Raw genomic sequence first — 63,379 nt, forward strand, 5'->3', positions numbered from 1 at the left:
TTCAGATGTATCTGGGGACAGCAGGTGACTCAACCCAAATTATTACTACTTGGCAAGGTCACCTTGGGGCTTTCCATTGTGTGCTGAGTATGGGTGGGCATGAACATGCAAATGATATGCAAATGACATGCGACCAACCCAGGATCTTCCGGTTGTCTCTGGTGCAGTGGAGGGAGGGTGCTGGAGGAGTCAGAAGCCTGCCAGCCCAGGTCCTTACCCCACACTGCAGATAGATCCAGCCCACCCAGAGGGGGTGAGGTTCAGGGGAGGGTTGGGGGTCCCTGAGCATCAGTCCTGGTTCTGCTGCTGGTTGAGGAAGAGCAGAAGCCTGGCCCCAAGACGGCAGGAAGAAAGCAGGGCGCCCACTAGGCAGCCAGACAGCCCGAGGCCCATCCAGAGGCGGAAGGGATCTGTCCCGGGTCGTAGAGCGAGGCAGGCAGAGGGGCCAAGAATCCAGGCCTCCTAGCCAGGCAGAAGCCAGAACGCATCAGAGACCAAAGCTACAAATAAAATACACTGATAAAGAAACAGAAAGCAGGCAGCCCAGTCCCTGATCCCTGGGCTGAGAGACTCTCCAACGGCTGGTCTGGGAGGCCTCTGAGAGCCAGGCCCAGGTCAGGAGCAGCAGTGTCCTTGGTCTTGGTGCCGAATCAACCGGTCCAGAAGCTCCTGAAGGATGCAGGCAGGGCCCCAAGGTCCTTACTAACGCAGGTCCTGGTCAGTTATTATTCATAATCCACCAGGAGGCTGGGGGTCAGAGGTTGGGGGTCAGAGGCCATCAGGGGCCCACTGACCCTCCTCAGATCCCAGGGATATGGAGAGGGCCGGGGCTTCAGCGCACCTGGGAAGAACACAGTGGTGAGGGTGTCCGGAGCCCGCAGATGGTCAATGAGGATTCGCTGGAAGGCCTTACTGCAGGCAGACTGCTGGTGCCTGCGGAGAGCCATGGAGTGGGTCTGGGCTGGTCCCCCCCGCAGATCAAGGCCTCCCCACTCCCTCCCCAGTCCTGCTGCCTGGATTCAGACCCTAGTTCTTCCTCACACTGTCTCCAAGCCTCAGTTTTCTGCTCTGTGAAATGGGACAACAGTATCTACTGGACTGGGAAATTGTGAGGGTTACGTGCAGTAACACGCAAGTACTTGGCATAGGATGTGATCCAATGGTGAGAATGTATATTCATTGAGCACCTACTGTGTACCCAGCTCTCTGTTCAGTTCTTTACACATCATCTCATTCAGTTCAAATGAGGATAGAACTGTTATTACTCCCATTTTGGAAAGGGGGCCACCAGGGCTCAGAGGGGTGAAGTAACTCCTGACGTCACAGGATAAGAGGAGAAGAATGAATAGAAGAGGATTTGAACCCAGGCCTGACTCACTCCAGGGCCCATACTCTATAAACATTAGCTGTTCAGCCACCATTCTTACCTTCTCCAGGAGGCCTCATCCTGCCAGAACTCGTACAGGGTGAAGGAGGCACTGTCAAGCATCTTCTGGGCAGAAACACTGTGGAGCCAAAGAGATGGCCGGGCTGGGTGAGGCCTGGGCTGCCACCACCGCTGCCCACCCAGACGGGGGTTTCCAATGGGAGCCCTGGCCCGAGACGTTCAGCCCCGATGCTCCTCCCTGCTCATCCCCCGACCTTGGCCGGACCACCAGATGACAACGGACTCACTGCAGGCAATGGCTCTGGGCCTCCGTGAAGTCCACATAGCAGCTCAGGGCATGGTGGAAGTCCTGCAGGGCTTCTTCCGCCACCTGCACCTGCCTCTGGGCCACGAGGATATGCTGGCAAGGGAGGCAGCCCAGTTACCTCGGTGGGGCAGCACACGAGTGAGGGGCTGGCTGCAGCTTCCAGGGGGACCCTGCCCAGATCACGGGGACCTGCCCGACCCTGGCCCCTGGAGACATTCCTGACTGCATCCCCCTCTCCCTATCCCCAAGGTCACTACCACCTTGATCCAGCCACTGTTCCCCTCTCCTGCAGTATGTTGCCACTTCTTACTGCTCCTCCAGCCTCCGCCCACACTGCCCAGACCCGGCTTTCAGACACGCAGCTAAGGGAAACTGATGCTCAGAGAGGGGCAGTAATTTCCGCAGGGTCACAGAGCAAGGACCACAAGCCAGCACCTGCCTGCCAGGCCTGGGGGAGAGCGCTGGGCCACGCTGGGAAAGGAGGCACGTGTGCCAGCAGAGGCCAGGTTGGTAGCTGGCCCCGTGAGCCCCCCCACTTCATGACAGCCAACCCCTGACACCCAGCTATCTATCCCATTCCCAGGCTCACCGAGTCAAGTCCCTTGGAAAGCTCCTCTTCACGTAGGGGTTCCAGCCTCGGCGACTGTGAGGGACAGAGAGTGTGGGCCAGGCTCCTGGCACGTGGCCATCTTGAACAGATTCCAGGAAGGTCCACCCCCACGGGCCATTCGGGTGCTCACCTTGCACTCGAGCTGGTCGATGAGCTCCTGGAGACGGTTGACCTGGAGCCGCCACTGCATCTCAGCCTCCGAACTCCGCCCTGCAGCAGGGCGGGGAGGGGGCCCATGGGGGCAGTTAGGCTGGGAGGTCTCTCAGGATGAACCAAAGGGCAGTGAAGGAGCAGGTATTGGGGGCACTGCTCCGGACCCTCCTCAGCCAGCCCTCCCAGCCCACCGCGGGCACACCTGTGTCAGAGGAGCCAGGAGACCATGTGGGTGACCGACCGATGCTCCGCAGGCCCCTGCGCCCTGCCCGCCGGCTGCCACGGGGCCTGCTCTGCACCTCCGCTCTCTCTCCATCTGACCTAAGGGGAGTGGAGGCTCAATCCACTGCTGGCAGGCAGGCCCTCAGGGACCTCAAAACAGGGCGAGGCCAGGGTGGAGTAAGACAAGCTCCAAGGGACATGCCAACCACCCTCTCACATTCTTGGCCTCCCTGCCCCAGAACAAGGGCTCCATGCCCTGACTGGTGCAGCTCAGTGGGTTGGTTGGGTGTCGTCCTGAAAACCAAAGGGTCGCCAGTTCGATTCCTAATCAGGGCACATGCCTGGGTTTCAGGCCAGGTCCCAGGTCGGGGAGTGCAAGAGGCAACTGATCAATGTTTCGCTTTCTCCCTCCCTTTCACTCTCTCTCGCTCTCTCAAAATAAGTAAAATCTTTAAAAAAAAGAACTTGGGCTCCAGGCTGCTGAAACGCCAGAATGAGATCAAAGCTAAGGGACTGGGAATGTGGAGATAATAGGTGTTCTCGAAGTGGCCTGCAGGTGGCAGGGCTCCTCACGTACCGTGGCCCCTGGGCCTGGGCCTGGGCCTGGGCCTCCAGGGTGTCTGACGCCCCCTCCAGAGAGCTCTGCAGGGCCTGCAGCTGGCTCACCGTCTCCCGCAGTAGGAAGCGGGTCACAAACTGGTCCACCTTGGAGGCCTGCTCGTACTCCTAGGGGCAGAGGGCACAGTCAGCACATCTAGGCCCTGAGCACATTTTTCTGAGTGGGGAGCCACTGTCCCGTTCCCCCACCCGCTCTGTCAGAGCGACAGTGGCCTGTGGACCAGGCATAAGCAGGAGGGCACAGGGACTGGGTGGGAGCAGGGCCTGGCCTCCCTCCCGGAAATATGAGGCCAACTTAGAGGGAGGCATCCATCTGTCATTCTCTGGCCCCAAGGCAACATCCATACTGGGGCCTCCACCTTCAGCTATTGAGGCTCCTGCACAGTTAGTTGGGGCGGGGGTTGGGGGGGGCAGGTCACAGGACAGCCCAAGACCTATTTCAATATATGAGGCAAAATGATGGTGTGGTGCGCCCCATATTCACCAGCTGACCACAAATATACCATCTGTGTGTGCCTGCATTCATTCATTCACTCATCAGTGCAACATTTACTGAGCACCTTTTACTGGGAGCTGCAAACAGAAGACAGCTAAGTTACGGTTATAACACACACATGCCAGCCTATGTAACCAGCCTCTCCTTTCCCCTCCCAAGGGCAGAAAGGGGGGGCGGGGCAGACCATGCACCAGGCCCTCAGGAGCTGTGGTCCAAGGACCTGCACTCGATATACAAGGGGCCCCAGAGACACCATCCATCAGGGGCTTGTCTCCTGCCCATGACCAGATGGACCCTGCTGGGCAGGCTGGTGAGAAGGTTTAAGCCAGGGAAGCAAGGACAGAGAGGAGGACAGGTCCTCTCGTTCTCAAACAGGCTAGTGGCTCCTGTCCTCTGTCCAGACTTTTGTCCTACCTGAGTCTTCTTAGCCACACTCAGAGCTCTCTAAAATCCTTCCAAAAAATTCCCTTTTGGGTACTTAAAATGCGTGGTCAGCCCTGGCAGTGTGCTGGTCAGTGGATTGAGCGCCGGCCTGTGAATCGTCACTGGATCGACTCCCAGTCAGGGCACATGCCTGGGTTGTGGGCCAGGCCCACAGCTTGGGTGTGTGAGAGACAACCAATCCATGTTTCTCTCCCTCTTTCTCCCTCCCTTTCCCTCTCTCTAAAAATAAATAAATAAGACCTTAAACAAAAGTGATTGGTCAGCTTCTGTCACTTATAACCAAAAAACCCTGCTGATATAAGCACCTACTCTATGCCAGGCCCTATTTCAAGCAGAATTTCATTAAATCCTTATAACAACAAATTGACCCCATTTTGCAGATGAGAAGACTGAGAAGCCCAGAGCAGTTGATTACCTTGGCCAAGGTCATGCAACTAGTTAGTGACAGAGCCAGCACTGAAACTCAGGCCACAGAAATACCTCTGCTCTCGTCACTATTGCACCCAGCCCAGTAATGAAACATCACCTCATATATGAGCACTAGGCCTTTTATAGCTGAGAAACCAAGGCCAGAAGTCACAGAGTGAATAGAGCCAAGAGTCCCCTGGGGAGGGAGAGGGGAGGGAATTTCAGGGGAAAAGGGGAAGAAGGATTTACAGGAACAAGTATAAAAGACACATGGAGCCCTGGCTGGTGTAGCTCAGCGGATTGAGCACGGGCCTGTGAAGCAGGGGGTCGCTGGTTCGATTCCCGGTCAGGCTGGCCTGGGGTGCGGGTCGGTTCCCAGCAGGGGGCACATGAGAGGCAACCATACATTGATGTTTCTCTCACACTCTTTCTCCTTCCTGTCCCCTCTCTAGAAATAAATAAAATATGAAAAAAAAGACACATGGACAAAAACTAAGGGGGGTGGAAATTTGAGGAAGGTGCTCAGAAGGTGGGGAGCACTGGGGGGGTGGGCTGGGATGGGAGTAAAAGATAGAAAATTTAAATTTAAAAATAAATAAAATAAAATAAAATAGAGTCCCCTGTGGGTTCCAGGAGAACCTCAGTGTCTGGAGCTGGTGAGGTCGACTGATGAGGTCACAATGTGGCCTCTCGGGGACACTGCTAGAACCAGGGACCTCCAGGCAGAGGGCAGGGCAGAGCAGCAGGGGCTGTGGCCCCCAGTGCTGAGCAGCCCTGCCATGGGAAACAGCGGTTTCCACAAGAGGACCAAAGCGCCCAAGCAGGTTGGCAAGGAGAGGCCACCTGATAGGAGCAAGGCCCATGGGAAACAGCGGTCCTTCAGCCACCTCCAGCAGAAGCCAGGCCTGAGTGCCAGGGGGTGAGGGAAGGTGGGGGTCAGGAGAACGCAGACTGGTGGGCAGAAGGGGATGTGGAGGGTCTAGGCCTTGTGGGCCTCAATCCTAGGGACGTGGACTATGGGGTTAGAGAATCCCTTCTGAGGATGAGGGTTCTGGAAACCCATGTGGGTGTGGATGGGATCCTAAAAGCCCAAAAGGAAGGTAGGGATTCCAGAAACCAGGAGGTGGATGAGACTTGGGAGTCAGAAGGGTGGGCAGAAGAGGGTTCTCACAACCTGGAGGAGTGGGTGGAGGTCCCAGCAGAGCTGATACCACTGGGCCATGAGCGCCAGGGGTTTCCTTACACCAGCCCCCTCTCCAGCCCCCATTCTCAAAACGTGCCATTTCCCCCCTCTTCAAGTGGGAAGACACTCTGGGTGAGGGTTCCAGCATCAAGGCTGGGAGGGCAGGCAGGGATCCCATAACCATGCACAGAGAGAGGTCTCGGGTCAGCCTGGACGGTGAGGGTTTCCAGGAGAGACAGGGGTCCCTGGCGATGAGGTAGGGTGGGGATCCCCCTACCAGGCATGTAAGGATGGCGGGAGTTACGGAAACGCAATGGGCAGAGTCTTCGGAGACAGGACCCCGAGAAGAGGGCAGGGCACGCTCTTTTCCCTCGCACCACTGCCCAACCCCACACCAAGATCATGTTGCTTACCGCCCCCAGCCCTTTCCCCCAAGCGGCAGCAGCTAGCAGAGGTGGCGTCGGGCCCAGACGCAGGGCCCAGGCAGCACAGCGAAGATGCAGTGGATGCCCAGGTGGGCTCCAGAGCGGCGCCACCCATAATGAGAGGAGCAGGCGACGGCGCAGAGCTGCCCGAGTGCACTCGCACCCCAGACAAAGATCCCGGTCCTGCTGCAGTTACTGCGCTTGGGGCTGCAGGAGGCGCGGCGCCGGGCAGCGGATGGGACCGGGGGCGGGGCCAGTGCAGGGAACACGACCAGGGCCACCCTGGGCTGGCAGCTCCGGGTGGCCAAGAAAGAGGCCGACTCTACCTAGGTGTGTACGCTCAAGTGGCACCGTTGCCCTTGCACTCAGCTCTGAGCGTCCAGCCTGGACGCCCATTCCCCCGACCCCCAACCCCCCCGCCCCAGCCCAATAAAGAGTACATAGCAACCGTGGCTCCTGTGAGCTTTGTCTGAGGTGTCTGGGTTCGAGGACAAGACAGGGATGGACAGGAGAATTGAGGACTGAGCAACGGCCATAGTCTGGAGCCAATCGATTTCTCTTTCCTTGTGACCCAGGGGTCAGAACCCTGCCCCTGGAAAGGAGGACACCCTACCACAGTACAGAAGGGAGGCTGTGCCCCCTTACCCCCACAACTCCAGGCCTAGGCCATACCTTGAGTCTGTAGGCCCAAGGTAGGTGAGCCCAGTCTTGGCCATAATGGGAGGAGAGGCCTGCTTCAGCAGATGCACAGCATCTCCAAGAGTCTCCAGCACTCACATATCCTCCTCCCAGGCAAACAGCCACCACCTTGGAGAAGAACTATGAGGGTCCTTACTGTCAGCAGGGGTGGGGCTTGAGACTCCTTCTGCTTGTGAAAACTTCCAAGAGGAACCGAGCCTCTTGACCTCTCACCGCTATCCCACTCTGCCTGAGAACCCACAGGGCAACTCGGACACTTGTCTCCCAGCCCAGCCTGCTTCACCGGCTTCTCCACATTGCAGCAAAAGCTTCTTCAAAACCACTTATCTATAGGACAGCTCACTCTGCCTATACTTTCGCACTGGTTCTCCACTGCGCCCGGGGAAACACCCAAACCTATTACTGAAATGCAGTCCCAGCCCCCAGTGTGTCTTCTCCGGGTCTTCTCAGTGACTTCTACCCTCACCCCTGCTCTGGCCACATTGCCACTTGTGGTCTCCAGTGTGAGGCTCCCCTCCCGAATTTGCCCGTGAGAGGCCCAGCACATTTTCTGTGTGAAGCTGCTGCTCTTCGCTGTCCTGGGTCCCAAACCCAGTTCCAGAACCTGGAGCCTCCGCAGCCCTTCCCAATCTGCAGCCTGCCTTCCACTGGCGACCAAGCTTAGAATGACCCTTTGGGGGCAGATGCAGCAGGTGGAGGTCCCAGCTCACTAAAGCCGCAGGTCGAACTTCTGCTAAAAATGCACTTTTGTCACCATCAACGTCCCCTCCACAGTGCCTACGTCATACTGGAGGTTGCACGACCCATAGCACCACTCCTGATGCTTGTAAGAACGGACGCTTCCCTATTATCCACATGATAAGTCAGGGTAACTGTGTTCTTCAGTGTGGCCACAAGGCACTGGCCCAAGCCAGTAGCAGCCCCTCCCCTGGGACGGTATAGATCAGGAGCTACATGAACGTGCACAGGCTGAAGCCAGTCTTCAGAATAAAAACAGTGCAGAGTCACTGCACATCCTAGATTCCCCACAGCCCTGCTCCCAGTCTGTTCCTGAAGCCTGATTTCACCCTTGCCTTTGGTATTCATGGTACATACAAGGTCCTTGTAATAAAATCCTTATTTTAACTCACACGCATGTGACTGGGTCTTCAACTTGCAACCAAATGGTTGCAAAAGACAATAATGAGACTCTGTAGAGACCAAAAGTGGCCTCTTTTCTCTGTGTGTGTGTGTGTGTGTGTATTACTATTTTGGGGGGGGGGGAGAAACTGAGCTCAGAGATTAGCACTTGCTTGCATACTGAGTCAGCTTCAGATCTGAGTCACAAAGTCAGGCCCACAGGCTGGTCCATAGGTGGAAGCTCCTGAAGTTAAGGGTATCTCTGTGGGTGGCCTGGGCCCCTCAGAGATTAGCACACGGGCCCACAGAGTGGCTGTAGATCTGTGATTGGGAGGTTTCTTTTCAGCACTGAGAGGGGAGGAGCCCCACATTTGGCCAGAGCACATCAGATAATCCTAAATGGTTTGGGGAAGGAATCAGATTGGTTGTGCTGGGAAGCTGCAACCAGACCCCTGTCCCAGGGGCGAGGATGGGTCCAGGGCGTTTTCATTGGAGGAGAGGGCTGCGGAAGCACAGCAGGTGCTGAGGACTGAGGTCACAATGAGATCCAAGTTCTTTTCCCTCTTTCTCTGACGACCCACTCTCATCTCCACAACCAGGAACTACTTCCGGCAAGCTTAGGTGAGAGGTCCAAGACACTGCCTGGGCTCAAGGACTAGCCTGGACTTCTGGGTTCCCGATGGGGCCATATATGTCCGGATGACATTGCCACAAGCCTCTTGATTCTCAAAAGCTGCTCCTGATGGCTTCTAAAAGGGTTTGGCCCGGCCCTGTCATCATCCACCTCTGCAAGGGCTGAGGGAGCGCAGCCGCAAAGGCCAGTCAGTCCTCAGAGGGTAGGGCCTAGTGCAAGGCTGAGCCTGAGGTGGACGGAGAGGGCAAGTAACTGTGGGAGCCCAGAGAGAGAGGAAACTCACTTGACCCAGAGGTGGGGCCGCAGGACCAAGGGCGGAGCCAAAGCCGAAGAGACGTCCACTCCCGCCAGAAAAAGCGAACCTCGGGACCAGAGGGCGGAGCCAAGAATCGAGAAAGTACGGATCTAGTCCCCAAGGTGGGGATTTAGGCCCAAGAGGCAGAGCCAAGAGCTTAAAGGCAGGCCTTCCTCTAGGCCTGCGGGGACAGAACCGAGCCTCTGGGGGCGGAACTGAGGCCTGAAGGTGGCGTCGGTATCTGCGCCCAGGAGCCGTCGGGCCCACCGGCCGCTCTCACAGGGCCACATCGCCGTGGTGGTGGACCAGGGTTCGGGCTTCACCAAGGCGGGCTTCGCGGGAGAGAGGCAGCCTCGTCTCGTACTGAAGAGCTCCAGCCTAGTGCCCAGCTGGGACCGGCCCGTGCTGCCCGGAGCGCCAGGCTGTGAGCTGGCGGGCGGCGTGGCTCGGGCGCACCCCATCAAGCATGGTGTGGTGGTGGACTGGGAGGCGCTGGAGGGGCTCTGGGAGCGCCTGCTGGTAGGCGGTTTGCGGGTGTGTCCAGAGCAGTGGCCCGTGCTGGTGAGTGATTCGCCGTCGGCGCCACCCTCAAATCGCGAGAGGGTAGCCGAGCTGCTGTTCGAGGCTCTGGCAGTACCTGCGTGCCACATGGCGAGCACTGGGTTGCTGGCTCTGTGCTCCACGGGGGCGTTCAGTGGGCTGGCTGTGGAGGCAGGCGCGGGTGTGTGCCATGCCACGCCCATCTATGCGGGCCACTCGTGGCACAAGGCCACCTTCCGGCTGGAGGTGGCGGGCACCACCCTGTCGCGCTACCTGCGGGATCTGCTGGTGGCAGCGTGTCCGGATCTACTGCTGCAGACTGTACCCCGAAAGACCATCACACAGCTCAAGAAGCGCTGCTGCTACGTGTCACTGGACTTTGAGGGCGACCTCCATAACCCTGCCCGCCACCATCCAACCAGCTTCTGCTTAGGCAACGGCTGCTCTGTCTGCCTCAGCAGCGAGCGCTTCCGCTGCCCTGAACCCATCTTTCAGCCTGGTCTGCTAGGCCACACTGAGCCAGGACTGCCCAAACTGGCCTTCTGGGCACTGCAGAGCGTGCCTGGAACACTGCGGAAGAGGCTGGCTGACACTGTGGTGCTGGCCGGTGGCTCCACACTTTTTCCTGGTTTCACGGAGCGCCTGGAAAGGGAGCTGGAAGCCCAGTGCCGGCAGAATGGCTGTGGGGCACTGCAGCCACACCTCATGGCCAAGCCTGGGCGCGGCACAGCAGTATGGACAGGTGGCTCCATGGTGGCCTCATTTCACAACTTCCAACGCCACTGGATGACCCGGGCCATGTACCAGGAGTGTGGCTCCAGGCTGGTGCATAAAGTCTTTGACTGAGTCATACTGGACAGGAAGAGCTGGTGCTACCAGGGGGCTGCAGAGGCTGAGGCTTAGTGGGCTGAGCTGAAGCTCTATCAGAGGCATAGAGTGCCAGATAAAATTCTCAGATGACTAGAGTTGGCAGTCATTGTGTGGTGATGGGTCACCCCCCATCCCTTTCTGGGCCAGAAGAAGGTGGTCTGGTTCCTCCTGTGACCTGCAGTTTGAATTCCCAATAACTAGTGCCAGCTCAGAGATGCCTCTTCAGCTGTGCATGCCCAGGGCCCTGTTTCCATGGCAATACGGAAGGTGATGATCGTACTTGTGTATAGGTCACAGATACAGGAGTTGCTGCAACATGCCAACCCCTCATACTGTGCCATTGGGATTCCCATCCCATGCCAGGGTCACATCCCAAGGAATGACTCTCTGAAAAGCTACTATATTCCACGTGAAAGCAACCAGAGGGGCAGCCCTGTTCTCAGCTGATCATGGACTGGCTGAGGGTGTCAGTGAAAAATCCAAGGCTTGCTCACTACTCCCTCTTTGCCCCTTTATTCAGAGCTGTGGGCCAAAGGGAAGTGGAGACACCTCTTAAAAGGAACACATAAAGGCAAGGGCAGCTTATGGGTTTTTTGAAGTCACCATACAAAGGTGTGAAGCAATGGCTGTTAGCACTGTTTATGCTTGTGCACACATGTCCCCATGTGCACAAATGTGGGTGCACATATGCCTGCCTACTCCCAAATGTCCTCCGGCCAGGTCCTGCCGCTGCTAGGCTCTGCACACCAGTGTGGGCCTGCGGACACAGGCACAGGCACACCACACCCCAGGCCATCCCTACTGGGTCCTAGGCTTGATATCCCATAATAGTTCTGGCCAATCTCAAAAAACAGTAGAAGCAGCATCTCCAGGTATTAAGCACCTACTGTGTGCTAGGCACAGTTCTGGGTGTTGAAGAGAGAACAAGACAAACAAAATCCCTGCCTTCATTCTCATTTAATTGTCACAGTGTGCGGAGGCAGACTCTATTCTTACCCCCAGCTTACAGATGAGGGAACTGAAGCCCAGAGAGGGAAAAGGTGCACAAGCAGAAAGTGGGAGAGCCAGGATTTGAACCCACCCCTTTAGGTCCATAGCCCTAAGACAGTGGAGGCTCGCACAGCACAGCAGACACCCCCGTGCTCATTTGGGGCCCTCTACCCATCCTATCAGTTCTTTAACTCACCAACTTGGTGGTGTCCATGGCGGTGAGCACCGCACGGTTCAGGGACTCCAGCGCAGCCAGCACAGGCCGGTAGACACCCAGGTGTTCTGAGAAGTAGTCTGTGGACAGAGGGGGTGCGCCAAGGTTCTGCCTCCTCCCCATCTACCCAACCCAGAACTCATCCGCAGCCAACCAGGCCTCATACTGTGACCCGAGCCTACCCTACTCAGTCAGGAGACAGGTGACCAACCCTCGCCACACCCACCTGCCCAGAAGTCTCAGGAAACGAGCTCCAGGGGGCCTACTCACCACACAGTTTCTCCGTTTCCAAATTGCTGCAGGGAAAAGAGAAGGTGCCCTTCAGCCTCTCACATTTGAGCCTGGTGAACTGGCACTTCAAAGTCAACATTCCTCTCCCCCCACCCCCAGCTCAGTCTGACAAGGTGGCAACTCCTGCCTCTCCTCCAGGTTAAGTTGCTCAGTGGGCAGACATTTTGGGGTGGGGGGAGGGGCAGGGAAAGGATACTACTGCCTCATTAAACACTCTCTGAGGGCAAAAACTCTTGGCCTCCAAGGAAATTTCAGGCCTGTGTTGTGGACACAGGCCAGAGACGAGTGGTCAGAGCTGGGAAGGGAAAGCCAGGGCTTGGAAAGTACAGTGAAGGCATGGGGTATTACTTGGTAGGTCAGGGAGGGCTTCCCGGAGGAGTAGCTGCCTATGCAAGGCCTTGAAGAACAAGGAATTTGACTGGACTATCTTGTCGGGCTGGGGCATTCAAAGGTCCAGCCCAAGCCTCAGGATGGGGGGATGGGGGCATGGGAGCCTTGAATGTTGACCCAGAGTCTCAAATTTATTCTAAGGAGGTGAGGGGGGAAGGTTAAGTGAGAGGGAGGGACAGCTGTGTACGTGCTGTACCCCTGTGAGGAGGCATGGGGAGGAAAGCATGCAAACCCATGCTAAGGCCTGTAGCTGTGGGAGCGCATGTGGGGAGGTGTGTGTGTTCATGCACCTGTATCCATGGGTGAAAGCAGGCAGGGCCCAGCTGTCCCCAGGCATCCTCTGATCCCTGCAGCAAGCGGGACTGGGGGGGGGGGGGGGCGTGTGGGCTGAACCATGGTGGTGACTCAGGCCTGGCTATTTTAGGGTCCCAGTTGGAAGCAGTGTGATGGACAAGGCTGGAGCCAGGGAGGTGGTGAGTGGGTGGGAAAAACTTGGCACTAGGCTCTGGCACCCCTCTCCCTACCTCCCCGCTCCTCCTGTCCTCCATAAGGGACCAAAGCAGCAGGGGACCCAGTGGGGTACAGACAACCAGGCCTTACATCTTTCCATGGCTCTTCCTTCTCCCTCTGGTACTCACTCGGTAGAATGCCCGTCAATGCCGCCAAACAGCTCTCGCAGCTCCTTAGGGCTGAGGACCCCATCGGCAAAGTAATTCTGGAATTCCTCAAATGAGAGCTTACCATCATCTGACAGGTGGGCAGGAAGCAGAGTCAATATCCTTGACCTCTGGCTGCATCCCGCCCACCAGGTCCAGGTCCCCCAAAGGCTTTATAGCATCCTTTCATACCCACCCAGCCAGGTAGAATGGGATTCTGAGCTTGGTGGGGGAGCTGGCTGTTGGGGACAAAAGGGCCAGAGCCTCCAGAGATGCCCACTTAAGGCAACAGGGACCACTTAGCCCACACCCAAGAGACAGGGCATTACACACATGGAATTGGGTAGAGACAAAATAAATATTTGCCATATGAGGAAACAAATGAACAACAGCCTGGGACACAGCCAGATCATGGCAAGGTCTAGACATCTCTCGGAGAACTTGGGGGCTGAGACTCTGCCCCACATGCTGGCCAGCCTGGCCCCAGGGTAAAGGGAACCTTTGTGCTGTGGACCCAGGCCCTTTCCTAAGAAGCCACAGGGAGGCTGATGAGACCTTCCCAAGGGTTGGGGCCTCTGTAAGAAGCAGCAGGCTGCTTTGAATGGTGTGGCTCAGTTGGTTGGGCATCATCCTGCAAAGCGAAAGGTCACCAGTTCGATTCCCAGCCAGGGCACATGGCTGGGTTGCAGGTTTGGTCCCCAGTTGGGGCCCGTGTGAGAGGCAGCAAATCGACGCTTCTCTCCCTCTCCTTCTCCCTCCCTTCTCCTCTCTAAAAAATAATGAAAAAAAGAAAGAGAAGCGGCAGCAGGCTGGCCCCAGAGGGAATGACCTCCCGGTCATGGGGCCTGTAGCAGAGGCTGAGAGCATGTCAGCACGGTGGCTAAGGACGTTGGGGGTCTGGCCTGTAAGGTCTCTAAGCAGGGGGATCAGACAGAAAGCTCTGATCCGAGTGAGACTCTGCATCTTGGTCAATGGGCTGGGACGGTGGTCTCCACCAACTTGAAGAGACCCAAGGGGAAGAACCAAAGGGTGGGGACGCAATCCAATCTCAAGGAGGCTGAAACACAAGAAGGTCTGAAGACCCCAGACAGAAGGCCTCAGCTCAGACCCTCACCTGGTCAGTCAGGGTACACTGGGCTGTCCCGGGTCATCTGTGGGCAGAACCTGCTTGCTTACAAGGTGTCCTGCTTTCAGTTTCCCCAGACCAGGGTCTGAGACTTCCCAGAACCCAGGGCAGACAGAGCTGACTCTCTGGAGCCAGCTTTCTCATGCCTAGGCCCTCCCTGGGTCCAGATGGCTGGTCGTATGGAGAGTTACTGAATCCTCTAAAAATGTAAAAGTAAAATCCCCCACAGGGCCTCATCTCTATTAGCCCACACTTCTCAGCCTCTCATACAGGAAGCCTGGGACCAAGAATCACGCAGACCTGGGTTCAAGGTCCACCACTTATAGGCTGTGTTACCTCAGGCAACCAGCTTCACCTCTCTTGGCCCCTACTCCTTCGTCTGTGAAATGGGGTGAAGAACACGAGGTCATATACAAGGAGGCATCCACCACTGTGCCAGGGCAGTACATGAAAAGCAAGCCTCTACTTTTAGCCTCTGGCTAAATCATATTCCCTCCACTCCATCCTGCCAAACCTGGCTCAAAGCAAAACTTCCTCTGGGAAGGATGCCTTGATTGATTCTCTTGATTTGAATCCCCCAAGATTTTTCTCCATTCTAGACTGTATCCCCAAACCCCCACCCAGCCTCTATGATGTCCCCAACTTCTCCCTCCCCCCACTGTGGGACTCAGGGGAAGCCACACTCACCATTCTTGTCTGCTCTTCGAAAAACCTAGAGGATGAAGGGGCATGGATGGGAGCTGAGTGGGGTCTGGGAGGTAAGAGGCCCCCCACCCAACTCAACAGGGTTCCAGCTGGCTAGCCTGCCCTGTGCCTAGCCTTTCCTCCTGCCCAGCTCAGCCCTGCAGGAGCTCTCCAATGAGGGGAGCCAAGGAAGAGCACACAGCAGGTCCAACTGCTTGCTCACTTCTCCTGCGGGGCCTGGACTCTGGGGGGTACTCTAGGCCAGCTCCCTGTACCCCCCATCTCCCACACTGAGTCTATCCTGATTTCTGTCTGATGCATCAGCCCTTGGCACAGTCCCAGCTTGAGGAAGGTCGGGAGTTGGGCCAAGATGTGGCCTAAGAATCCCGGGCAACTCTCCCAGACCTGAATCCTCAACTCTGCAGTGTGGCCACAGTCCATCCCAAACTCTGCCCATCCTTGTGAGCCCGTCCTTCCTTTATGGGTGCCTAGGTTCTTGGCCTAGGACATGGGAGAGCAGGCCGGAGTTAACCCTTCCAGGACTGGGGCTTGCCCTGAGGCTGACTCAGTGTGTGTGTACATTTGTGCATGCAGGGGGCAGTGAGGGTCATAGTAGGAAAGGGTGGATGAACTGTATTTAAGGAGGAGCAAAGGCAAAGAGCAACAGAGACAGGTAAACAGAGGAGCAAAATCAAGACATGGTCCTGCCTCTCCCAAAGTCACCCAAAGCCACCCAGTAAAGGAGACCAGCAGCCAGGCAAGGGTGGGCATGCCAAAGCCTGGACAGAGCCCCTCTCAGCTCCAGGTCCTAAATGCCACTCCCCTCTCGCTGTTTTCTCAGTGTAGGTGAGGCTCAGGGATGAAACTAACTACTAACCAGAAGCCTGACTCAGAGAAGTTCCGCCACTGGCTTGAGGTCAGACAGCAGCCTGGTGTGGCCTGGCTGGGGCAGATAGAGATACTGGGGGTGCTAATCTGGAAATGAGGACACCAGGGGCAGTTTTTCTATCTGGAAAGTGGGAGGACCAGGTCCCTTTCTAGCCAGGACTGTGGTCAAGGTGCTGAGTCACTGGGGGATAGTGGGGAGGGGACAGGGGTATGGCCTTTCCCACAGGCAGGAACCTCTAGGAGTGTGAGTGGACTAAGCACTGGGGTGAAAGGTGGGAAAGGGACTCAGGGCAGTGAGCCAGGCCAGGCTGCTCCACGCTGGTGCTCATGGAGGCTGCAGGCCACCAGCCACCACAAGAGTGTACAGACTACAGAGGATGACTGTGGGCAGCCTTGACCAACTGTGGGACCCCCACGGCCCCTGGGTCTAGTTTAAGGGACTCTACGGTCAGCATCGGGTCTTACTCTTCCAGGCCCCCCGGCTGGATCAGCCCAGCCAGGGATAGAGGAGTATTGCAACTGCTCCTGTGACCAAGTGCTGATAACCTCCACCCCGCCAGAAACACAGATGGGGTGGATTCGGGGGGCGGGGGGCACAGGGACAGTGACACTGTACCACAGACAAGGAGGTGAGAAAGAATGAGGGACAGACGAGACACAGAAGCAACGGGGTAAAGAAGGGAGAACAGACACAGCAGTCAGAGAAACATAGTGAGAGGCAGGGCCCCTAAGAGACCTGGAGGGAGTGACACTGACAGAGACAGGAAAACGGCAGCAAGAGACAGGCCAGGAGAGAAGATACGAGACAGAGAGCTCGGCGAGACAGGGAGAGGTAAGACCTGGAGAGAGCCTGCCAGACACCATGAACCCCGAGGGCCCGAGAGCCAACGCCCCCTGCCCGCTCCGCACTCACATCCTGGAACAGTGCGTGTCCCGCAGAACCAGCGGCTGGCGTGGGGAACCGTGGGGACTGAGGCGCGGGCTGCTGGATCAGGCACACGGTGAGCAGTCCCGCGCACGCCATGGCGCCACCACCGCTAGGGTCCAGCCGGGCTGAGGATCCCGGGATCTAGATACCACAGCCTTGCAGCAGCTGGGGACTGAGGAAATTGGGAGGCGCTCCCACCCATCGGCGCCGGCGCAGACCCCAAGGCCCCGCCCCCAGAGCTCTGCCCCCCTGCCAACGGCAGCCGAAACTCCTCCCCACTCGCCGGGAGGAGTTATCAGCCCCTGCTGGGCTCTTTCCCAGTCTGGCAAAGGCAAACAAACTGGTTAGGAGATGCAAAATGGAGACGCCTAACACTGTCCCCCCTTCAAGGTTGTCACCAGAGGCTTGGTCACTGCTAGGGAACCTTGCAAGGAATCTTTCCCGCCAGGGACTAGCCAAGAAAATGCCTCAGCCTGGGAGCACTACACAACCAGGAACAGGTGAGGGCTGCACAGGCCCACCAAGGCTAGGTCCCACATCATTGTACGCTCAGCAAACTGCAGAGCAATATCGTGACACCTGGTTTAAAGCGACCACCTCCAAGCATCCGTATCTTCTTTGTAAAATGGGGGAAGACTCAAAAACTAGGACTGGCTCAGAAGCCCACCTGAGGGTCTGTTAAACAGGTCTGTGTGAACAACCTCCCAGTCTACCCATCCTTCACACAGCAGCCAGTGGACGTTTCTAATACACAAAGGTAGACTTCCCAGGCTCATCCGTTGAGTCCTTGGCCACTAAATTGCCTGCCTGCCTGAACTTCTCTGGCCCGCACATCAGATTTTGTCTTGATCCCCCCCTGGCCCAGGGCCTTTGCCCACTCTGCCCTCCACTTTGTTTTGTTTTCACCCTCAGTTAACCATTTATAGCTCTCAGCTCATGCACTTTTCTTCAGGAAGCCCTAATTTTTAAAAAAGATTTTCTCTTTAGAGGGAAAGGAGAAAGTGGGAGAGAAACATCAATGTGGGGTTGCCTCTCATGTGTCCCCTACTGGGGACCTGGCCTGCAACCCAGGCTTGTGCCCTGACTGGGAATCAAACTGTGGTTTAGTTCGAAGGCCCATGCTCAATCCACAGAGCTACACCAGCCAGGGCCCCTCCCTGATTTTATTTGAGTCTCCTCCAGACCCTGAAAGCCCCATGATGGGAGGAATCTGAAAGACACTGACACAATTGGCCGGTGGTGATTATTTGTTGCGTGTTTACAAATGCCCAGAAACATTTAGAAGGAACATTGTGGAGTACCTGTTTGGGGCTGGGGAAAGGTGAGTTCCCATATTACTTTATTAGATCATTTTTAGATTAGGATAAAACTGGTGAAGCCTACCTTTTCTTCTGGCTGTGAAACTCAAAAGCTAGAAAACTAAGCAGACAGGGAGAAGGGGAGGAGAGACTGGCCATTTCCACCAGCAATCTTGACCCTTTTCACCCCTAGATTTGCTCCCAGTACAGTCCCAAAACCCAGACAAAACACCATCAAAACATTTATTAAAACCAAAGCAGGAGGGAACAGAACTGTTAGAAGGGCAAATCAAAGTGCAGATTGGAGGGTGGGGCAGAGCAAGAGGTGGAGTGGAAGGGGCACTTCCAATGCCACAGGAGGAGCCCCTGTGGGCTGGGCTTCGGGGGGGGGCATCTTTCACCCGCCCCTCCTGCCCACCCTGTCAGTGAAGGTCCCCCACTCACCTCTCCCATCTCACATCCATCCAGGTGGGCAGCCGGAGCCCTGCAGTGATCCCCAGGGGAGGGACCACCCCCTTGATCCACCCATGGCTGTCAGTCAGTCAGTCAGTCTGTCTCCCTCCCTCACTTTCCCAATAAATAAAACCGCTCAGGCCTCAGCTCCTTCAGAGTGGGACAAAGAACCATTCAGAGACCCCTGCTCACTCAGGGGTATAGGAAATTAGGACACCAGCCTCACATCCCTCCTACCCTTTGCTGGTGCCCCAAGCTTGCCAAAGAGGCCTTGATAAATAAATAACGCTCCATTAAAGCTTCGATCAGAAAATCCTTTAAGACAACAGAAGTGCTCTCACTGTCCTGCAAACAGCAAGCCAAGGCCTCACCACCTGGCCTGGTCAGCATGCAGGATTCTGGGGGCAGGTGGCCACCCTGGGCCTTCTGGGGCCCCTGGAGCAAGGAGACCAAAAGTGCAGTTAGAGCCCCCACCACACGCACACATGGACTCATGCACACACATGTGGACACACTGGGGCGTGTTTTCAGTGCACGCACAGATGTGTTCACCTTCATTCCCCGGTTCATGCACACACATGCTTACACACCACTCACCCTGTGTATACACATGTTGGGTGCTGGGTGCATGCACATACACACCACAAACAGAATCCTTCCCTTCCTGGCTTCCTCCGCCTCTTAGCAGTAGCCAGACCCCAGAGCTAGAAGCTTCTGGAGATAGGGGAAAAGGGTATAAGTTAAACATTTCCAATCAGGCTAGGAGGACAGCTAGGAGCAGGGGGCTCCAGGACTGCAGAAACAGGGTGGGCACCTCAGGAGGCCGCGGTCTCTGTAAGCCCCATCAGAAATCCAGGGGGGTGATGTCCCCAAAATCACAGTCAAAGAGGTCTTTGATGCCCTCGCCCTCCTCAAGGCCAAAGTGGTAGTCGAGAGCCCCATGGGGGGGAGACAGGCTGATGAACTCTTCAGGGAGGAAGCTGGAGAAGTCCTCCCGCACATGCTCCAGGAGTGAATCGGCCGCCACCAGTGGGGACAGGTGGTCTTCGTCCATGGGGGCCCGTAGGCCGCCCGTCCGGGAAAGCAGAGGTTCTGGGGAGATGGGGGAGCATCACAGGCCGGGGATGCCCCAGCAGGGAGGGCAGAGGGATTGTTAAGCCACCCACCCACCTTTCACCCACTCACCCCTCACCTACCTTGCTCCAGGCTGAGCAGGGACTGGCTGGGATCTGTGTCAGGGGTTGAGTGGGGGGATGACGATGGTGGCACTGTGGTGGCAGGATCAGCTGTTCTGTCCTCCTCCCCAGAGGCTGCTCCCTGGGACGATGTCTTCCCAGGACTGATCCCACCGGCACTTTCCTCAGGGCACAGGAAAACATCGATGGGGCCCTGTTTGCTCTTAAGGGAGATCTGAAAGGTCTGGGTGGAGGCAGCAGGCAGGGTAAACTGAGGCTCTGCTGACCACTACCTCCCTCTCCCTATCTTGGTTGGGCTGAAGGTCCAACGTCTCACCTCTGAGGAGTCCACGGCTTGAAGCTGGGTCTCGGGTGGGGCCTTGATTACCATGACCATCTGCTCTGCAGGGTCTGCAATGCTACGAAGGTCCTGGCAAGTCACATAGGCTAGGGTTGGTGGAGTCAAGAGTCATATAACCTTTGATCTCTAGGAAGCCACCCACTTAGCTAACGCAGAGCCCACACTTGCTTAGTTAATTCTGTCTTCTCTATCCTTTACCTAGCACACAGTGGGTGCTCACACCAATCTCATGCCCCCAAACCTCAATTTCCACATCTGTTCAATGAGTCTATTCTTTCCATCTAATCTCAAGGTAATGATGGCTGCCTGCAGTAAGACCTGGTGATGAGAATTTATTCTGACTTACGATCTTGGTATCAACTAGTGGTTGTCCAAAATTTATAAACAGTCCTGGCTGCTGTAACTCAGTGAATTGAGCATCGGCCTGTGAACCAGGTCCCTGGTTGGGGGCATGCGGGAAGCAACCAGGCAATGCCTCACGCATGGACATTGTTTCTCTTCCTCTCTCCCCTCTCTTTAGCAATTTTGGAATTGGTATTTTCCCCTCCGTCTACAGACAAAGCTGAGACTCAGAGAGGTTATGTAACTTGTTCAGTGTCAGCGAGTAAATGCTGAGCCAGGACTTGCACATAAAGCCAGAGCCCTCTCCTGAACCCAGGCCCAGGGCAGCGTCTCTGGTCTCACTTGGGTAGGGCCCAGCCAGCCAGGCCTGCCCTCCACATAAGCCAAGGATATCGCTGGCTGTCGGCATCCTCGGAGAGCAGCCGAAGTTGAGTGGTACAAACGTGGATCAGGTGGTCCAGCTGCCGCTCATTCTCCTGAAGTTGCTGGAGGTCCTGAGTCAGTCCTTCAAGCCGCCCACTGATCCCCACTGCTGTGTGGCTGCCTCTGTGGGGACACACAAGGAGGGTTAATGGCTCCTGGGCCCTCTGCCCAGCAGCTCTGACCCTCTGCACTGAGACTGACTGGCATGGGCTTAAAAATCAGACCTGAGTTTCTGTAAACACCCACCTGCCCCTTAGATGAAGCTGGGTAAGTAAGTGATGGCACGGACACGCCATGAAATACTACAGCTGTATTAAGGGATGACAATGCATTTGGCTGTACAGATACAAAAGTACTTCTAAGCTGCTGTCCAGTAAAAAGAAAAAAAAAGATGCACTATGGAATGATCTATCAAACGCTGAAAAGATATGTAACCCAATGATCCCACTTCTGTATATATATCCAAAAAAAATCCAAAAACACTAATTTGAAAGAATATACCCCTATGTTAACTGCAGCATTATTTACAATAGCCAATTATTTACATTATTTACAATTGGGATATAAGAGCAACCCAAGTGTCCAGCAATAAAGTGGATAAAAAAGCTGTGGTGCACGCATATGAAATGGAATAATTATTCAGCCACAAAAAAAGAATGAATTCTTACCATTTGCGACAGCATGGATGGACTTAGAGGATAGTATGCTAAGTGAAGCCAGTAAGAGAAAGACAAGTACCATAAGATTTCATGTATACTGTGTGGAATCTAAACAATATACACAGAACAGAAACAGACTGATGGCTGCCAGAGGGGAAGGGGGTTGGGGAACTTGGGGAAAAAGGCGAAGGAACTGAGAAGTACCAAACAGCAGTAACAAAATAGTAACGGGGATGTAAAGTTCAGTGTGAGGAATATAGTTAATGATATTATAATCACTGTGTATGGTGCCAGCTGGGTACTGGAAATATCAGGGGATCACTATAAAGTACGATTGTCTAATCACTATGCTGTATAACTGAAACTAATACAAAATAATTTAGGATGCAAACTATAACTGAAAAAGAAAAGGGTAGACATGTCAAGGAGAAGAATGTAGGAAGACCACGGAAAGAGGTAAGAAGGAAAAAATAAAACCAGAATTAACAAGAATAAAACATCTACAGAAGCCAGAACAGTGGCCACCTGTGGTATGATCAGTGGGCAACAACCAAGAAGGGCACAAGGAAACTTTCTGAGACGCTAAAGTCGCTCTTTGCCCTGATCTGGATGGTGGGTACCCAGACGAAGAAACATGCAAAGCTGCATTGAGCTGGATATACAAGATTTGTGTCCTTCCCTGCATCTGTCACCTCAAGAGAGACACTTCCCTCTCTAAGCCTTGGTTTCCCCACATGTAAGATGAGGGTCTTACTGTCAACTCCTCCGGGTTGACCGGGCCCAAGTCTCTGCCCGCCCTCCCGTTTGGCGGGTACCTACAGCCATTGGATATGGTTCTTAGACTTCTTGGTAATGAGGTGGATGCCCTCGAGGACATTGGTGATGTCATAGATGCGCCGTTTCTGCACCTTCAGCACCTCAGCTGCCCAGTTCAGGTCAACAACGCCATCAGCCGAGTGGCTCAGCAATTCCAGGAAGCGCTTGGTGGTCAGATTCAGAGATGTCTCATAGCGTGACTTCTCCCCTGGAGATTTCACACCTGGGGAGGGCACAGGTAGGGCAGGAGGATGGGGGTGGGGTGGGCAGATGGCTCCTTCCCTTGGTGAGGCCAAGCAGGGAGGCCCTGTGGCTGCTGCCTGCCAACCACAGCATTCCTCTTCCAGCCAGGGAACTCCTCACTCCAGGGCCTGGGGAAGCCATACCAGGCGGCCACTCCAGCTGCCCTTTGGGGCCCCCAGAAGCCTGGCCCAGGCCCAGGCCTGACAGACCAGAGCTTAGTTTGAAAGCACGTTTGTCTGTCCACACCCCCAACCTGGGCCCAATCAGGGGGCCTGCTCTAGTCTGAGCTACGTGGGTACCTTTTCCCGGATGGCGGCCTCTCCCCCGGGTTGGCCCGCTGTTCTCTGCCAGGTACTGATGGTCAGTTTCCAGGTCCAGCCTCCGCTTCACCTGTGGTAAAAACAATGGGAAGATACCCAGCAACTGAGAGTGTGAGGCCACAAGAGACCCAGCTGAGCCTCCTGGGCTACCCTGCCTCAGTTTCTCTACCAAGATGCCTATGTGTGTGAAGGGAGACCCTAGGAGACACAACCCTATCACACACAACGGACCACTCTGGAAGGCAGAAGACACATTTAAATCATCACTCTACTACCACCTACCCAGGGTCCTGTGGTGGTTTTAAAATATGTCTGTACATTTTCTGATACTTCTTTCAAGAGATGGAGCCTTCCCCTTAAGTAGGGGCCAGATCTGGTAACTTGCTTCTAACGAACGGAGCACGACAGAAGTGATACACAGTCTCTTCTCAGACTGGATCAGAGACCCACTGGAGCTTCCTCCTTGCTATTTTGGATCATTCACTCTGCAGGGAGCCAGCTGCCATTTCATGCAGGTCCTCAAGCAGCCCTAAGGGCAGGACCAAGGGACAAGGACCTGAGGCCTCTTCCCAAACAACAATATGGGTGAGCTTAGAAACCAAGCCTCCAACCCTAGTCCTGCCTTCTGACGACAGTAGCCAAGTCCAACACTTCAGCTGCTGCCTCAGGAGACACCCTGAGCAAGGAGCACCCAGCTAACTCTCCCCTGAATTCCTGACCCACGGGAATGAGGTGATGCTTAAGCCATTTGGATATAGGACCCCTGGGCAAGTCACCCGCTCTCTGGTTTCTGAGAACATGGCAGCAGCTCGTGCTCGCCACGTGCTTTACATGGAGTAGTTCGCTCCACCTAATAGCAGCACAATGGCCCGTTTTATGAACTGTAGAAATGATCCCTGAAAGTATAGTTTTTGGCATCATTTTACATTAGAAGCAACTGAGGCCCAAGGTCATACAGCCAGGAAGTGGCAGAGGCAGGTGTCCCTGATTTAGTCACACACGCAAGGATGGCGTTTCCCTGTAAGTCTCACAGGCGTCTCAAACACCTGATCAGGCGTCCAAGACCTGATGTACCTCCCCTCCCCCCTCCACAGGGTTTCCCAAGCTAGAGCCTCACGTAGCCCTGCTGCTGACCTCGTTACATCTACTTGCCAAGAAATCCCATCACCAGAGCCACTACTACCACCTCCCACGTGGACCCTTCAGGGGTCTTCCCACTGATCTCCCCACCTCCATCTGTCCCCCTCTACGGTAGTATCCTCGCCTGTCACCTGACATGATCCTCTGCTGAGACATGTTTCTTTACAAGCCTTCGCCCATGCTGGCTCCCTCCTGGATCACCTGACTCCCTCCTTCCTACCCTTCACACCTACTTCCTCAGCAGGCAGGCACCTCACTGAGTCTGTCTGACCCTGCAACAGAGACTGTGCCTCTGAACTACCTCAAATCCAACCTTTTCCCATATTGCCTCACTACAATTTCTGCAGGTATTGTCTCACCAAGAAGCCCCAGGGAGACCCTCAGAGGCAGGCACTGGGTCTAAATAATCTCTGTACACAGGGCCTGGGTATCAATAAATGTTTGCTAAATGAACCTCCCCACACGCTGACGGTCCCAGGGACTCCCTGTCACACACACATTCCTGGAGTCCCTCAGATGGCCTGGGGTGAAAGAGGTAAACACACGCTGGGCGCTTCCTGTGCACCGAACACCGCTAAGCACTGGGTTGTCAAAAAGTTCATTTGTTTTTTCCCGAACGATGGCTCTAGTAGCGCTTAGTTGTTTTCAACATCATGTGAAACAATTTTATCAAACTGTATTGTGACAGCTGTCATATCAGGGTGCATGAAAAAAACCTTATCAAAATCAGTGAATTTTTGTGTAGCCATTTTAATATTGAAGGTGGAAGAAGGTATGCAAATTAGCATATTATGCCTCTTTGTTTCAAGAAAGGTAAAAACACAACGGAAACGCAAAAGAAAAAAAATATGTGTGCAGTGCATGGAGAAGGTGCAGTGACTGATCGAATGTGTCAAAAGTGGTTTGCAAAGTTTCATGCTGGAGATTTCTCACTGGACGATGTTCCATGGTTAGGTAGACCAGTTGAAGGCGATGGCAATCAAACTGAGACTTTAATTAACAATCAACGTTATACTCAAAATATACAAATCAAGAAAGTTATTCGTGAAAATGGAAAATGTGTCTTATTTTACGAAAAAGACCGTAACTTTTTGGCCAACCCAGTAACTACTTCACCTGCACTCACTATCACACCCTCCCACCAGACTGCAGCAGCTGCTATCATGACCTGCACTTCACGAGGAGCCTGCACCTCAGAGAGACCACATAAGACAGTGTGAGGTAGAGGCAGAATTTGAACCTTAATGGGCTGGCACAGAGCCCACATTAATATCCACCACAGGCCCTGCCTCCCTAGAACCTAGTCCAGAAGCCAGGCCCTTAAATGCCAATCAGAATGTCCCCCCTCTCTAGCCTTTCCCCTACGGCCTGAACCCTAGCAAGCTCCTGCAAGTGCACCCCTTGCCTTCTCCATTCCCCAGGCCTTTGCCCACCCTGAAGGCAGGTCAATGCCATACCACATGGGTTCAAGCAGATGGATGCCCATTCCTGTCAACGCTCTCTAGGGACCCTGGCACAGGGGCCTGAAAGACACAGAACGCTGGCGAAAAAACCTAGACAGCTCAAGTACCCATCCCTGGGAGGCTACAGAAACCATGGTTCCCCGACCCTGGAATGCCACAACTGTGAATGACCGAGGCCGGTCAACACAGAATCCTCTCAGCCACTGACAAGAAAAACACTGCTTTAGGGCAATGCCTGTATATAATCCCTTTTTGGATTAAAAAACTCATGAAACCTTCTTTCTCTAGTTCAGTTTCTATTATCATAGAATGCATTTTAGGGGTAACTTATGTACGGAGGGAGGGTCATGGGGGATTGTTACCTTATCTGTAAAGTACGGATAGTGCACTGTTTGACCATGGAAATTAAGGAAAACTACAATTTTTAGGTTATAACCACTTAAAAATATAGGCTTAAGATAACAGAAGAAAAAAATGGATGGAGTCAGGATCCTGCCCCCTTCAACTATTTAGTCTCTAAAGTCTTTTTCTATGGTTAATGTGTATTATATTGAGTTAGTTTTTTTAAGGCCATGGCACCCACTTGAGATCGATAGGAAGGGCCAGGAGAAATGGCTGAATCGCAGAGTCTGTATGCAGGAGGTACCCAAGGAATGCTCACTGATGCAGAAGCTGAGCCTGTGCCTTGTTTCAAGAACTGCCCCCTCCCCCCCCAATACCAATGCCACAGGCCAGTGGCTACCTATACATGAGCTTCGGAGTGTTGGTGGGCAAAAACTAGGCCCACTGCCAGCCCCCACCCCCCACCAGAAAATGCCTACTGGCCCTACTGTGAGGGCCGAGGCCTCACTAACTCAACAACTAATGAATGAGTGGAATGCTCAGGCCCACTGAGGCTGCCTTGGGTGCCACTAGGAGTGCAGCAAAGGGCGTGTTTCATAGCCCTGAGCCTGCTGAATACTTGTCAAGTCAGCTACACAGGGAAGTTATTTTCTAGGCCCCAAGCTGGTACCAGCTGACACAGGCCACTGGGGTATATAGGAGACAAGGCAGGGGACCCACTCCTGATACACCTGCCCCCTGTCCTGTTCCTCAACCATCACTCATTAGGTGGAAGCGCCCCTGGGCTTCCTTTTATTTCTATTAGCATCTCCAGGAGGCAAGGTACCCAATGGCTGGCATAACCACTCAGGAGATTTGGACTGGTTCCACCACTCACTAACTGAATGACGAGGGAAGGTTCTAAAGTCTCTCAGCCTCAGCTTCCCCATCTGTGAAAGGGGAAAGTTGCTGAGAGGGTGAAACAAATTCATTGGGTAGAGAGCTTGGCACAGAGCCTGACAAACGATAAACATCTCAAAACAATCATGCTACTATTATTATTAGCACCTCAGTGATTCCAGAAAGGAAATCAGCACTGGGCACAGGGCCAAAGGGGTCAAGGGATGCCTCAGGGACCAGCTGCCACCTAGGCCTCCACCAGCAGTTGAGCAGCTTCCACCTCCCTGCCCTGGGCCCTGCCTCATCCCTCCACTTGCTCCAAGCCCCCTGCTGAGACCCTAGTCTGCTTGGCAAGTAGTCCCTGCCTGCCGGTCTGTGCCTCACCTTCACCCACAGGCTGTGCCAGTCAAACTGGTCTCCACACCCTGTCCTGCAGCCCACAGGTCCAAGCACCAGGCCTCCACTCCCTTCTTCCCATGTAATTCACCCATCTCTTCTTGGCCCCCCAATCTGAACTGATCTTGAGCTTTGTTGCTCAGGGAGCATTTTATCAAGACATCTCCTGGGGATGTTTACTCTCTCCTGACACTGAGAGCTTCCTTCCTCTCCAGCTCCCAGAGGCCCAGCCCACCCCGGACTTCCAAGGGGCCCAGGGGTCTGCTTGCCTGATTAATGAGGTTCCATGGCAACCAGAGCCTGGGAGGGTGGAGGATAGCAGATGGAGGGACGGGCAGAAGGAGGGGAATCAGCAGCTGGCCCAGCTACCCCGCCCTGCAAAGAAGGCCTCCCAGCCAGGCCTGTCCCCAGAGCTCCAGAGGCCCAGGCCTGCACCTGGCAGTCTAGCATCAAGGCAGGAAGGAGGACTTCCTCAACGGTTCTTCAACAGCCTGGCCCCAATATGCTCCCCTTCACCTCCTCAAGCAGCCATGCCCACTACCCACTCACAAGTTCTGGTCTAAGGCCAGCAGGCCTGTTCAAATCCCAGTCCCACCACTTACAGCCCTGTGACCCAGGGCAAGTCACTTCCCCTGCCTGGGCCTCAGTTTAGATGGGCACAGAGACAACAACGAGCTCACAGCCCTGGCTGAGTTTTAGCTGGCGTAAAGTGGGCCAGAGGCCTGGCAGGCAGGCAGCTCCAGTTGAATACACGTGGGCCATTATTACAACTGAGTCTGACCGGCTCCGGTGAGGAAGCTGAGACCCAGAGCACAGGGGAGCAAACAGGGACTGACCCGAGGTCACCCCAAGCCCCAGGGCGGGGCCCGGAGGCCCAACCCAGTCCCGGCGCCTCAGCCCACCCCTCCCCCCGCCGCCGCTGCCACCGGACTTGAAACCGCACCCCGCCAGGGTCTGGGCGGGGGGCCCAGGCAGCACACTCGGCCCAGTGTCCCTGGTGTTCGTACCGGCGGGCGACCGAGAGCGGGGCGCGGCGCGCTGGGTGTGGGCCGGGGTGCCTGCGGCGTGGCGAACAGCAGCAGGTCGGGGTCGCGGGGGCCCGCGGCAGGCACTGAGGGGCCGGCGGGAGCCGGCGGGGCGCTGGGCTCCTGCGCCGTGGAGATGATGACGATCTGCGAGGAGTCAAGCAGCCGCAACGCGCCGGCCCCGAGCAGGGCCTCCAGCGCCGGCGCGCATGGGCCGCCCGCGGGGGCCACGGCCATGGCGCTCACGGCCCGCGCGGCCCGGGTGGCAGGCGGCGGCGGCGGCGCGGGCCCATGGCGGCAGGCCGCGGCAAGGGCTCGATCCCACTCTGGATCCCGCTCCGCCCCCGGCCGCCGCTGCCTGCAAAGTCCCGGCCACTTTTGCGCGCCAAATCCTTTTTGCCGCGAAAGAGCCACGAGCCGCCGAAAGCTTCCGCCATTGGCTGTCCAGGCAGTGACGGAGGCGACGGCGACGGCGCCCATTGGCTGAAGTGCGCCGGACCGGCGGCGGAGGGCGGAACGGGGCGGCGGTGCGAAGAGACACGGCCAATCCCGGAACGGGGCGCGCGCAGGCTTTGTCAGGGTGGTGCCAGGCGCGTCTGCAATCCCCGCCCAGCCGGGGCGCCCCCAGCCGGGGCGCGGTTGTCTGCTAGCACTTCCATACCTCTCACACTGTCAATCCCTCTAGATGGGGGCCTTAAGGACTAGATGTCCAGTGTGTACATCTCAGCATCTGCAAACCCCACTTGATCCCTAGACACCCCTACATACACCTGTAGCCCCAGTGCTCTCAGCCCAGATCTCTAGAAACCGCTCCTTCTCTTTTCTCGGTTCTCAAGTCCACCTCCTAAGCCCCAGACACATATCCCACCCTTGGCCCACCAGTGCCATTTATTTTAAAATCCTGCGCCCACCCTATCCCTCTTACCCAGAGCCCAAGCAGAAGGTGCCTACCAGGAAATGGGGAGGGTGTGTGTCCCAATAAAGCTTGGGGTTTTCCTGCAAGCCCCGTTTTATCTTCAGTAGCGAACTCGCAGCTGATTGAACTCGTTCATTCTATCATTCATTAAACAAACGTTTGGAGAGCCTGCTCTGTGCCCTATTCTCAGTTCAGACCTTGAGGAGCTTAGTGAAAAAGGGAGGGAAATCAGAGAGGTAACAAATGTTCACAATACAATGAGGAATTGACACCATTAAACTAACTCCGTGTTAGTTGTCTCCCAAAGGGAAGAAGTGAAGACACTGAGCATGAAAATGCATCTAATTCAGAGGCCCTGGGACCTCTCCATCAGCCATTTTCATTGCTCAGATCAGCTGATTTGACCAATTTTGTCCTTTCTTCCGTGCCAGGACTGAGGGTAGAGATGTGAGACTTGATAATTTCTATGAACTTGCCTGCCATCTGGTGGGGATGCCCCACAAAAGAAAAGAAAAAAAAATAACCAAAAGACAAGAATCAAATTCCCTGGGAAGGGAGGGAGAGAGGAATTTAAAAAAAATCAAATCCCTAGGCCCAGCATAAACATCACTTCCTCCAGAGAGCCCTCCAGAGTTTCTTCTTCCATTGCCCGATGTTGCCTCTGTTCCAGCACTTACCACACATAGTTTTTCCAACTGCCTCCCCTACCAGATTCCTTCCAACACTGGTGTGAGCACAGCTCAGAGCAGGTGCTGAGAGGAGTTATAAAGCGAAATAGGCTGATGCTGGAGGCTATCTAGAACGCAACAGGAGACCCTGATTGTCCAACAGTCCTTAGGCCCCTTAGGCTTCAGAATCACCTGGGCACTTGTTTACTTTGGGCCCACCGCAGTCCTTGCCAATTTAGAATCTCTAAATGCTCAGGAATCCACATTTGCACAGACAATCCCCCACCCCCGTCCAGGTAACTTTATGCACCATTACATTTGAGAACAAATTGGTACATCTGTTAAACCAAAATGTGTGGTACAGTCTCAAATTACAGCCCTTCAAGGACACCTCTCATCTGTAAGATGGGCAAATTGCCCTGGCCCTTCCAGGTTTGCCATGAGGATGAAAAGGGTAAAGGACATAAAGGATCTTACAGTGTTTTATAAACTATGAAGTAGTTTAGGAAAACAGTAGGAGTTTCCTAAGCAGTTTGTGAAATTATTCATTGCAAATCCCAGACTGTGTCAGCATGAGGAAAGACTACAGAAACTATGTAGTTTCTGTACAGGCTATAAAGATGAGAAAACTGAGGCCCACTAGGGGTAGAGACCTGTGAAGCCTACCTTAATAGAATCTGGCCTACATTGGATTCCTAGCTATGGGGTCAGCCTGCCCCCCTTTTCCTCCCCGGATAGAGATGTCACTATTAGAATAATGTCTTATTCAAAAAACCAAGCTAGAACCTGACAGAGGGAGAAAGCACCCAGCGACATTCCCATCCCAGATGAAGTTTCCTTTCTTCATATCTTCCCATCTTCCCAAAGCATCTCAATAACAGTAATGTTCACTTTATAAAGCCCTCTTATGCCCAATAGTCATTCAACAAACATATTGATCACCTGTCATATGTCAAGCACTGTACTGGTTGCTGGAGAAGGAAGACATAGTTATTATTGGCTCATTTTATGATGAAGAAACAGACACGAACAATAGGCAGCTCCTATTATTCAGGCGTGGTAGGCCCAAACCAAGGGTTTTCCAAAGCCCTACCTTCCCCAAAGTATTCAAGTACACACCCTCCCGTGTAGAAGCAGGTGCACTCCTTCCCACAATCCTTCTTCTCCTGCTCAGCAGAAGGTAGTGAAGATCAGAATTCCCAGTGTGAAAGCAAGGAAGAGATAAGGGCCTTCTGTATCTATTAATACCCACTTGAAAGCACCAAAGACCTGATAGATGGGGCCCCTTGGCCCTAAGCCTAGCTGATCCTGATGAGGCTGTTCTCAATGTCAACAGTTCTCCTCAGGCTGGTAGGCTTCAAAAAAATCCATAATTACTGGGCAGCCACTTGCATTGATTATCTCATTTCAACTTGATGATCCCATTAATGAAGCTTATTTATCCACAGGGTGTGGAAGGAAGGGGGCTCAGAAAGGAGCACTCAAAGGTCAAGGTCACAGAATAGAACTGAAATAGGGACTTAGTCAATAGAAAACATAGGACCTGTCCTTCATACCCTGCCACCCTCTGCAAATACCCTAAGAGCCAGGCTCAAGGCTGTCAAGATTATAATATGTGGTTTGTAAAAGGTATTATGGTAGATAATGACTTAATTAATAGGTGCTTACCCATATCACCACTTCCACCAACTCCTTACTCTACAGGAGTCCAAAGAAGTAGAGGCTTCTGGGCCCATGATCCTTGACCTAGAGACATCTTTCCTTTGAGTCTTTCTAAGAGGCAGGATGGTGCAGAAGTGATAGCATGAACTTCTAAATCAGGTGAATGTAAACAGGAACCTTGGTCTGTGTGACGCTGACAAGTCAATACACTTCCTCTGAGCCTCACTCATTCATTCCCCAAATATTTTATTGAATACCCATCGTGTGTCAGACATTGTGCTCGTTGCAGGGGAGACAGCCAGAAGCAAGAGACCCACCTCTGACACCTGGAGCTCATCGTCCGGTGGGATAGTCAGAATGGTTTCTATGGACCTGTATATGTTTAAGAAGCTTCACAAAAGACACAAGTAAGTCAAAGCTATTTATTTCACCTATACCACCTCCTTTAAACACACAATGACTTAATTTTTAAAAAATTCATTTTAGAGAGAGATAGAGACATTGATTTGCTGTTCCACGTATTCATTCATTCCCTGGTTGCTTCTTGCATGTGCCCTGGACCAGGGATCAAACTTGCAACCTTGGTATATCAAGGATGACACTCTAATCAACAGAGCTACCCAGCCAGGGCTGTGGTGACTTAATTTTATTAAGGTCACAGAGGCATCCATTGTTGAGTTCTGGCAGAAGGAGGTGGAGAGTTTTATGTCTGCAATTTCACATTTGTCTTGAATGAATGATCCCTCCTTGCTACATGAGTTCTCTGTGACTGACAGTTTACAGTTGCTAGACATGTCCGGTCACCATGCCAGTCTGGATGTATCTGAACACAGACCCCTCACCCATCCAAGAGGCCACCTATCACAGGATCAAACCTTGAGAGTCATGCAGACCCCAACTATGCAGCTTGGCCAGATCACCTTGAGGAAGCAATTTACCCTCTTGAAGAGCTTTGCTTGCTCCCTCAGTAGAACAAGGGGCAAAGGGTCCTTTACAGGATGGGTGTCAAAGTTAAATGAGAAAATGACAAGCAGAGTTTGCAAAGTGGTCAACAGGTATGATACAACTTGCCTACAGAGTACTTTTTCTGAATTATGAATTAGTTTAAGAAAATTGGGAAGTGCTATGTGAAAATTCAAATATCTGGCTTACCTTTAAAACAATAATACCTGTGCAGAAGGGTGGGTGGAGATGGAGGAAGTTATGGGCATAAATAATGATGAAAAAATAAATAATAATTTTTAAAGGATTTTATTTATTTATCTTTAGAGGGGAAGGGAAAGAGAGAGGGAGAGAAATATCAATGTATGGCTGCCTCTGGAGTGTCCCCTGCTGGGAACTGGCCTGCAACCCAGGCATGTGCCCTGACTGGGAATCGAACCACGATCATCTGATTCGCAGGCCCGTGCTCAATCCACTGAGCTACACCAGCCAGGGCAATAAATAATAATTTTTAAAAAACATTAATTACCCTGGCTACTGTGGCTTAGTGGATTGAATGCCAGCCTGTGGACCAAATGGTCGCAGGTTCGATTCCCAGTCAGGGCACATGCCTGGGTTGTGGGCCAGGTCTCCAGTTTCAGAGTGCGAGAGGCAACCACACATCAATGTTTCTCTCCCTCCCTTTCCCCCTCTCTAAAACTAAATAAACAAATCTTAAAAAAGAGAGAGAGAGAGAACTGGGACACCCTGCAAATATACCATTAAAAATAGTAATAACTAGCAATATTAGCCAGGTAGTTGCTGAGTAGTTGCTGTCCCTTTGACCCTCCAGGCCACCATGGTCCCTGCCTTGCTTGCCTCACTTGGTACTTGTCATTCCAGGTACCTGAATTTGCAACCTCTGATGCCTGTGCCCAGAACAGAGTAAACACTCGGTAAATGTTAACTACTATTAATGATATTGTTACTGCCAAGGAACCACTGGCACCAGCACAGCTTCTTTGCTTTGCAGGTAACTAAAGAGATGTGGGCACAGAAGAGTAAGAAAAATGGCCATTCACAGTGAAACAGAAGAGATGGGGCTTAGTGCCAGACAACAGCTGCCTGGCTGTGTGGCCTCGGCCAAATCCCTGGCTATTAGTTCGGTCTTTATGTTCAGTGGGGTGTGGGCCAGAGCGTCTAAGGCCCAATGTAAGCACATAGGTCTTAGGTCTAAAAGCAAGCCTACCTTCCTCCAACCCCCTTTACTCCCTGAGCTCATGCTCTGCGGACCTCTCTCCTCTCCAAGATCTACCCTGTACCACTTCCTTTCTTTACATCACCTCAGTGTGTGAGGAGGGATATTTTTCCAGGGGGTTGGGGGCGGGGTACAGACATAGTAGTTATGCCTGCCCTGACCAGGGGTGCAGTAAGTTGATAGGGGGCCCTTAGAGCAGAGGGGCTCTGTTTTTCCATCTATAAAATGGGGATGATAATAATGATAGTAAGTGTCTATTTGGTTGGGTTGTTGGGACATTAAATTAGTCATTAAAGTGTTTAGGACAGTACGTGGCACATAAATGTCCACTGTTATTAAGAATGAAAGACAAAATACTGAGGCAAGTAGCCTGCACTTCTGGATTTTTCCAAAAGAGACAAGAAAAACTGTTCTTACTAGGCTGCAGAATAGGAGAGTTCTCCTGAAGCAAGCCTGCACTGCCTTGCAAACTGAGAGACCAGGCACAGAATACACTGAAGGGCAATGAAGTATGTAGAAAAGACAAGCCCATATTCTACTGATTCTAAGACTTTTTTCTTTTCATACTTTAACATCTCTGAAATTGAGGTACATCATACAATCACTGGCATGTCCATTTCAGCTCAGTAGCTCTTTTCTTTCTTAGGGGCTCAAAATAATGTTGTACCTCATCTTTGATGGTGCCTCAGAAATAATAAGATACGGTGGCAAAATACCTCATTATTTTGCCACCATAGTGCCTGGCACAGTGCCTGCCACGTCATAGCTCTCAGATTATTCTCATGATCTTCAGCATCCCCAGCACATTCGAGGTTGGCCATGGTGGAGCAAACAGCTTTTCTTTCTTTTGCTCATTTTCTCACTGACACCTGCTGACCTGCATTTGGTCCCTGGGTTGACAGGCCCATGGCAAATGCAGCCAGGAAGGGGAGTAGGGAGGGCTCGGGATGGGAAGAGAAAGGCTTTTTATAATATATTGAGATTCAGAGAGGAGGAGGCAGAGATTTTTTTTTTTTAAACAACAACAAAAAAAATCCCTGCTGGAAGCCAGAGTTATATATATGCCAAACAGGCCAGGAAACGCAGCAGGCCTCCTGGAGCTGGCAATGAACCGAAACAGGGGCCTTGTGTCCAGGCACTGGCTGGCTGAGGGGGCATTGTCAGGGCCTGGCCTTGTCTGGGAAGAGGGGGGTTGAAGCGGGTAGAGGGAGCATGTTCCCATGACTCCCTGGGGAGTGACAACAATCGGGGCCAGCTGGGAAGCCCAAATGCCAGGGGCCTGGTGGACGGGTGGCAGGCCCCACGGGGGCCATGGAGGACTATAGGGGGCTGAGGAGGCAAGGCGGGAACAAGGTTGTGGGGGGTAAGGCCTAAGGAGGGGAAACATGAGGGTAATTTGCTACACCCTTCTCCCTCACCCCCATAGCTCTGGGCTGCTGAATCCCTCCAAATTATACCCAACACCTGCCCACTTTTCTCCATCTCATGGCCCCACTGCGATCCAGGCTGTCATGGTCTCTCACCTGGACCATTCTGTAGCTTCCTCAATAGAGACTTATTGCCAGCCTGGCTCCTACACTGCTCAAGTAGTCGGAAGGGTCTTTCTAAAATGTAAATCATATCACATCACTCCCCTGCTTAAACCTGCCAAAGGCTGCCCAGCATACTTAGAAGAAAACCCAAACTGCTTACTCTGGCCCACAAAGCCTGCCTGACAAGCCCCCCCAGCCTCCGGGACTCCATCTCCAAAGCTCCAACATGCCCTGCAGTGCACTCCGCCTCAGCCCTCGGGCCTCCTGCCAGGCCCTATAGGCTTTCAGCTCGCCCCCTCCTCCAGGCTCGTGCGCTTTGCAGATCCTGTACTGTTAACAGTTATAGGTGTTTTCACTGTTGCATATTTGTGGCAAGCATTTCTGCAGCAAACATTTTTGCTGTATAACTCATTGACCACAATGCCATTTTGCCATAAAAAAAAAGATAAAATCACAACAAATAGAGGGACATTAAAAAGGACATAATGAGAATAAAAATATTTTTAAAGGACATCATAAACATGAAAAAATGAGTAACAAAATTTAAAGTGTGTGTAGATTCACCACAATACTGTGCAAATAACTGGTTTTATTTCCCAGATTGTACCTAAGCACTTGTCTTCGTTCCATGGGAAATGTGCATTCAATCCCGCTGCCTCAAACAGGGCCCTTGGCTTCTCTTTCTCCCGCCAATGTAGTGTCTTTCAAAATAAGAAACCAACTCATGGGGCAAATCATCATGTGGAAGAAATGGTAGTAGCTCTTGTGAGACCACCACCAAGTCTACTTGTCACTGTATTAGGAGAGCTCTAGGTAAAACATACAGGGTCTGACACAAATACGCCCCCTTTTTATTACATAAATGTCTTTTATTACAAAATCCTAAGCATGTAATTCTATAACATGTGATATGTAACATTCTGTAACATATCACACTCAAGCACACCACATGACATTTTAGGTGAAATGTTCAAATTGCTGTTCTTGTGTGAGACATTCATGTACCCCACACACCACACTCAATGGCGTTACTTCTGCCGGACCCTGTATGTATATAGTCATCCTTCTTATCCACAGTTTTGCTTTGCACAGCTTCAGTTACCTGTGGTCCACTGTGGTCCAAAGTATTAAATAGAAAGTTCCAGAAATAAACTCATATATTTTAAGTTGTGTGTGCGTTCTGAGTAGTGAATAAAATCTCATGCCGTCCTGCTGTCCCACCCGAATGTCAGTCATCTCTTGTCCAGTGTCTCTAGGCTGTAGACACTCCTGCCCGTCAGTCACTTCGCAGCCATCTCAGTTATCATCAGAGACAGTGCTTGTGATCAAGTAACCCTTATTTTACTTAATAATGGCCCCAAAGCCCAAGAGTCATGATGCTGGCAATTTGGACATGCCAAAGAGGAGCCATAAAGTGCTTCCTTCAAGGGAAAAGGGGAAAGTTCTCGACTTAATAAAGAAAGACAAAAATTGTATGCTGAGGTTGCCAAGATCTAGAGTAAGAATGAATCTTTTATCCGGAAGTTGTGAAGAAGGAATGAGAAATTTGTTCTAGTTTTTTTTTCTTCTTTTTTTCTTTTTTAATTCTTATTCAAGTACAGTTTTCTGTTTTATACTCCCTGCCCTGAAATTTGTTCTAGTTTTGCTGTTGTACCTCAAACTGCAAAAGTTATGGCTACAGTGCCTAAGTGCTTGGTTAAGTTGTAAAAGATGTTAAATTTCTGGGTGGAGGACATGAAGAGAAAATCCGTTCCAACGGATGACGATGTGCTGCGCCAGAAAGCATTTAAGCCTGGATAGAGACTTCAGAAGGGGTCTCCTGAAATGAATGACACCAAGCCATTTACTGTAAGTGAGGGGTGGTTACACAGATTCTGGAATAGATTTAGAATAAAAAATATAAAAAATACAGGAGAGAACCATATTCAGATAGCTTTTATTGCAGTGTAATTTTTCTATATATTATTGTTAATCTCTTACTGTGTACAACTTATAAGTTAAACTTTATTATAGACATGTATGTATAGGGAAAGACATTATATACATACACACACATATAAGAGGTCTGTCCAGAAAGTATACAGCCATGTATTATAAAAAATAGAGACATTTACTGAAGAAGATACAAGATACAAGAAATATTGTACACAGGACAATGACACCTCAGTCTCCTTCAAAGTAGGCACCTGGGGACGTCACACAGTTTTCTCAGAGTCTCTTCCACTATTCAAACCACTTTGCAAAATCCTTTTTTGGAATTGCCATCAGCTGCCCTATTGTATTTTCCTGAATCTCATTGACAGCCTGAAATCTCTTCCCTTTCAAAGGTGATTTTAGTTTTTGGAAAAGCCAGAAGTTGTAAGGCACCAAATTTGGGATGTAGGGGGGCTAAGTCACCTGGATGATTTGATATTTCATCAAAAAACTGTATAAGACATGATGCATGAGTGGGCGGACGCGTTATCAGATGAGATTGGGTGCGTTCAGGGTGGTATGGCCGTAGACCGGACGCATTATCATGATGAAGCTGCCAGTCACCAGCTGCCCTTAGCTGTGGCTGTTTTTGTTGTATTGCATCTCTCAACTGACGAAGACCATTGAGGTGGTACTCCTTATTCATTGTGTGGCCCAGGGGGCGCATACTGGTGATGGACAACAGCTTCCCAATCAAAAAACACAGTCAATGTGGTCTTGATCTTACTGCAACTGCACTGTGCCTTCTTCAGGCATGGAGAACCAGGCCACTTCCATTAGAACAACCAGGCCTTTGTTTCTGGATCATAGCCATAGACCCACGATTCATCTCTGGTTATGACCTTCTTGAGGAAATTCGATTCATTGGTAGCAGTTTGAATCAAGTCATTAGCAACTATGGCACAATGTTCCTTCTGCTCTGGTAGGGGAAGCCTTGCAACGAATTTTGCCATGACATGTTTCATGCCAAGATCCTGCATCAAAGATCCATCCAAGATCTTGGTGGACACAGGACTTCCGCCAAGATGGAGGCATAGGTGGAAACACTGTGCCTTCTCCCACAACCAAGTTTGAATACAAGAAAGGTCTGGAGAACAAAGACGCAGCCAAAGAACAGAAAATTGAACTATAGGGATGTCCGACAACAACCAACCGTTCAACTGGACGGGTAAGAGGGGCAGAGCCAGAAGTGGAGTGGGGACGGGCAAGAAAGATCGCCCGACCCCAGGCATCCAGGCAGCCCCCGCATCGGGCAGACCCAGTGAGGGCAAGGGGTGGCGGGGTGGCTGCGGTCACACATTCGAGTGCAGATAAACCAGCAGAGTGAGCAGTGGGACGGACCGCGCAGGCCCCAGTGGCGAACTCAGCAGCAGCGGGCTGACCACGGTCGCACATTCCTGCACAGTGGGATGGACCATGCGGGCCCCTGCGGCTGCCATTGCTTTCCTCTGATCCCGCCCCCACATACAGCATCACAACCCAGCGACTGAGTGGCCCGTCCCTGGTGAATACCTAGGGCTCTGCTCCTCATACGTAACAGGCACAAACAGTCCAAAATATGGCTCAAGAAGAACTCAAAGCCCCAGAGCCTATAACTCTAAGCGACCAGGAAATAGCAAACCTCTCAGATGCACAGTTCAAAACACTGGTCATCAGGATGCTCACAGAACTGGTTGATTTTAGTCACAAATTAGAGGAACATATGAAGGCTAAACTGATTGAAATGAAGGGAAATGCACAGGAAACCAATACTGATGGAAAGGAAACTGGGACTCAAATCAAGGGGGTGGACCAGAAGGAAGGAAGAAATGATCAAACAGAAAAAGTGAAGTTACAAGAATTCAAAAAAATGAGGAGAGGCTTAGGAACCTCCAGGACATCTTTAAATGTTCCAACATCCAAATTATAGGGGTACCAGAAGGGGGAAAGAAACAGCCATGAGTGGAAAACTTATTTGAACAAATAATAAAGGAGAACTTCCCAGTCTGGCAAAAGAAATAGACTTCCAGGAAATCCAGGAAGCTCAGAGAGTGCCAAAGAAGTTGGACCCAAGAAGGGACACACCAAGGCACATCATAATTACATTAGCCAAGACCAAAATGAAGGAGAGAATCCTAGAAGCATCAAGGGATAAGGGGACAGTCACCTACAAAGGAGTACCCATCAGACTGTCAGCGGATTTCTCAAAAGAGACCTTACAGGCAAGAAGGGGCTGGAAAGAAGTATTCCAAGTCATGAAATCCAAAGACCTACAGCCAAGATTGCTTTATCCAGCAAAGCTTTCATTTAGAATGGAAGGGCAGATAAAGTGCTTCTCAGATAAGATCAAATTCAAGGAGTTCATCATCACCAAGCCCTTATTATATGAAATGTTAAAGGGACTTATCTAAGAAAAAGAAGATGAAAAATATGAACAGTGAAAGGACAGCAAACTCACAGCTATTAACAACCACACCTAAAACAAAAGCAAACCAGGAGGACAGCTAGATCAGGAGCGGAACCATAGAAATGAAGAACACATGGAGGGTTAGCAACAGGGGAGTGGGAGGAGGAGAAGGGGGGAGAAGGTACAGAGAATACATAGCATAGATGGTAGGTAGAAAATAGATAGGGGGGATGGCAAGAATAGTAGGGGAAATATAGAATCTAAAGAACTTGAGACACATGGTCATAAACTAAAGGGGGGAATGGTGGGGGAGGGGGTGTGCAGGGTGGAGGGGAATGAAGGGGGGGAATAGAACAACTGTAATGGTATAATCAATAAAATATATTTTTTCAAAAATCTCGGACACAGTAGTTTTGGAATCCCCAGATCAGGTTCTAGTTCTCACACTGTCAGTTGCAGATCTTTGTTGATTGCAGCCCATACAAGTTCAATATTCTCAGGTGTTCTGCCTGTTGCAGGCCTTCCAGAATGTGGATTACTTCTGACAGATTCTCGACCATCTTTGAAGCATTTGTGCCACATTTTTACATGCAGTGCACTCACTGAATCGTCCCCCAAAGCCTTCTGAATCATTTGAATAGTTTCCACAAAGGAATGTTCCAGCTTAATGCAAAATATGATGTAGATTCACTGCTCTACTCACTCAGTCCTTTTAAATGCAACGGCCACACAGTACACATGCTCACTCAACAGCATCTACCGTCCCCACTGACTAGTACAGTGAAGTCATCATTATTCATGTATGCACATTTCAGTCCACTCTCCTCGGCTGCCAGGTTACATCAATGTCTCACAAACCATCCTAGTTATATTAATAATGGCTAGACTTTTCCCAGACAGACCTCATGTGTGTGTTTGTGTGTATACACATGGTTCAGAACTATCCTCAGTTTCAGGAATGCACTGAGGGTCTTAAAACATATCTCCCTTGGGAGTAACTGCAAGAACTTTATCAATGGAGAAATGAAACCAAACTGGTAACTAGCTTAAATACATTGTCTGAAAACAATGAAGAAATGAAACCAAACCAACCAACCAACCAACAAATCAAACTGTCAAACAGTTATTTTACCTTTTATAAGGCAAAATGGCCTTATGGTAAATTAGTTATGCAACAAAAACGCGGCAAAATGTTTGTGACAAAGATGCTTACAGCTAAAGTATAGAACACAACTGGGAACACCCTTCCTCCACATCTCTGCCCCGCTCTCTCATCATTCAGGCCTCAGAACAGATGTCATCTCCTCAGAGAAGCCTTCCCAGGAAAACAGATCCTCTTGTCCTCTCTTCCAGTGCAGTCTATTACACTGCCCTGTACTATGGACCTCATATCACCTACCACTTTGTTACTATGTTTTATCCTCATCCGAGGACATGCCTATTGATTTTTAGAGAGAGGGGAAGGGAGGGAGAGGGGAGAAACATCGCTGTGAGACAGAAACATTGATTGGGTTGCCTTCCATACACATCCTGACTGGGAACTGAACCTGTAACCTAGGTTTATGCCCTGCTGGAAATGGAACCCTTGACCTTCTGGTTTACAGAATGACACTCCAAGCAACTGAGCCACACCAACCAGGGCATGCCTATCACTTTGGAATCATCTTCCTTATGTATTCATTTATCAGTCTTCCCTCCCTAGACTGTAAGCCCCAGGTGGGCAGGAACTGGCTTCTTTCACTGCTGAGTCCTAGCCCCCAATATCACTGGGAACTGAGTGAGGGACCAGCCAACATTAGCCGCTACTTTCATCTTCCTGTGCTCAGGGCTTGGTAAACAATGACAAGTGCCATGTGGTCAGGCTGGGGAGGTCACCCTCAAGCAGGAATTCTAAATCTGCAATCTATGACCCCAAGGGCCATGAACTTGCACAGGAAAAAAAATTCCACCTACATTTTCACTAGGCTTTGAGTGAAATGTAACATTTCCATCAATTCTAAGTGTCAGCAATAAACCAGAGGCCTGTTAGCAGTAGCTGGGACTTCATCACTAATAGAAATCACAGCGATTTCCATATCCTGCCACAGTTGCTGCAGTATCTTGAGATACTGCTTATGTTTACTGCACCTGTGAAATCGTGGTGGTTTTGGATCATTGCTACTTAATGTTTAAAAAAAAAGTATGCTACTAAATCATAAATTTTAAAAATACTTTGATAATTGTTTCAATATTCAATGTAACTTGTCTTTTTTAATTCTATGTATTTTGTTTTGTGGTTTTTTTTTTTTTCAATGTATGGTTGCTTCTCATGTGTCTCCTGCTGGGAACTGGGCCCCTGCTGGGGACTGGTTTGCAACCCAGGCATGTGCCCTGACTAGGAACTGAACCGCAATCCTTTGGTTCGCAGGCCTGTGCTCAATCCACTGAGCTACACCAGCCAGGGCCTTGTTTTACGGGTTTTAAAAACAGCATTCTACCCTGGCTGGTATGGCTCACTGGATTGAGCATGAGCCTGGGAACCAAAGGGTCGCCGGATGGATTCCCAGTCAGGGCACATGCCTGGGTTGTGGACCGGGTCCCCATTGTGAGGTACATGAGAGGCAACCACACACTGACGTTTCTCTCCCTCCAAAAAAATAAAATAAACTAAACCTTAAAAAATAAGTTGGATATGACTTTAAAAAACAATTTCTACATATTAAAAACAAATAAACCAGCATTCTCCTGGCTGGTGTAGATCAGTGGATTGAGCGCGGGCCTGAGAATCAGACGATCGCGGTTCGATTCCCAGTCAGGGCACATGCTTGGGTTGCAGGCCAGTTTCCAGCAGGGGCCAGTTCCCTGCAGGGGATGCACGAGAAGCAACCATACATTGATGTTTCTTTCCTCTCTCCTTCCCTTCCCCTCTAAAAAGATAAATAAATAAAATATTTAAAAAAAAAAACAACAAATAAACCAGCATTCTGAGAAGGGTCCACAGGTTTCACCAGATGCCAAAGGGGCTCATGACACATACATAAAAAATACCCTTAAAAGAGCCGATGTGCTCTATCCCTGGCCCTTCTGTCAGCTGACATCCTGCCCATAAGGACAGGCTCAAGAGAGAAGCCCGGAAGAGCAGTGAGAACAAGGTTTCCAACAGAGACCCCGTGGCCTACATTTCCTGTCTTATTTGTAAGAGTACAACACCTGTAGCAGCGCTGCACAGAGACCTGGTACAAACATCGGGGAGCCCTCCACACAGAGACCTGGTACAAACATCGGGGAGCTCTCCGTTTAAAAGCCCTCTGTGAAAACAGCACTCAGAAGAGCACCCAACTTTCCCTCTGTCCTCTGCCTGGGGCCCTGCGGTCTCCGGCTCACAAAAGTGAGTCCTGGTGCTAGACAATGTCTATCCTTTTCCTCTGCATTGAAAGGACTATTTATCCTTTTAAATGTATTCAGAAAGTCAGCACATTATTAACAAAAAAAAGTGAGTCCTGCAGAAGACCCTCTGGTTAAAATTAAACTTCTCATCCAAAATGCTCTTCAAGGCTGAAGAAAGACACACTCTCCCCCTATAAATCTGGAACTAGACAAGGGGAGGGGAGAAATGACATTTCTTTTTATAAATCCCCTCTAATCCGCTGAAGAAAGCAATTTATCTGAAGTCACAGATTGTGCATATGGGGGGTTCATTTCAGGAGGTGGAGCACCGAGCAGTGTTCTGGTTTAGGTTTAAAGCCTGGCTCGTCTAAACTCAAAATGCACTCATGGGAGTGGGAGAAGTGAACAATATAGAAAGAAACAGCATCTCCAAGATCCTTTCTAGAGCCTGTGGAAAGCAGGAGCCGTGAGCATCATGAGGCAGTTTCTTGGCATCTCAGCCTGTGAATCATAGCTCTCACATGGGTTCATTGAACGATCTCTAATTTAGGAACAGAGCAACAGAAGGGCCCCAAATTAACTTTGGTTTTTGTCCTCCCCCTCTCACTTGGAGTTCCATGGGCCTGAGTGTTGGGTGTCATCTATAAGACTCAGGGTATCCACGGTAGTTCATCTTCATGCTCATCACAGTAAGAATCTGCCCAAGGTATTAGGGGGAGGAAAGTTGGAAGGAGGTGGAGTTGAAGGGAACCGGCTCAAAGAATGGACTCATTTACAAATCAGATTATTAATCACAGAGCAACTAAACATGCAGAGGACAGGGAGGAATGCCAGAGTTGTTGAGACGACAGTGTAGTGTAAAAGGTTCTTCTGAGACAAAGATAGTCAGGTGGCTGTGCAAAGACTGTCTCTGCAAGGCTGTGTTAGAAAGTGCCAACCGTGAGTGTCCCTGGCAAGGGACGGGGTTAGAGGTGGAACTTGGGCATAGGAGGGAACCTGACTTTTCTGTTACACACTTTTTATACCATTTAGGTTTTGTACTATGCATATATATTATTAATGACAAAGTTACTGTTTATAGTCTTGCATGTCAGAAGGCTTTGTAGGAATGTAGCAGGTGCTTAATAAACAAACATTAAACCATGGGGCTGTTTTTTTTTTAAAAGATTTTATATATTTATTTTTAGAGGGGAAGGGAAGGAGAGAGGGAGAGAAATATCAATGTATGGTGCCTCTCATGCATCCCCTGCTGGGAACTGGCCTGCAACCCAGGCATGTGCCCTGACTGGGAATCAAACCTTGATACTCTGGTTCTCAGGCCCGTGCTCAATTTACTGAGCTATACCAGCCAGGGCACCATGGTGCTGTTTAAGGAACTAGTATTCATGGATTGCCTACTGTGTGCCCAGGGCCCTTTGGCAATGACTTTTACTGATCTTAGGAAACGGAGGCTCAGCTAGGAGGGAGCCGAGTGAGGACTCCTCTCAGGTCTCCTAGAAGCCAGCACTCTGCCCCTCCACAAGGACCACACTGCCTTCCTCCCTGGAGTGAGCAGTTGGAGGCACCAGATGCTCTGGCAGGATTCAGAGAGATGCCATCTGTGAGGGAAACCTATTCTTAGAGAGCAGAGACAGTCAGTGGTGCAGCCAGCCAGCTCCCAGTGGCAGTGGGGGGATGTGGCAGGCAGCCAAGGCTGTACCTTCAGCTGGAGGTCAGGACAGGCTAAAAGCTGGGTATGCTCAATTCTCAAGACCACACTTCCCGCTACATTTGGATGCCATTAGAAATAACAGCAAACATTAACTGAGTGCTTACTTTAAGTGTGTCATAGCATTTAATTCTCCAGAGCACCCTATAGAATGTCTACCTCACACAGGATGAAACACAGGCACAGAATGGTTAAGTCATCTGCTCTAGGAAACAGCAAAACCAGAGCTGAGGCAAAACACTGGCTACAAAGCCTACATCCCCAGCCACCATGTTATATTATCTCTCAACCTGCTACACCAGAGGCCTATTTTAGTTTGGGTTCCCCCAGTAGCAGACCCCAAGACAAGGATTTGAGTATATGCAGTTTATATGGAAAGTAGTCCCAGGAAGCACTGGTAGGGGCATGAGGAAGGGAGACAAAGAAGGGGGTGTTATCAAGCAAGTGACCACTGTGGACAACCAAAAGCTCAGTCCTGCTGAGCCCTGGGAGCCAGAGAGAAACATGCCTACTGGGCTAGGGATACAGGAGCGTATTCATCATCAGTCATTGGTTGAGAGCGGCTCCCTGGATGTGTTAATCCTTCAGCACTGCAGGGTGGCAAAGCAGGTGCCAGTGGCAAGTGAGAGCCCTCGGGCAGAAAGAGGAGGGGTGGCACCTGTAAAATTTGGCTGGTGGGCACTGAAGTCATAAGCTAGAGGTGATATGGGCAGGGCACTCCCAGCATCTGTTATACAACCTGCTTGCTGATAGCCAACCCCTTCCTTCCCCATACTTTTGGGATCTCATTCAGCCTCCACAGAGTGAACTAAGGAAGCTTCAAGATCCCTTTCTCCAAATCTGCTGTATGTACAACATCGTGGCTGAGAACACAACTGCTAGAATCAGACCTAATCGCGCCTGTTACCCGACAGCTGTGTTTAATTTAGTCCCCTCATTTGTGACATGGGATAATGGTTGGCCCCATACCATCCCCTACTATCTTGTTACTCAAAGTGTGGCTCAGACCAGCAGCAGCACCTGGGAGTCCGTGAGGCCTGCAGAATATTTCAGACCCCACCCCAAACCCACTGAATCAGATTCTGCATTTTAATGAGATCTCCAGTGACTCATGTGCATGCTTCTACTAGTAACTGCTAAAATAAAAAAAAAAGAGAGAGACTGAAGTATTCCCATTAGGCCAAGGAACGCCAATTAGCGGGTCATAGACCAAATTTTCCTGGAGATCTGATTGACTTGTCCAGTTTGTTTATAAAAAACCAGACTGGCACATAAGCCTCCAGTTCACTGAGTCCCCATCAGTCCCTACTGCAAAGCACCCAGAACATAATCATTTATGTCACTGCCAGGCCCCTTTAGGCATTTGAATTTGTACTCCACTCTGGAACAGGCCCTGTAATTAGCTAACATTTGCATAGCTTAGCATAGGTTTCTAAATTTAAAGTAAGGCACTGAGGTTCAGTGAATTGAGCACCGGCCTGTGAACCAAAAGGTCATCAGTTCAATTCCTAGTTAGGGCACATGCCTGGTCTCTGGTTGGGGTGTGGGAGAGGCAACTGATCAATGTATCTCCCACACCCTCATGTTTCTAGCCCTTTCTTTTTCCCTCCCTTCCCCTCTCTCTAAAAAAAAGTAATTAGACAAAATCTTTAAAGTAAGGCACTGAAAAACACATAGGCTTAGCAATCAGATAGATCTGGGTTCAAACCCTGATTGGGTGACCACACGAGCCGTATACCTCGGGCAAGTTACTTCCGTTCTCTGATTCTCAGTTTCCACATCTGTAGAATGAAAATCAAAATACAGACCTGCAAGGTCATTGTATAGATTAAAAATAGTGTGCAAAGCACCCAGGAAGAAGTAGGAGTTCACTAAATGGAAGTGATTGGTAGTGGAAGCAGCAGCCATGGCTACACAAGCCCGACGTAGACACAAGGCACTATTGCAATTATCCTCATTTTACAAGAAACGGAGGCTGTGAACCTCTGAGGCTTTCAGAAACTTCCTCAAAGTCACACAGTGGTGGAGTGGGGACTCAAAACCATGTCCTCTGGCTCTAGATCCACACTGTCCACCAGAATTTTCTGTGACAATAGGTGTGTTATATATCTGTGTAGTCTAACATGGTCGCCCCTGGCCACGTGTGGCTACTTACTGAGCACCTCAAATGGGACTGGTCCAAACAGACATGCACTGCAAGTATAAAACAGACACCTCATTTTGATGACTTAGGATAAGAAAAAAAGAATGTAAAAGATCTCATTAATTTTCATATTAATTTTATGGTGAAATGATGATATTTTAGAAATTTGGGCTAACATATAATTAAGGTTAATCTCATCCGCTTCTTTCCACTTTTTAAAAATGTGGCTACTAGAAAATTTTCAATTACATATACGACTGTGGCTGTGTTTCTTTTGGAGAGTGGCACTCTAGAGCTTCTCTAATGGAACACCTGAGACAAAAACTTCGTATTTTGTATCAACGTATTTGTAAACCCCACTCCCACCAGCATAACGACAGCGGAAGAACATACCCACCAGAAAGAGATTTCAGGGCCCTCCTCTGAGCTCCACGGCCCCTGAGATCTAGGTGGGGGTGGCTTTCCCTGGTCGCACACAGGTTAGCAGCACAGCTGGAAGCACGCCCAAGGCTCCTCAGCCTGACGCAGCCCCTTGTTCCGCCATTCAAGAATACCTAAAGGGATTTGAAAATTGGTGCTTTCGCTTTGGACAATGGAGCCCCGGGGATAAGAGAAGTTAGAGTCTGAGAGCCACAATCTTGAGAAAGCAGGAGCCTCCAGGAGATTTCACTCGCGGACACCACCAGGAGCTACTCCAGAAGAAGCCCTCATAAGCACTTCAGGGCTGCGTTACTTCAAGGGACGAGGGGCTGTCTTGTTGTAGATGAGGAAATCTGAGATGTCGTGCCACACATTGCTGTCCTCATACAAGTAAGTCATGGAGGACTGCAGCGAGGGCTGCAGTGTGGGCCGGTGGTACTCGAAGAGCCACAGCACCAGCCCCCACAGTACTGCAACGAACAGTGGGAATGGGTTCCACTTAGGTTCAGGAATGTAGCCCTTCTTCACTCCCAGGCGGCACAGGGCAAATAGGACGCGTGACAACAGGTACATGCTGATCTGCAAGGAGGGAGTGACGGGATTATGGGTGTGCACAGCCTCCAGGAACCCTCTGCCCACCCCCATGCATGGATCAGCGTTTTTTCAAAGTTGGTATGCAGGCCTTGGCCAGGTAGCTCAGTTGATCAGAGCATTGTTCCAATACACCAAGGCTGCAGGTTCAATCCCCAGACAGAGCACATACAAGAATCAACCAATGAAAGCATAAGTAACGGGAGCAATAAAAATCAATGTTTCTCTCTCTCTCCCCCTTCCTCACTCTCTAACAAACAAAGTTGCTATGCAAGATGATTTGAAGTGGTATCAGACATTTTAATATTACAATTTTATATCTTTAATGTACTATTTATTAAAAAATTTTAAAATATATATTTACATGGTTCAAAACTAAAAAATGACTTGCACCAAAAAAAAGAAAGAAATTTGATAAACTGAATTTCATCAAATTAAAAAAAATTGGTTGTAAAAGCCCATGTAAAAAAGCTAAAAAGCTACAGACCGAGAGAAAATATTTTTAAAAAAATACCCAACAAAGACTAGCATCTGGGATATAGTTTCAAAAAATTCAGCCCTGGCTGGTGTGGCTCAGTGAACTGAGTACCGGCCTGCAAACCAAAAGGTTGTCTATCTGATTCCCAGTCAGGGCACGTGTCTGGGTTGCAGGCCAGGCAGTTCCCCACTTGGGTTATGCGAGAGGCAACCGATTAATGTATCTGGGATACACACACTGTGTGTATCTTTCACACTGATGTTTTCCTTTCTTTCTCCCTCCCTTCCCCTCTCGCTAAAGAAATAAAGAAATGAAATCTTTAAAAAAACAAAAAACTCAACAGTAAAAATAAAATCCAATTAGAAAATGGGCAAAAGACATGAACAGATATTTCACAGAAGAGGTTATACAGACAGAAAACAAGCACATGTAAAGCTGTTCAACATCATTAGCCATCAGGGAAATGCAAATTTAAAGCCACAATGCGATGGTACTACCCACTTATCAAAAGGGCTAAAATTAAAAAAAAAAGTGATAAACCAAATACTGGCTTGGATGTGGAGGAACTGGATCACTTAGATCTATTCCTGATGGAAATGTAAAATAGTGCAGTCACTGTAGAAAATAGTTTGCCAGTTTATATAAACCTACACATGCACATACCATCTGACCCACTCTTGGCATTTATCCCAGAGAAATGAAAACTAATGCTCACTCAAAAACTTGTACAAGGATGTTCTTAGCAGCTGTATTCTTAGTAGCCAAAAGCTGGAAAAAACTCAGATGTCCTTCCAGGGGTGAACGTTTAAATAGGCTGTGGTCCATCCAGGCAATGGATGCCACCCAGCAATAAAAAGAAATGAACTATTGACAGACACAGCAACCGGGATGGATCTCCAGTGAATTATGTTGAGTGAAAAAAGCCAGTCTCCAAAGGTTACAATTGTCATGACTCCACTTATATAACATTGTTGGAATGACAAAATTTTATAAATGGAGGTCAGAAGAGTTGTCGCCAAAGGTCAAGCAAAGGAGACGAGGGGGAAGGAGATGCTGTGACTAGGACTCCCAGCCTTTGGAAGTGACATTTCTAATGAATATAAAACTGAGAAAATTTTCTCAAAAAACAAAATGCTCATGTCCACTGACTCCACAATTCCACATCTAGGAACTTTCAGACAGACTGACACATGTGCAACAAGACATCCAAGATTGCATGTGTAATGGCAAGAGGCTACGGACCTCCTGAAGGTCCATCAGGAGGAAACTGGTAAAATCAGGCCAGTCCACCCATCCAGCAGTGTAAAAATACAACTAAACGATGAAGAGATAGCCAACCGATCAGATGGAGAGTTCAAAACACTGGTAATCAGGATGCTCAGATAAATGGTTGAGTATGATCACAAAATAGAGGAAAAAGTGAAGGCTATGCAAAGTGAAATAAAGAAAACTAGGAAACCAACGGTGAAGGGAAGGAAACCAGCACTCAAATCAACGATTTGAAGTAGAAGGAAGAAAGAAACATCTAACCAGAACAGAATGAAGAAACAATAATTCAAAAAAAATGAGGAGAGGCTTAACATTCTTTAAATAGGACAACTTCAAACGTTTCCACATCAGAATCATAGGGATACCAGGAAGAAAAGAGAAAGAGCAAGAAATTTAAAACTTATTCAAAAATATAATGAAGGAGAACTTCCCCAGTCTGGCAAAGAAAATATACTTTCAAGAAGTCCAGGAAGCTCAGAGAGTCCCAAAGAAGGTGGACCCAAGGAGGAACACACCAAGGCACATCATAATTACATTACCCAAGGTTAAAGATAAGGAGAGAATCTTAAAAGCAGCAAGAGAAAAGGAGACAGTTACCCACAAAGGAGTTCCCATAAGTCTATCAGCTGATTTCTCAAAGGATACCTTGCAGGCAAGAAGGTGCTGGAAAGAAGTATTCCAAGTCATGAAAGGCAAGGACCTACATCCAAGATTACTCTATCCAGCAAAAGCTATCATTTAGAATGGAAGGGCAGATAAAGTGCTTCCCAGATAAGGTCAAGTTAAAGAAGTTCATCATCACCAAGCCCTTAGTATATGAAATGTTAAAGGGACTTATCTAAGATAAAGAAGATGATAAAAAATATGAACAGTAAAATGACAACTAACTTACAACTATCAACTGAACCTAAGAAAACAAAAACAAAAACAAAAACGAACTAAGCAAACAACTAGAACAGGAACAGATTCACAGAAATAGAGATCACATGGAGGGTTATCAGTGTGGAGGGGGAAGAATGGGAGAAAAGGTACAGGGAATAAGAAGCATAAATGGTAGATACAAAATAGACAGGAGGAAGTTAAGAATAGTATGGGAAATGGAGAAGCCAAAGAACTTTTATGTACAAGCCATGGACATGAACTGAGGTGATGGAATGCTGGTAGGAGGAGGGTACAGGGCAGAGGGGAATAAAGGGGAGAAAAAAATGGGACAATTGTAATAGCATAATTAATATATTTTAAAAAACCAACAGAATTTTAACCCAGAAAAGGGGCATGCAAGTCACAGAATTAAAGGCAATTCTTTAATAAATTTTGTTTTATGAAAATCATACTCCAGGGTCATTTTTCTTTTTTCATTTCAAAGCAAAGTGGTTTTCTTTACTTTTAAAATTTTTTCTTTATTTATTTTTAGAGAAAGGTTAAAGGAGAGAGAAAGAGGAAGAGAAATATCTATTAGTTGCCTCTCTCATTCCCCCAACTGGGGGCTTGGTCAGCAACCTAGGCATGTGCCCTGACCAGGAATTGATTCCGTGACCTTTGGGTTTGCAGGCCAGAATTCAATCCACTGAGCCACACCAGCCAGGCCAAAGTAGTTTTCTTAAAAAAAAATAAAAAAATAAATCTTTGCCCCAGAGAGCAGTACACAATGGTTTTTGGGAACCATAAAATCCAACAAGCTACTTGATTTACACATGAGGAAACTGAGGGGGAAGAGACCTTCCCAAGGTCACGGAGAAACTGGTGAATCACAGACCCTCAGACTTGGAATGGAGCCAAGAGCTCATCTTCTTTGACCCCTCCATCCCCCATTCATACCTGAACCACAACCCACCCACCCCCAGCAGCCCTCCCGGCCACATCCCCGGGGAGGATCTTTACCTGGTTGTTGATATTATTGTTATCTCCAAACACCAGCCAGCCCCCAAAGAAGGCAGCCAGGAATGAGTGCACCTGGTAGGTCTTGCCCTGCACATGGGACTGCAGGGCACAGAGCCCCTTGTAGGTGAACACGAAGCAGGCCAGGTTAGAAGAGTGGGTGTACGTGGCCTGCAGGATGGTCCGAAGCTTCTCTCGGAGGCTGCACAAACACAGGGAGGCCCCATGAATGCAGATCCAGCCATCCAGAGGGCATTTACCCACTGCGCATGCAAAACTAAGCCAGGCCAGTTGCTCTGGGCTGATGCTCATTCAACCCCAGGCCTCTAACCTCCCTGTCCTGGGGGCTGCTGCCTCACTTGATTCAGGCCTCTACTCCATGCTACTTCCTCAGAGAGGCTTTCCCTGATCACCCTGCATAAAAGAATGCCCATCACATCTGTCCCCTTACACTAGTTTTCTTTTCCTTCATAGGTCTTATTACCACCTGACGTTTATATCCTAAACAAGCAAATGTTTGCTTGTTTCTTATCTCTTCCACTCCTGCCCCATCCCAGTGGAAGGTACCAGAAAGTAGTGTCTACAACTGACTTGTTCACCCTTAGGGCCCAGAACAGGGCCTGACACACAGTAGGTGCTCAATGTTGAGGGCAAGGGGAACTAGCCAGAACATAGCTGTAAGGAAGCAAAAGGTGTTTTACTAACTAACGCAAAGAGGCTCCGGGACACGCCCGAAGAGCAGGGTGTGTTCCAGGATGTGGGTTAAGAGCAAAGGTTAGTCAGGCAGATAGCCATCTGGACAGTCACTAGGGAGGGAAATTTTGCCCCTGTGCACGAGCTCGACTGACCAATCAGGTAAAGGAGCACGAGCCAGTGCACGAGTTAACTCACCAATAATCAGTAACCCTATTGTGCCCCTGAGCCAACCGCTAACCGCCACATCTGCTTCTGTAGCCAGCTTGCTTGCGCGCCTCCATAAAACCCTAAGCCTGGAAGCGTTTGGCGCGACTCTCATTTGCAGCCCTTGCGGGCACCGTGTCTCAGGACACTTTGGAGAGTTCGCCCCTGCGCAGGTTAAACTTGGCCAATAAAGTAACATCTTTGGAACCCCGAAAGTCTCCGACATTTGTTCTCGCGGTTGGTGAATGCAACACTCAATCATTTTTTTATGAGTAAACGTGAAGAAATGAATGAATGAGAGAGTTAGTGCCTACTTTGTGCTGTATCTGGGGCTACCATTCTGGGGGAGGGGAAAGATCTGCTTGCTGCCCTCATGACGTTTATGATCTACAGGGAGAGGGAACTGTAAATAATCACAAAGCAGGGGTCAAACTGTGACCATGACAAGAGATGATCCTGGGATCTGAAGGATGAGGACTCTGCTGGGGTCAAAAGGGGACAGGAATTGCTTCCCAGGTAGAGGGGTCAGCAAAGGTCCTGAGGAGAAACAGAGTCAGGAGTAACGGAAAAGGAAGAAACCTGAGCAGGGGATGTGTGGGCAAAAAATGAAGGGGATGTAGGGTGGGCAGGGGGCCAAGCTAACTTTTGTCTTTGCCCTGAGAGAAGCAAACATTTAACTAGGGGAGGGAGTTGATTTATCCTTTAAAATCAAATCACTTGGCATTGTTTCTCTCTTACATCAATGTTCTTGTTCTCTCTCTCCCCAACCCTCTCTTCCTGTCTGTCTAAAAGCAATAAAAAAAAAAAAAGTCCTCAGGTGAGGATAAAAAATAAATAAAAAGAACAGTAAACCCAAGTGCCCTCAAGGCTAGATGAGGACCTTGGAGTGGGTCTACTAGGACCCGTGGAAATCTGCCAGGTGAGTGGGCATAGCCAGGAATCAGCTGGTTCTCACCCCACAGGAACATGGGAGTGTTGCCAGTTCTTGCCAGTGTTGCAAGTTCAATCTCCCGGTTTTTAAGTGTTAACACTAATCCTGCCTTTAAATTGTTTCTAGAATCTGACTACTTCTCCTAAACCCCCATTGCCATCATGAAAGTCTAAGTCCCCAGTGTTGCTCACCTGGATCACTGTCATAGCCTCCTATTTTGCACCTACTACTACCGTTGGCACTCACCCCCACCTGTAACAATCTGGCAGCAAACTCTTCACTCTCATACTGTTAAAAGATAAGTCAAACAGAAGCACATCCCTGCAAAAAAAAATCTTACAATTTCCTGTTTCACTTAAAAGAAAAAAGCTCTCCTTCTCTCTAAAGTAGGACAGGATGGGCCCAGTTTACCCTGTGACCTTCCTCTTTTTTCTCTCCCCTTCAATCCCTCTGTTCCAGCCTCCTCAGGCTCACCAGGCATGATCCCACCTCAGGGCCTTTTAAAAAATATTTTATTTATTTATTTTCAGAGAGAAGGGAAAGGAGGGGTAAAGAGAGGGAGAGAAACATCAATGTGTGGTTGACTCTCATGTGGCCCCCACTGGGGACCTGGCCCACAACCCAGGCATGTGCCCTGACTGTGACTCAAACTGACAACCCTTTGGTTCACAGCCCGTGCTCAGTCCACTGAGTTACATCAGCCAGGGCCCACCTCAGGGCCTTCGCACTGGATATTCCCTTGGGCTAAAACACTCTTTCCCCTAATACTCACTTGGCCAACTCTTTCATCTCCTTAAAGTCTTCACTTTCTCACTGAGACCTTCCTTATTTAATTCTGCAGCCTGCCCCTCCTTCAACACTCCTGATCCCTTTCCCTTCCCTTGCTCTAATTTTTCTTTCCCACAGCCCCCATCACCTTTTAACATATACTCTCCTTATTTATTATGTTTTTTCCTTCAGCCACCCCTTGCTAGCACGCAAGCTCTATGAGGGCAGCGATTACTGTCCACATTGTTCACTGCTGTATCCTGGCACCTAAAACAGTGTCTGGCCCACAGTATATGCCCAATAAATGGATGAATGACTGAGCTCAATTTTTTAAAGAAAACAATTCGGAGGACAAAAACCAAAACAAACAAAAATAAATTTAAAAGTGAAATTACAAAAAGAGAAAATCTTGAAGCTGGATGTGGCCAGATGGTTTCCATGTAGGAGTCTTATAAGCTCCAGGTGAGACTACATTAAAAACTGATCACAAGGTGATTTCTGAGAAGTGCCCTGAGGGAAGACATGAGACATCAGAGGAGGGCCAAGAAGTGTTAGCAAAGAAGGGAAGTCAAAGGTGGTTTTCTGAGAATGTGATCCTCAGAGAACTGGTATGGTTTGCTGAAAAGGAAATAAACGGGGGCTAGAAAAGGGAAAGGTAGTCCTGGCAGGGGTTCTGCATGAGAAAATGTGTGGAGGTGGAAACACATGTGGCATGTACATGGAACGACAGCAAGTTCTGTGCGCCAAAGGCACCCCAGGGTGAACATGGGGGGATAGGGTGGGGATGCAGCTGAGGCTAAACTACAGAGGGTCTTAAAGGCCACACCTGGAAACTGGGCTTCTCTGGAGGGAGTGGGAGCCAGGGGAGTTTTCTGGGATAACAGAATCAGAGCTGTACTATAGGAGGCACCAGTGGGGACAGGCTAGACCCAGCTAGGAAGCTATTGCAATAGCCCTGACTCTGAGGGCTGACCACATTCTCTCCCAGTTTGAGAGGTGTGCAGACGGGGTGGGTACCTGCCAGTGTGGAAGAGAAAGGTCATGACCAGCGAATGGGGGGCCCGGATTTTGGCTCCATAGCTGTAGAAGCAAAAAGAAAACAGTTACTACAACATTACTGTATCAGTTTTTCTTCTGGACTATCTCTTTGACCCCTTATCCCCACCCCATTCCTAATTCTAACATCATTTTGGAACAGGAAATAATGCCAGCTTTTGAGTCAGATCTAGGTTCAAAGTCCGTCATAGAAAGGGAACAAAGTCCTGTTCCAAAGTTCCTGACACCATTTGGTGTCAAAGTCCTGCCACATTTTACTGTATAAACTTGGAAAAATCATTTAACCTCCCTGAGCTGCTGTCTTCCCATCAGTAAAAGGTATTTCCCATTTCAGGGTTGCCTCTGGCAGGCAGGGACATAGCACAGGTAAGAGTTCCTAGTTCAACCAATGTTAACGTCTCTTTCTTTCTTGTTCTTTTTTACTGGACTCCCTTTCCCCCCATCAAGTTCTCCAGCTTCCAGGCTCTGATCTAACCAGGTTACCAGGTCTAAAAATCCATGGCAGCCTCCTTGAAACAATAGTCACAAGCCACATATTATAGTCATATGAGTTATCTGTGAATGTTTACTATAGGCTTATTTGAAATAGCAAAAGACTGGAAGCAAACCAGTGTCTCTCCACAGGGGGAGGGTTATTGGGTAAATAAATAATGGTCCCTTCCTTCAGTGGAACACTAAGCAGCAGTAAAGAGTGCACTCCAGGGTTCACTAGAGCAAGGTACGTGAAATTGTGTAGAAACAAGAAAATTATTCCATAAACCTGTAAGCATTTCAAAATAAAACTTGTTTAAAAGATGTGGGAGGGGCCCTGGCTGGTGTGGCTCAGTGAACAAAGAAGCCCTCGGCCTCCTCCGGTGACCAGAACTAAAAGGACCTTTCCTTAGACCCCAGACCTTTCCTGAGAACAGTGCCTCCAACTCCCCACACCTGCCAGGACCCCTTCCCAAAGTCTTCATACTCAGGGGGAATTTGTTACTGTCACTCACAGGATTGCTCTGTATCCTGAAAAAAGGGATGCTCTGGATTTAAAAAGACTTAAAGGATATTGTAGAATTATACACCTGAAACCTATATGATTTTACCAACCAATGTCACTCCAATAAATTCAATAAAAAATAAAGAACTTAAAGGACATAATGACAATGCAATGTAATGTCCTGGAGGATCCTGCTCTGGACAGACTAGCTACAGAGAACATTTGGGGGACGACTGGGACAATCTATTGACTGGACAGTAGTCAACATTACAGGATTAATCTTAATTCATTAAATGTAATCATGGTAAGTTAGCCATATAAGACAATGTTTCTATTTGTGAGGTGCACATTGAAATATTCAGGAGTAGACCATCAAAATGAGTTAAATTATACAAAGTTCACATGTCTTAGTCACCCAGGTGGCTTCCTAAATATAGGGCATATTCTTTTCCTCCTCCAGGCCTTTATTCAAATCATTCCTTCCACTTGGGATGCCCCCCTCCCTCTGGCAACTCCAAATCAGCCTTCAAAACATCACCATCAGCTCTTCTGTACAGCACTCCTGATCTCCTGGTACTGCCATGACAGTTTAGTGGTCAGTCTGCCCCGGGACTCCAGGTCCTTACACACGGGCATGGTGTCTTAGCATTAAGCAGTAAAGGAATAACTGCTTAGAGAACCCCTGCATAGGTGAATTCGTTTCCACTTTACAGAGGAGGAAACTGAGGCCAGAAGAGATGAAGGGCACCCAGCACCAAAATGAAGGAACTAGGATTTCAGCCCAAGGGTTTGACCTTAGCAAGTACCTGCCCAGGCTGAGGAAGTTCCTGAGATCATGGGAAGAGTTGGGTGGGAATAGGTGTGTGTACAAAGTCGGCATTGGGCAATGCCCACTGGCACCAGGACCTATGTGATTCCTGTTCCATTCTGCTTTGTACTGCAAATAGCTTGGCAAAGGGAAACAGATGTTATCTCAGGGACTATTCTACCCTAGTTATACCAAGGCATGGTGGAGTACCATCTGGCTAGACTCAGCAGGAATCAACTTCTGCCTGAAACTCTGGGTGCCCATGAAAGCCAAGAGCTTAATGTTGAGGTCAGGAATCCCTGGGTTTGAATCCTGGCTTAGAACCTGACCAAGTAACATAATCATGAGCAATGAGTTTACCTTTCTTAGCCACAGTCTTCTCATCTGGTAAATAGGAATAATGGCAATTCTTACCTTGCACACTTATTCATTCACTCAACAAATATTTGAAAGCCTACTATGTACCAGTTACTAGGAATACACCAAAGAACAAAAGAGATAAAAATTTCTGTCCCCATGAAGCTCACTTTCTAGTGAGAGACAGAATATAAAAACAGGATAAATGAAGGAGGTGCAGGGGGTGGAGGAGGGTAAGGGAGGATAAAATGGAAAACCTGTACAATTTTGTTAGCCAATGTCACCCCCATACATTCAATAAAAAAATTTAAAAAGCAGGATACATGAGTGAACTACTTAGTGTCAGATGGTGACAAGTACTATGGAGAAGAATTAAGTAGGGAAGAAGGTGGGGAGTTCAGAGATGGCCTCATTGAGAGGTGACACAAACAGAGGCCTGAAAAAGATAAGAAAAGTGACCCAGGCCCTGGCTGGTGTAGCTCAGTGGATTGAGCGCGGGCCTGCGGACCAGAGGATCGCGGTTCGATTCCCAGTCAGGGCACATGCCTGGGTTGTAGTCCAGTTCCCTGCAGGCCAACTCCCAGCAGGGGATGCACAAAAGGCAACCATACATTGATGTTTCTCTCCCTCTCTCCTTCCCCTCTAAAGATAAATAAATAAATAAAATCTTTAAAAAAAAAAAAAAGAAAAGAAAAGTGACCCAGGCAGAACCCATGTGAATAGAACAACAGCAGCCAACAGTTGTACATATATATCAGGCATTGGGCTAGGCATCACACACTACTGAATCCTCTGACGGTGTAAGTACTGTTATCACCCCCATTTTATAGACACTGACACTTGGAGGGGCTAAATGACTTGCAAGGTCATACAGGCAGGTAGCACCAGGATTCAAACTGAGGGGGTTCACCGTCCTTATCACCATGCCAAGCTGCCACTAAGATGCCAATTACAGGAGGACAGAGATCTTTGTTCGGTTTGTTTTCTGTTGCATCCCCAGTCCTGGCACAGTAGGCTCGCAATCCCGACAGCTGTTACGCATGCGGTTTAAAGGAGGCCGAGAATCCCTCCAGGTACCAGGCAGGGTAAATGACCAAAGGAGGGAATACAGAGACTGGCATGGGAGGTGGTCAAGGAAAGAGGGCCAGATTGCAAAGTACGAAGGGCCCAGAAAAAGCGTAGTGGAAGCCCTGGCCCAGATGGCTCTCGAGACCCAGAATCCGGCGCCCACTGCTCAGATGGTGGACACTGAGACCTAGAGATAAACGGCTGTTCAAGGACACGCAGCGCAGCTGCACCAGACCGGGAACATGCGCCGCTGACTCCAGCTAGGCCGGTCCCCTCAACCCGGACCCTACCACCCCACTCACACTGCCCCGTTCCGGAAGCCTTTAAGCACTGCCAACGCTGCGTGGTAGCGGCGCTTGCGCAGCAGTGTGTTGACGGCCAGGAGTAAACCCTGCAGGTGCGACGGGGCTGCCATAGCAAGGGGAGGAATACTGGAAACCGAGCACGACGCGCCTTGACAGTCCCAGTTCTGGCTGCACCGCCCTCAGCTCCTTGGGCTCCGAGCTGCTCCACAGCATCTTTACGACCATAGGCTGTGTATTCTGTCACTCATACATGAGGAGCCAATCACAGAGCACATTTACCTTAAAGGAGGAATGGGACGCACGCTCTCTCCCGAATAGAGGCGTGATTGGAAGAGAAGAGCTTGCAACCGGCTACAGTGGGCTCCGCCCGATTCTTACCTAAGGAAAGTGAGAATTACACGCCTGGATTTATCCAACCAGAAAGCATGTTTTCGTTGGGTTTGGAACGAAACACAAGGAAACTTAGGATCACCTAAGTTTCCAAAGTTTCCCGAAAGAGGGGCCGCCTTTCTTAGACTGAGATGGTGACCCTGGGAGGAGACAGCTTTACACAGGACAGTTTTGTTTGGGTAAACAGTGATCATAGCGATCTCCTGTGAGCATAGATCCCTTGACACCATCAATGTTTTCAATTTATCCTTAAAATATCCAAACTCCTTCCCATGGACCACAAAACAAGACTCTATAATTTGGCCCCTGCTTCCCCATCGAAACTCATGTCCGGCCGCTTGTCCCCTCATGTCCGGCCGCTTGTCGGGCCGCAAGATCAATGCTCTTTTGATCATTTTTGCCCTTTACGTATAGTGCCCCCAGTGGAAGGTCCTATATTGGTTATTACCTTAGTTAGTCCGTCTGTGCATGCTTCTCACAGATGTGTAATTGCCCTAGATCATATCAGGAACTTGAAAAGCGTGTCCAACTCTCTGGTTATCTGGTTATCTACATTTATTCCCTCACCCGGCTTATGCCAGCTAGCTACCTACTCTAACAGTACTGATCTCTGATACTATTGCCCAGATCAGTGTCATGTGATGATGTCAGAGGTCAGTGAAGGCAAAATTATGCTGGGCTCATTTTATTGCTAAAACTGGATTTTTTTCCCTCTCTTTTGTCTCTTTTCTTTTCAATAATGGTGGACTGGTTAATTCAGGCAATCTTTCCTCTGAAAATAGTGGCATGTTATATAAGATATAAAAATATCCTCTGAAAAACACTGAAATGCTTAAAAGCCTGGGGAATGTCCAGGCCAATTATTACTTGAAAACTAATAACCAATTAACAGGAAGATTGGATTATTGGAGGTCCAACACTACTTATAAGGGCTTTTGCCAACATCAAACCTGTGGGTTTCAGTTTTTTAACTACATAGGGCAAGAAAGACAGAACTGGTAGCCCAGGGCCTTCGTGGGCTAAGGTCTTATAGAAAAACATCTTCACATTAAGTTGAGACACCAAAGTGTTTCACCCTCAAGTTTCATGTGATGTGTACCTACTGTGTACCTCACACTACTACCCAAGTGAGTTCAGAAAAGGTTGCCTTGGTGTTGAGAAGAACAGTTGAAGGAAAAGAAAAGGAAATTTTTTTAAAGCTTTTCCTTGGGGAAGTTGTAACCATTATATAACATTTCACACCTTGGGGAGTAGAGCCTGGTAGCCCAAGAAATCTCAAGCCATGAACTGGGAACCTGGTATGAGGTGATAAGTGACTGGAAGTGGCCCCAAACCTTTGGCGAAAGCAAATGCAAAATCTCTATGAAGAAGAGCACATCTATCTTTGACTTCAGGGAACCACTACAGTTTTTCAAGGTGATGATCAGCATATAGAGAAAACCAGTCACCCAAGGCTTCATGAAGAAGAAAAACCAGACACAACAGATGGGAAGAACAGATCAGTACAGACCTCAGGTATTATAATTCACAGGCACAGGTTTAAAAAAATTGTATGCACAAGACTTAAAGCTAGAAAATAGCTACAGAGAGCAAAAAATAATTTTAAAATATGGAAAACTTGAGAAGGAACCAAACAGAACTTCTAGAAATATCACCTAATATTTCCATGAAAATCAGTCACCAAGCCCTGACACATGGCCCAGTATCAGGAGAGGGAGTTTGGAAGCTATTTGGATCAGCAAGTTCTTTCTGGATGCTATCTTTTGCCAAACCCTTCTCATAGTGATAAATAAGTTTCTTCGCTCAAGGAGCCTGGAGAAAAGAGTAGCCACTTGGGAACACATTTATTCCTTAAAGACCCTTTTAAATTGTACCTAACTCTGAGTTCCTCGGGACAAGGCCTTTTTTACTTACCTTACCCGAGCAATCAAATTTATTTATTTAACAAGCACTTTCAGAGTAGGAAAGGCTTGTATTCCAGGAACTGTTTGCCAATTGCTTTATTTCATTCTTACAGCAACCCAATGAGGTAGGAACTATAGTCATGCCCACTTAACAAATGGGAAACTGAGATGCAAAGAGATAAAGTAACTTGCCCAAGATGATATAGCTAGTAAGTCATGAAGCCAAGACTGGAATCCAGATCTCCTGGCTCCAGAGTCTTTTATCTTTTTTTAAAAAATATTTTATTTATTTATCTTTAGAGGGGAAGGGAAGGAGAGAGGGAGAGAAACATCAATGTATGGTTGCCTTTCATGTGTCCCCTGCTGGGAGTTGGCCTGCAGGGAACTGGCCTGCAACCCAGACATGTGCCCTGACTGGGAATCGAACCGCGATTGTCTGGTTCGCAGGTCCGCGCTCAATCCACTGAGCTACACCAGCCAGGCAGAGTCTTTTATCTTTATCACTGTATTGATTTACTAGGGCCTCTATAACGAAGTACCATGAAACAAGTGGCTTAAGCCACAAAAATTTATTTTCTCACAATAAAGTCTTGAAGCCCAAGATCAGGGTGTTTAGAGGTTTAGTTCCTCGTGAGACCTCTCTCTTTACTTTCAGCTGGCTAGCTTCTCCCCATGTCCACAAATGGTCGCCCTTCAGTCTATGTTGTCAAATCTTCTCAGGATACCCCCAGTCAGACTAGGGTCCACCTATATGACCTTATTTAATATCAATTACCTTTTTAAAGGCCCTATCACCAAATATTGTCACATTCTGAGGTACTAGGGTATCAACACATAGCATGTCAACATATGAATTCTGGGGGACATTATTCAGCCCATAACAACCATCATTACTTATTCCAAGAGACTCAAAGTTTATCATTGGATTTGTTTCAGTGTTAACCAGCTGGCCCTGAGGGAGTGGGACATAGGACAGAGAGATTTTAGTGGAGCAAGAGATGGAGGTAAGGAGCTGAAAGTTTGAAGCAAGGGAAGCCTGACTGGGGAATCTGCTGGAGAACCTCCCTGAAAGCTCATTCAGGTTCTCCATCAGTCAGGCAGTCAATCAACAAACATTTCCCAGGTTACCTCTGTGCCAGGATATGGATTCCAACCAGAATGGGTGAAGCACCCCCACTGCTCAGAGGGCTCTCTATTGAGGGGGTAGAGAAAAGGCAAACTTCCAAAGGCTAAAGATTAGCACATAACAGGGGCAGTACCAAGTGCTGTGGAAAACTAGAATAGCAAGGGAGGATTGGGATCTCATCCAGAAAACTCAGGGAAAGCTTCTTAGAGGAGGTAAGAAGTCAAATTTCTATTGTTTCAAAAAGGGTGGAAGACAGGCATAAAAATTATTTATTATTTATTTTTAGAGAGAGGGAAAGGAAGAGAGAGAGGGAGAGAAACACTGATATGCAAGAGAAACATCGATTGGTTGCCTCTGGAATGCCCCCAACCAGGAACCTGGCCAGGAAGCTGGCATTCCATCCACTGAGCCACACCAGCCAGGCCAAGATGGGCATTTCAATGAGAGAGAACAGCAAGTGCAGAGAACATCTGCCTGAAGAGCAGATGAAAATCAACTTTTTGTACATGCACCTGGATATATGAAAATACATGGAAAGCTTCCAGGGCTTCTACCGGTAGAATCTTGTACTGTCTAGTGCCTCTCAGTGGCCCTATTTATCTCTCCTTCCTCACCCCCCTGTACCCATACCTCTTTTTACAGTCCCTGGACCCTTTTCCTTTTTAACACGGGGACTTTGCACTTACCCAAGATGATACAACTAATAAGCTCTGCCTTTCTTGTTCCCTTTTCTCCACCCACCTCCTCAGAGAGCCCATCCCTAACCACCCTGTCTAAAGGAGACTCCCTTCTCCCAGAAAGAAAAATATTTAATGTTATAGAACATCTCTCCTTTTTTCTTCTTGTTTACAGACTATCTCACCTGCTGAACTATGACTCCATGAAGGCAAAGATTTTTATGTTTTTGTTCTTGGTTGTATCCTTAACATATAGAATAGTGTATAGACCACAATAGGTACTGAATATTTTTTTAAAATATTTTATTTATTTGTTTTTAGATAGAGGGGAAGAGAGGGAGAAAGAGGGGGAGAGAAGCATCAATGTGTGGTTGCCTCTCATGTGCCCCCTACTGGGGACCTAGCCCAAAACCCAGGCATGTGCTCTGGGAATGGAACCAGTGACCCTTTGTTTTGCAGATGGTTGCTCAATCCACTGAGCTGCATCAGCTAGAGCTGAATATTTTTTTTAAAGTAATTAAATGAATATGAATGTAGCAATGTATTACTTGAATGATTTAAGTTCTTTTAAAAGAACAGTATTGAGAAACTCTTGCAGGCGAGAAGCGATGAGGATGTAAGGCCATTGAGTCAATGGGGATGTTAAAGGAAAGACAGGGAGGAGGGAACACTGGCCTTATCCTGCCAGAGAGGCAGCGGGAAGGGTGGTTTAGGACTTGAGGTGGGACCTAAGTCTCCAGGGTTCCCAGAAAATAGGGTGGGGTACAGAGTCTGGGAGAAGGGTGGGTTGTCTGTGGGGGGCATTCGCTCAGAGCTCATGGTGCAAGGTGGAGGCTGGAAGGGGAAGGAGGTAGCAGTGGGGGTGGGTACCGCTGTAGTGTTCAGGGCAAGATGGGGGCTTTACTGGTAGAAATCGGCTTTGAGGCGTGTGTAAGCAGAAGGTCCGTGAGGCAACTTCCTATGAACAGTGGCTGGCGGTTCCCCAGAAAGACAGAGGAGCTTTGAACAAGTTGTTTTTTTTTTTAACTTTT

At 49.6% G+C, this 63,379-nt stretch overlaps 4 protein-coding genes across 5 annotated transcripts; 1 reads left to right on the forward strand and 3 right to left on the reverse strand.

Moving 5' to 3' along the window:
• Nucleotides 1–204: 204 nt before the first annotated feature.
• NECAB3 (N-terminal EF-hand calcium binding protein 3) lies at nucleotides 205–16,770 on the reverse strand. Of its 2 annotated transcripts, none has more exons than XM_037043882.1 (13): nucleotides 16,563–16,770; nucleotides 14,765–14,789; nucleotides 12,934–13,042; nucleotides 11,885–11,910; nucleotides 11,597–11,694; nucleotides 3,257–3,405; nucleotides 2,660–2,778; nucleotides 2,435–2,514; nucleotides 2,284–2,337; nucleotides 1,675–1,787; nucleotides 1,428–1,505; nucleotides 842–933; nucleotides 205–669 (listed from the first exon to the last, which is right to left on the reverse strand). In XM_037043882.1, the coding sequence occupies exons 1-13, from the start codon at nucleotides 16,671–16,673 to the stop codon at nucleotides 488–490; spliced, it is 1,236 nt and encodes a 411-aa protein (XP_036899777.1). In that variant the 5' UTR covers nucleotides 16,674–16,770; the 3' UTR covers nucleotides 205–487. The 2 variants fall into 2 exon arrangements, with proteins under 2 accessions (XP_036899777.1, XP_036899778.1); XM_037043883.1 differs by having other exon boundaries at nucleotides 576–747.
• On the forward strand, nucleotides 5,425–10,386 carry LOC118985820 (actin-like protein 10). Its single transcript, XM_037044680.1, has 4 exons — nucleotides 5,425–5,564; nucleotides 5,651–5,745; nucleotides 6,251–6,342; nucleotides 9,229–10,386. Exons 1-4 carry the CDS (start codon nucleotides 5,425–5,427, stop codon nucleotides 10,384–10,386), a joined length of 1,485 nt encoding a protein of 494 aa, XP_036900575.1.
• Nucleotides 16,771–18,104: 1,334 nt separating the features above from the next.
• Nucleotides 18,105–28,392, reverse strand: E2F1 (E2F transcription factor 1). Its single transcript, XM_037044753.1, has 7 exons — nucleotides 27,895–28,392; nucleotides 22,647–22,737; nucleotides 22,108–22,327; nucleotides 20,600–20,752; nucleotides 19,841–19,955; nucleotides 19,525–19,747; nucleotides 18,105–19,420 (listed from the first exon to the last, which is right to left on the reverse strand). The coding sequence occupies exons 1-7, from the start codon at nucleotides 28,390–28,392 to the stop codon at nucleotides 19,173–19,175; spliced, it is 1,548 nt and encodes a 515-aa protein (XP_036900648.1). The 3' UTR covers nucleotides 18,105–19,172.
• A 16,016-nt stretch (nucleotides 28,393–44,408) lies between these two features.
• PXMP4 (peroxisomal membrane protein 4) lies at nucleotides 44,409–58,444 on the reverse strand. Its single transcript, XM_037043884.1, has 4 exons — nucleotides 58,249–58,444; nucleotides 54,699–54,761; nucleotides 51,086–51,284; nucleotides 44,409–47,445 (listed from the first exon to the last, which is right to left on the reverse strand). Exons 1-4 carry the CDS (start codon nucleotides 58,359–58,361, stop codon nucleotides 47,176–47,178), a joined length of 645 nt encoding a protein of 214 aa, XP_036899779.1. The 5' UTR covers nucleotides 58,362–58,444; the 3' UTR covers nucleotides 44,409–47,175.
• Between the last annotated feature and the right edge of the window lie 4,935 nt (nucleotides 58,445–63,379).

The sequence above is a fragment of the Sturnira hondurensis genome, unplaced genomic scaffold, assembly GCF_014824575.4.
Source record: "Sturnira hondurensis isolate 20B ecotype Veracruz unplaced genomic scaffold, ASM1482457v3 Scaffold0004136, whole genome shotgun sequence".
Taxonomy (NCBI): Eukaryota; Metazoa; Chordata; class Mammalia; order Chiroptera; family Phyllostomidae; genus Sturnira; species Sturnira hondurensis.

What these genes read in the sequence shown, in the direction of transcription:
- NECAB3 (XM_037043882.1), bottom strand. Translation starts at nt 16,673, where the DNA reads ATGGCGTGCGCGGGACTGCTCACCGTGTGCCTGATCCAGCAGCCCGCG. An exon ending in GACACGCACTGTTCCAGGAT is followed by an intron (nt 14,790 to 16,562) that starts GTGAGTGCGGAG and finishes TTCATCCTCTAG; the next exon opens with GTTTTTCGAAGAGCAGACAA. An exon ending in TCGACCAGCTCGAGTGCAAG is followed by an intron (nt 2,338 to 2,434) that starts GTGAGCACCCGA and finishes TGTCCCTCACAG; the next exon opens with TCGCCGAGGCTGGAACCCCT.
- E2F1 (XM_037044753.1), bottom strand. Translation starts at nt 28,392, where the DNA reads ATGGGCGCCGTCGCCGTCGCCTCCGTCACTGCCTGGACAGCCAATGGC. An exon ending in AAGAACCATATCCAATGGCT is followed by an intron (nt 20,753 to 22,107) that starts GTAGGTACCCGC and finishes GTGTCCCCACAG; the next exon opens with AGGCAGCCACACAGCAGTGG. An exon ending in CCTGCTCAGCCTGGAGCAAG is followed by an intron (nt 19,421 to 19,524) that starts GTAGGTGAGGGG and finishes CCATCTCCCCAG; the next exon opens with AACCTCTGCTTTCCCGGACG.
- PXMP4 (XM_037043884.1), bottom strand. Translation starts at nt 58,361, where the DNA reads ATGGCAGCCCCGTCGCACCTGCAGGGTTTACTCCTGGCCGTCAACACA. An exon ending in TTTCTCTTCCACACTGGCAG is followed by an intron (nt 51,285 to 54,698) that starts GTACCCACCCCG and finishes GTGTTTGTGCAG; the next exon opens with CCTCCGAGAGAAGCTTCGGA. An exon ending in ACAATAATATCAACAACCAG is followed by an intron (nt 47,446 to 51,085) that starts GTAAAGATCCTC and finishes CCCTCCTTGCAG; the next exon opens with ATCAGCATGTACCTGTTGTC.
- LOC118985820 (XM_037044680.1), top strand. Translation starts at nt 5,425, where the DNA reads ATGGGAAACAGCGGTTTCCACAAGAGGACCAAAGCGCCCAAGCAGGTT. An exon ending in CCAGGCCTGAGTGCCAGGGG is followed by an intron (nt 5,565 to 5,650) that starts GTGAGGGAAGGT and finishes CCTCAATCCTAG; the next exon opens with GGACGTGGACTATGGGGTTA. An exon ending in AAGATGCAGTGGATGCCCAG is followed by an intron (nt 6,343 to 9,228) that starts GTGGGCTCCAGA and finishes TGAGGCCTGAAG; the next exon opens with GTGGCGTCGGTATCTGCGCC.